The following is a 70,227-nucleotide window of genomic DNA, read 5'->3' as shown; positions in this document are numbered from 1 at the left end:
ACTACCAGAAGGAGTTCGTGGTACAGACGGACGCCTCTGAGTATGGGATCGGGGCCGTCCTCTCCCAAACTGACGAAAAGGGGCTCGACCGACCAGTGGCCTTCATCAGCCGGCGACTACTGCCCCGGGAGCAACGCTGGAGCACTATTGAGCGCGAGGCCTTCGCTGTGGTGTGGGCCCTCAAGAAGCTCCGGCCCTACCTCTTTGGCGCCCACTTCCGGGTCCAGACCGACCACCGGCCCTTGCAATGGTTAATGCGAATGCGGGGCGAGAACCCCAAGCTGCTGCGGTGGTCCATCTCGCTACAAGGGATGGACTTTGACGTCGAACACCGGCCCGGCAATGACCACGCCAACGCCGACGGCCTGTCCCGCTTCTTCCGCCTTGACGAGGAGAATCCCCAAGGAGATGGGTGACTCTCCATGCCTTCGGCTGGGGGGGACGCCTGTTGGACCCGGCCTCGTGGCGTGGTCCTTAACCCCCTGGATTGTGGCCGTTCCCCGCCCCGGCCGTCACGGGCCACCCGTCTGGACTGCACCAAGGCCCTTCACCCGGAGCTGCACGTGGTCGCATACTCCTCGTGGCTCCGCCATCTTGTTGGCATCCACGTCACACCGTGCCCCAGCCGGCGCGACCCCGCTCAACCCGGCCTCGACCCCAGCGAAGCCCCGACATCGAGGCACCACGAACTGGCCAGGGGGTGCCGCAGGAACCATTCATCGCCCCCGGCGGAGGACAGTATCGATGGGACCCCCAACTGTCCTCCCCTCTCGAGGTGTGATCGCCCTGCAACTCCCATGGGCCTGGCGCCTCTCCTGCTGGGCGTCTGGCCACCTCCACCCGGCCACTCCGCCCCCTCGGGCGCATAGGTCCGGACATCAAAGGGCTCCAGACCTATATCTGGGGCGACCCCACCACAGCTCGGCAGTTGTATCCCGGAGTCGAGAGCCCTGCTGATCGAATCGCGGCCGACCCTACGGAGAAGAACTCTTGCCGGAACCATCACGAGCCCTGCTGACTGCGTCGCGGCTCCCTCTTGTGACCCCTTTCTGAACCACCTGGAACATCAGAGCCCTGCAGATGCTGTCGCGGCCCAACCTCGCTGAAACCTTCCTCGGAGCCCTGCTGACGACGTCGCGGCTCGAGCTGAGCAGAAACCATCTTGAGAGCCCTGCTGATTGAATCACGGCTCTCCACGAATTGTACGCCAGAGCCCTGCTGACGCCGTCGCGGCTCGACTCCTCCGAGATCGGAGGTCCTCCAGCTTGAGGATAAGAACTGGGCCCCAGGTACCCTCGTACCACATTCCTGCCAAAGACTGTCCCGCTACCCCTACCCTTCCAAAGAGACATTGAGACTTTTGGTGGATCCCTCGATCCCTTCGTGTAAATATTGAACTCGTAACCTTTTATTGATGATAAAGAATTGCTTGTCTTGAGACAACCTCCGTGAGTCCGGTGTGGTGGTGTTACTGTGCTAGTACGTGATAGGAGAAGGATCTCTCAGGAGACTTCTCGGCAGCGCTCGGCTACTTCGTGCAGTGAGAGGGCCCCCCCCCCTTGGTGGTCTCACCGACTCCTCGGGGTCCGCCTTCCAACAGTGAGTAGTAATGAGTAGTAGAGAGAGAGTAGTAGAGAATGAGTAGTAGAGAGTAGTAGAGAGCAAGTAGTAGAGAGTGAGTAGTAGAGAGTAGTACAGTGAATACTAGAGTAAGTACTAGAGAGTGAGTAGTATAGAGAGTGTAGTAGAGAGTGTAGTAGAGTAGTAGAGAGCGCGTAGTAGAGAGCGAGTTGTATAGAGCGAGTAGTAGAGAGAGAGTAGTAGAGAGTAGTAGAGAGTGAGTAGTAAAGTAGAGAGTAGTAGAGAGCGAGTAGTAGAGAGAGAGTAGTAGAGAGAGTAGTAGAGAGAGTAGTAGAGAGCAAGTAGTATAGAGTAGTAGAGCGTGAGTAGTAGAGAGAGTAGTAGAGTGAATAGTAGAGAGTAGTAGAGAGTGAATGGTACAGAGTGGTAGTGTGTGAGTAGTACTAGAGAGTAGTAGAGAGTAGTAGTAGAGAGAGTAGTAGAGAGTAGTAGAGAGAGAGTAATAGAGTGAGTAGTAGAGAGTAGTAGCGAGTGAGTAGTAGTTAGAGAGTAGTAGAGTAGTAGAGAGTGAATAGCAGAGTGTAGTAGAGAGTAGTAGAGAGTGAGTAGGAGAGAGTGAGCAGTAGAGAGTGAGTAGGAGAGAGTAGTAGAGAGTGAGTAGTAGAGAGTGAGTAGTAGAGAGTAATAGAGTGAGTAGTAGTGAGTAGTAGTAGTGTGAGTAGTAGAGTGAGTAGTAGAGTGAGTAGTAGAGAGTGTGTAGTAGAGAGTGTAGTAGAGTAGTAGAGAGTGAGTAATTGAGAGAGTAGTAGAGTAGTAGAGAGTGAGTAGTAGAGAGTGAGTAGTGGAGAGTGAGTAGTAGGGAGTAGTAGGGAGTGAGTAGTAAGCAGCGAGCAGTAGAGAGTGAGTAGTAGAGACTAATAGAGTGAGTAGTAGAGAAAGAGTAGTAGAGAGAGTAGTAGAGAGAGTACTAGAGTAGTAGAGAGTAGTAGAGAGAGTACTATAGTAGTAGAGAGTAGGAGAGAGCACCATAGTAGTAGAGAGTAGTAGAGAGTAGGAGTGAGTAGTAGCGAGTGAGTAGTAAAGTAGTAGAGAGTTAGTAGAGAGTGAGTAGTAGAGTGAGTAGTAGAGTGAGTAGTAGAGAGCAAGTAGTAGAGAGCAAGTAGTAGAGAGTGAATAGTAGAGTGAGTAGTAGAGAGTAGTAGAGTGCTTAGTAGAGAGTTAGTAGAGAGTGAGTAGTAATGAGTAGTAGAGAGAGAGTAGTAGAGAGTAGTAGAGAGTGAGTAGCAGAGAGTGAGTAGTAGAGAGCGAGTAGTAGAGAGTGAGTAGCAGAGAGTGAGTAGCAGAGAGTGAGTAGTAGAGAGTAATAGAGTGAGTAGTAGAGAGTGAGTAGTAGAGTGAGTAGTAGAGTGAGTAGTAAAGTGTGTGTAGTAGAGAGTGTAGTAGAGTAGTAGAGTGAGTAATTGAGAGAGTAGTAGAGTAGTAGAGAGTGAATAGCAGAGTGTAGTAGAGAGTAGTAGAGAGTGAGTAGGAGAGAGTGAGCAGTAGAGAGTGAGTAGGAGAGAGTAGTAGAGAGTGAGTAGTAGAGAGTGAGTAGTAGAGAGTAATAGAGTGAGTAGTAGTGAGTAGTAGTAGTGTGAGTAGTAGAGTGAGTAGTAGAGTGAGTAGTAGAGAGTGTGTAGTAGAGAGTGTAGTAGAGTAGTAGAGAGTGAGTAATTGAGAGAGTAGTAGAGTAGTAGAGAGTGAGTAGTAGAGAGTGAGTAGTGGAGAGTGAGTAGTAGGGAGTAGTAGGGAGTGAGTAGTAAGCAGCGAGTAGTAGAGAGTGAGTAGTAGAGACTAATAGAGTGAGTAGTAGAGAAAGAGTAGTAGAGAGAGTAGTAGAGAGAGTACTAGAGTAGTAGAGAGTAGTAGAGAGAGTACTATAGTAGTAGAGAGTAGGAGAGAGCACTATAGTAGTAGAGAGTAGTAGAGAGTAGGAGTGAGTAGTAGCGAGTGAGTAGTAAAGTAGTAGAGAGTTAGTAGAGAGTGAGTAGTAGAGTGAGTAGTAGAGTGAGTAGTAGAGAGCAAGTAGTAGAGAGCAAGTAGTAGAGAGTGAGTAGTAGAGTGAGTAGTAGAGAGGAGTAGAGTGCTTAGTAGAGAGTTAGTAGAGAGTGAGTAGTAATGAGTAGTAGAGAGAGAGTAGTAGAGAGTAGTAGAGAGTGAGTAGCAGAGAGTGAGTAGTAGAGAGCGAGTAGTAGAGAGTGAGTAGCAGAGAGTGAGTAGGAGAGAGTAATAGAGTGAGTAGTAGAGAGTGAGTAGTAGAGTGAGTAGTAGAGTGAGTAGTAAAGTGTGTGTAGTAGAGAGTGTAGTAGTGTAGTAGAGTAGTAGAGTGAGTAATTGAGAGAGTAGTAGAGTAGTAGAGAGTGAGTAGTAGAGAGTGAGTAGTGGAGAGTGAGTAGTAGGGAGTAGTAGAGAGCGAGTAGTAGGCAGCAAGTAGTAGAGAGAGAGTAGTAGAGAGCAAGTAGTAGAGAGAGTCGTAGAGAGTGAATGGTAGAGAGTAGTAGAGAGCCAGTAGTAGAGAGCGAGTAGTAGAGAGTGAGTAGTACAGAGTGAGTAGTAGAGAGTGAGTAGTAGAGAGTAGTAGAGAGAGAGTAGTAGAGAGTGAGTAGTAGAGAGTGAGTAGTAGAGTAGTAGAGAGTGAGTAGTTGAGTGAGTATTAGAGTGAGTAGTAGAGGGAGTAGTAGAGAGCAAGTAGTAGAGAGGGAGTAGTAGAGAGTGAGTAGTAGAGAGTGAGTAGTAGAGTGAGTAGTAGAGAGTGTAGTAGAGTAGTAGAGAGCGAGTAGTAGAGAGCGAGTAGTAGAGAGAGTAGTAGAGAGCAAGTAGTAGAGGGCAAGTAGTAGAGAGCAAGTAGTAGAGAGCAAGTAGTAGAGAGAGTAGTAGAGAGTGAATGGTAGAGAGTAGTAGAGAGTGAGTAGTAAAGAGTGAGTAGTAGAGAGTGAGTAGTAGTGAGTGAGTAGTAGAATGAGTAGTAGAGAGCCAGTAGTAGAGAGCGAGTAGTAGAGAGTGAGTTGTAGAGAGTGAGTAGTAGAGAGTAATAGAGTGAGTAGTAGAGAGTGAGTAGTAGAGAGTGAGTGGTAGAGTGAGTGGTAGAGTGAGTACTAGAGAGTGTGTAGTAGAGTAGTAGAGAGTGAGTAATTGAGAGTAATAGAGTGAGTAGTAGAGAGAGAGTAGGAGAGAGAGTACTAGAGTAGTAGAGTAGTAGAGAGTGAGTAGTAGAGAGTGAGTAGTGGAGAGTGAGTAGTAGGGAGTAGTAGGGAGTGAGTAGTAAGCAGCGAGTAGTAGAGAGTGAGTAGTAGAGACTAATAGAGTGAGTAGTAGAGAAAGAGTAGTAGAGAGAGTAGTAGAGAGAGTACTAGAGTAGTAGAGAGTAGTAGAGAGAGTACTATAGTAGTAGAGAGTAGGAGAGAGCACTATAGTAGTAGAGAGTAGTAGAGAGTAGGAGTGAGTAGTAGCGAGTGAGTAGTAAAGTAGTAGAGAGTTAGTAGAGAGTGAGAAGTAGAGTGAGTAGTAGAGTGAGTAGTAGAGAGCAAGTAGTAGAGAGCAAGTAGTAGAGAGTGAGTAGTAGAGTGAGTAGTAGAGAGGAGTAGAGTGCTTAGTAGAGAGTTAGTAGAGAGTGAGTAGTAATGAGTAGTAGAGAGAGAGTAGTAGAGAGTAGTAGAGAGTGAGTAGCAGAGAGTGAGTAGTAGAGAGCGAGTAGTAGAGAGTGAGTAGCAGAGAGTGAGTAGCAGAGAGTGAGTAGGAGAGAGTAATAGAGTGAGTAGTAGAGAGTGAGTAGTAGAGTGAGTAGTAGAGTGAGTAGTAAAGTGTGTGTAGTAGAGAGTGTAGTAGTGTAGTAGAGTAGTAGAGTGAGTAATTGAGAGAGTAGTAGAGTAGTATAGAGTGAGTAGTAGAGAGTGAGTAGTGGAGAGTGAGTAGTAGGGAGTAGTAGAGAGCGAGTAGTAGGCAGCAAGTAGTAGAGAGAGAGTAGTAGAGAGCAAGTAGTAGAGAGAGTCGTAGAGAGTGAATGGTAGAGAGTAGTAGAGAGCCAGTAGTAGAGAGCGAGTAGTAGAGAGTGAGTAGTACAGAGTGAGTAGTAGAGAGTGAGTAGTAGAGAGTAGTAGAGAGAGAGTAGTAGAGAGTGAGTAGTAGAGAGTGAGTAGTAGAGTAGTAGAGAGTGAGTAGTTGAGTGAGTATTAGAGTGAGTAGTAGAGGGAGTAGTAGAGAGCAAGTAGTAGAGAGGGAGTAGTAGAGAGTGAGTAGTAGAGAGTGAGTAGTAGAGTGAGTAGTAGAGAGTGTAGTAGAGTAGTAGAGAGCGAGTAGTAGAGAGCGAGTAGTAGAGAGAGTAGTAGAGAGCAAGTAGTAGAGGGCAAGTAGTAGAGAGCAAGTAGTAGAGAGCAAGTAGTAGAGAGAGTAGTAGAGAGTGAATGGTAGAGAGTAGTAGAGAGTGAGTAGTAAAGAGTGAGTAGTAGAGAGTGAGTAGTAGTGAGTGAGTAGTAGAATGAGTAGTAGAGAGCCAGTAGTAGAGAGCGAGTAGTAGAGAGTGAGTAGTAGAGAGTGAGTAGTAGAGAGTAATAGAGTGAGTAGTAGAGAGTGAGTAGTAGAGAGTGAGTGGTAGAGTGAGTGGTAGAGTGAGTACTAGAGAGTGTGTAGTAGAGTAGTAGAGAGTGAGTAATTGAGAGTAATAGAGTGAGTAGTAGAGAGAGAGTAGGAGAGAGAGTACTAGAGTAGTAGAGTAGTAGAGAGAGTACTATAGTAGTAGAGTAGTAGAGAGTAGTAGAGAGTGAGTAGTAGGAGTAGTAGAGAGTTAGTAGAGAGTGATTAGTAGAGTTAGTAGAGTGAGTAGTAGAGAGCAAGTAGGAGAGTGAGTAGTAGAGTGAGTAGTAGAGAGTGAGTAGTAGAGAGTAGTAGAGTGAGTAGTGGAGAGTGAGTAGTAGAGAATTAGTAGAGAGTGAGTAGTAATGAGTAGTAGAGAGAGAGTAGTAGAGAATGAGTAGTAGAGAGTAGTAGAGAGCAAGTAGTAGAGAGTGAGTAGTAGAGAGTAGTACAGTGAATACTAGAGTGAGTACTAGAGAGTGAGTAGTATAGAGTTTAGTAGAGAGTGTAGTAGAGTAGTAGAGCGCGTAGTAGAGAGCGAGTTGTATAGAGCGAGTAGTAGAGAGAGAGTAGTAGAAAGTAGTAGAGAGTGAGTAGTAAAGTAGAGAGTAGTAGAGAGCGAGTAGTAGAGAGAGAGTAGTAGAGAGAGTAGTAGAGAGAGTAGTAGAGAGCAAGTAGTATAGAGTAGTAGAGAGTGAGTAGTAGAGAGAGTAGTAGAGTGAATAGTAGAGAGTAGTAGAGAGTGAATGGTACAGAGTGGTAGAGTGTGAGTAGTACTAGAGAGTAGTAGAGAGTAGTAGTAGAGAGAGTAGTAGAGAGTAGTAGAGAGAGAGTAGTAGAGTGAGTAGTAGAGAGTAGTAGCGAGTGAGTAGTAGTTAGAGAGTAGTAGAGTAGTAGAGAGTGAATAGCAGAGTGTAGTAGAGAGTAGTAGAGAGTGAGTAGGAGAGAGTAGTAGAGAGTAGTAAAGAGTGAGTAGTAGAGAGTGAGCAGTAGAGAGTGAGTAGGAGAGAGTAGTAGAGAGTGAGTAGTAGAGAGTGAGTAGTAGAGAGTAATAGAGTGAGTTGTAGTGAGTAGTAGTAGAGTGAGTAGTAGAGTGAGTAGTAGAGTGAGTAGTAGAGAGTGTGTAGTAGAGAGTGTAGTAGAGTAGTAGAGAGTGAGTAATTGAGAGAGTAGTAGAGTAGTAGAGAGTGAGTAGTAGAGAGTGAGTAGTGGAGAGTGAGTAGTAGGGAGTAGTAGAGAGTGAGTAGTACGCAGCGAGTAGTAGAGACTAATAGAGTGAGTAGTAGAGAAAGAGTAGTAGAGAGAGTAGTAGAGAGAGTACTAGAGTAGTAGAGAGTAGTAGAGAGAGTACTTTAGTAGTAGAGAGTAGGAGAGAGCACTATAGTAGTAGAGAGTAGTAGAGAGTAGGAGTGAGTAGTAGAGAGTGAGTAGTAAAGTAGTAGAGAGTTAGTAGAGAGTGAGTAGTAGAGTGAGTAGTAGAGTGAGTAGTAGAGAGCAAGTAGTAGAGAGCAAGTAGTAGAGAGTGAGTAGTAGAGTGAGTAGTAGAGAGTAGTAGAGTGCTTAGTAGAGAGTTAGTAGAGAGTGAGTAGTAATGAGCAGTAGAGAGAGAGTAGTAGAGAGAGAGTAGGAGAGAGTGAGTAGCAGAGAGTGAGTAGTAGAGAGCAAGTAGTAGAGAGTGAGTAGCAGAGAGTGAGTAGCAGAGAGTGAGTAGTAGAGAGTAATAGAGTGAGTAGTAGAGAGTGAGTAGTAGAGTGAGTAGTAGAGTGAGTAGTAAAGAGTGTGTAGTAGAGAGTGTAGTAGAGTAGTAGAGTGAGTAATTGAGAGAGTAGTAGAGTAGTAGAGAGTGAATAGCAGAGTGTAGTAGAGAGTAGTAGAGAGTGAGTAGGAGAGAGTGAGCAGTAGAGAGTGAGTAGGAGAGAGTAGTAGAGAGTGAGTAGTAGAGAGTGAGTAGTAGAGAGTAATAGAGTGAGTAGTAGTGAGTAGTAGTAGTGTGAGTAGTAGAGTGAGTAGTAGAGTGAGTAGTAGAGAGTGTGTAGTAGAGAGTGTAGTAGAGTAGTAGAGAGTGAGTAATTGAGAGAGTAGTAGAGTAGTAGAGAGTGAGTAGTAGAGAGTGAGTAGTGGAGAGTGAGTAGTAGGGAGTAGTAGGGAGTGAGTAGTAAGCAGCGAGTAGTAGAGAGTGAGTAGTAATGAGTAGTAGAGAGAGAGTAGTAGAGAGTAGTAGAGAGTGAGTAGCAGAGAGTGAGTAGTAGAGAGCGAGTAGTAGAGAGTGAGTAGCAGAGAGTGAGTAGCAGAGAGTGAGTAGTAGAGAGTAATAGAGTGAGTAGTAGAGAGTGAGTAGTAGAGTGAGTAGTAGAGTGAGTAGTAAAGTGTGTGTAGTAGAGAGTGTAGTAGAGTAGTAGAGTGAGTAATTGAGAGAGTAATAGAGTAGTAGAGAGTGAATAGCAGAGTGTAGTAGAGAGTAGTAGAGAGTGAGTAGGAGAGAGTGAGCAGTAGAGAGTGAGTAGGAGAGAGTAGTAGAGAGTGAGTAGTAGAGAGTGAGTAGTAGAGAGTAATAGAGTGAGTAGTAGTGAGTAGTAGTAGTGTGAGTAGTAGAGTGAGTAGTAGAGTGAGTAGTAGAGAGTGTGTAGTAGAGAGTGTAGTAGAGTAGTAGAGAGTGAGTAATTGAGAGAGTAGTAGAGTAGTAGAGAGTGAGTAGTAGAGAGTGAGTAGTGGAGAGTGAGTAGTAGGGAGTAGTAGGGAGTGAGTAGTAAGCAGTGAGTAGTAGAGAGTGAGTAGTAGAGACTAATAGAGTGAGTAGTAGAGAAAGAGTAGTAGAGAGAGTAGTAGAGAGAGTACTAGAGTAGTAGAGAGTAGTAGAGAGAGTACTATAGTAGTAGAGAGTAGGAGAGAGCACTATAGTAGTAGAGAGTAGTAGAGAGTAGGAGTGAGTAGTAGCGAGTGAGTAGTAAAGTAGTAGAGAGTTAGTAGAGAGTGAGTAGTAGAGTGAGTAGTAGAGTGAGTAGTAGAGAGCAAGTAGTAGAGAGCAAGTAGTAGAGAGTGAGTAGTAGAGTGAGTAGTAGAGAGGAGTAGAGTGCTTAGTAGAGAGTTAGTAGAGAGTGAGTAGTAATGAGTAGTAGAGAGAGAGTAGTAGAGAGTAGTAGAGAGTGAGTAGCAGAGAGTGAGTAGTAGAGAGCGAGTAGTAGAGAGTGAGTAGCAGAGAGTGAGTAGCAGAGAGTGAGTAGGAGAGAGTAATAGAGTGAGTAGTAGAGAGTGAGTAGTAGAGTGAGTAGTAGAGTGAGTAGTAAAGTGTGTGTAGTAGAGAGTGTAGTAGTGTAGTAGAGTAGTAGAGTGAGTAATTGAGAGAGTAGTAGAGTAGTAGAGAGTGAGTAGTAGAGAGTGAGTAGTGGAGAGTGAGTAGTAGGGAGTAGTAGAGAGCGAGTAGTAGGCAGCAAGTAGTAGAGAGAGAGTAGTAGAGAGCAAGTAGTAGAGAGAGTCGTAGAGAGTGAATGGTAGAGAGTAGTAGAGAGCCAGTAGTAGAGAGCGAGTAGTAGAGAGTGAGTAGTACAGAGTGAGTAGTAGAGAGTGAGTAGTAGAGAGTAGTAGAGAGAGAGTAGTAGAGAGTGAGTAGTAGAGAGTGAGTAGTAGAGTAGTAGAGAGTGAGTAGTTGAGTGAGTATTAGAGTGAGTAGTAGAGGGAGTAGTAGAGAGCAAGTAGTAGAGAGGGAGTAGTAGAGAGTGAGTAGTAGAGAGTGAGTAGTAGAGTGAGTAGTAGAGAGTGTAGTAGAGTAGTAGAGAGCTAGTAGTAGAGAGCGAGTAGTAGAGAGAGTAGTAGAGAGCAAGTAGTAGAGGGCAAGTAGTAGAGAGCAAGTAGTAGAGAGCAAGTAGTAGAGAGAGTAGTAGAGAGTGAATGGTAGAGAGTAGTAGAGAGTGAGTAGTAAAGAGTGAGTAGTAGAGAGTGAGTAGTAGTGAGTGAGTAGTAGAATGAGTAGTAGAGAGCCAGTAGTAGAGAGCGAGTAGTAGAGAGTGAGTTGTAGAGAGTGAGTAGTAGAGAGTAATAGAGTGAGTAGTAGAGAGTGAGTAGTAGAGAGTGAGTGGTAGAGTGAGTGGTAGAGTGAGTACTAGAGAGTGTGTAGTAGAGTAGTAGAGAGTGAGTAATTGAGAGTAATAGAGTGAGTAGTAGAGAGAGAGTAGGAGAGAGAGTACTAGAGTAGTAGAGTAGTAGAGAGTGAGTAGTAGAGAGTGAGTAGTGGAGAGTGAGTAGTAGGGAGTAGTAGGGAGTGAGTAGTAAGCAGCGAGTAGTAGAGAGTGAGTAGTAGAGACTAATAGAGTGAGTAGTAGAGAAAGAGTAGTAGAGAGAGTAGTAGAGAGAGTACTAGAGTAGTAGAGAGTAGTAGAGAGAGTACTATAGTAGTAGAGAGTAGGAGAGAGCACTATAGTAGTAGAGAGTAGTAGAGAGTAGGAGTGAGTAGTAGAGAGTGAGTAGTAAAGTAGTAGAGAGTTAGTAGAGAGTGAGTAGTAGAGTGAGTAGTAGAGTGAGTAGTAGAGAGCAAGTAGTAGAGAGCAAGTAGTAGAGAGTGAGTAGTAGAGTGAGTAGTAGAGAGGAGTAGAGTGCTTAGTAGAGAGTTAGTAGAGAGTGAGTAGTAATGAGTAGTAGAGAGAGAGTAGTAGAGAGTAGTAGAGAGTGAGTAGCAGAGAGTGAGTAGTAGAGAGCGAGTAGTAGAGAGTGAGTAGCAGAGAGTGAGTAGCAGAGAGTGAGTAGGAGAGAGTAATAGAGTGAGTAGTAGAGAGTGAGTAGTAGAGTGAGTAGTAGAGTGAGTAGTAAAGTGTGTGTAGTAGAGAGTGTAGTAGTGTAGTAGAGTAGTAGAGTGAGTAATTGAGAGAGTAGTAGAGTAGTATAGAGTGAGTAGTAGAGAGTGAGTAGTGGAGAGTGAGTAGTAGGGAGTAGTAGAGAGCGAGTAGTAGGCAGCAAGTAGTAGAGAGAGAGTAGTAGAGAGCAAGAAGTAGAGAGAGTCGTAGAGAGTGAATGGTAGAGAGTAGTAGAGAGCCAGTAGTAGAGAGCGAGTAGTAGAGAGTGAGTAGTACAGAGTGAGTAGTAGAGAGTGAGTAGTAGAGAGTAGTAGAGAGAGAGTAGTAGAGAGTGAGTAGTAGAGAGTGAGTAGTAGAGTAGTAGAGAGTGAGTAGTTGAGTGAGTATTAGAGTGAGTAGTAGAGGGAGTAGTAGAGAGCAAGTAGTAGAGAGGGAGTAGTAGAGAGTGAGTAGTAGAGAGTGAGTAGTAGAGTGAGTAGTAGAGAGTGTAGTAGAGTAGTAGAGAGCGAGTAGTAGAGAGCGAGTAGTAGAGAGAGTAGTAGGGAGCAAGTAGTAGAGGGCAAGTAGTAGAGAGCAAGTAGTAGAGAGCAAGTAGTAGAGAGAGTAGTAGAGAGTGAATGGTAGAGAGTAGTAGAGAGTGAGTAGTAAAGAGTGAGTAGTAGAGAGTGAGTAGTAGTGAGTGAGTAGTAGAATGAGTAGTAGAGAGCCAGTAGTAGAGAGTGAGTAGTAGAGAGTGAGTAGTAGAGAGTGAGTAGTAGAGAGTAATAGAGTGAGTAGTAGAGAGTGAGTAGTAGAGAGTGAGTGGTAGAGTGAGTGGTAGAGTGAGTACTAGAGAGTGTGTAGTAGAGTAGTAGAGAGTGAGTAATTGAGAGTAATAGAGTGAGTAGTAGAGAGAGAGTAGGAGAGAGAGTACTAGAGTAGTAGAGTAGTAGAGAGAGTACTATGGTAGTAGAGTAGTAGAGAGTAGTAGAGAGTGAGTAGTAGGAGTAGTAGAGAGTTAGTAGAGAGTGATTAGTAGAGTTAGTAGAGTGAGTAGTAGAGAGCAAGTAGGAGAGTGAGTAGTAGAGTGAGTAGTAGAGAGTGAGTAGTAGAGAGTAGTAGAGTGAGTAGTGGAGAGTGAGTAGTAGAGAATTAGTAGAGAGTGAGTAGTAATGAGTAGTAGAGAGAGAGTAGTAGAGAATGAGTAGTAGAGAGTAGTAGAGAGCAAGTAGTAGAGAGTGAGTAGTAGAGAGTAGTACAGTGAATACTAGAGTGAGTACTAGAGAGTGAGTAGTATAGAGTTTAGTAGAGAGTGTAGTAGAGTAGTAGAGCGCGTAGTAGAGAGCGAGTTGTATAGAGCGAGTAGTAGAGAGAGAGTAGTAGAAAGTAGTAGAGAGTGAGTAGTAAAGTAGAGAGTAGTAGAGAGCGAGTAGTAGAGAGAGAGTAGTAGAGAGAGTAGTAGAGAGAGTAGTAGAGAGCAAGTAGTATAGAGTAGTAGAGAGTGAGTAGTAGAGAGAGTAGTAGAGTGAATAGTAGAGAGTAGTAGAGAGTGAATGGTACAGAGTGGTAGAGTGTGAGTAGTACTAGAGAGTAGTAGAGAGTAGTAGTAGAGAGAGTAGTAGAGAGTAGTAGAGAGAGAGTAGTAGAGTGAGTAGTAGAGAGTAGTAGCGAGTGAGTAGTAGTTAGAGAGTAGTAGAGTAGTAGAGAGTGAATAGCAGAGTGTAGTAGAGAGTAGTAGAGAGTGAGTAGGAGAGAGTAGTAGAGAGTAGTAAAGAGTGAGTAGTAGAGAGTGAGCAGTAGAGAGTGAGTAGGAGAGAGTAGTAGAGAGTGAGTAGTAGAGAGTGAGTAGTAGAGAGTAATAGAGTGAGTTGTAGTGAGTAGTAGTAGAGTGAGTAGTAGAGTGAGTAGTAGAGTGAGTAGTAGAGAGTGTGTAGTAGAGAGTGTAGTAGAGTAGTAGAGAGTGAGTAATTGAGAGAGTAGTAGAGTAGTAGAGAGTGAGTAGTAGAGAGTGAGTAGTGGAGAGTGAGTAGTAGGGAGTAGTAGAGAGTGAGTAGTACGCAGCGAGTAGTAGAGACTAATAGAGTGAGTAGTAGAGAAAGAGTAGTAGAGAGAGTAGTAGAGAGAGTACTAGAGTAGTAGAGAGTAGTAGAGAGAGTACTTTAGTAGTAGAGAGTAGGAGAGAGCACTATAGTAGTAGAGAGTAGTAGAGAGTAGGAGTGAGTAGTAGAGAGTGAGTAGTAAAGTAGTAGAGAGTTAGTAGAGAGTGAGTAGTAGAGTGAGTAGTAGAGTGAGTAGTAGAGAGCAAGTAGTAGAGAGCAAGTAGTAGAGAGTGAGTAGTAGAGTGAGTAGTAGAGAGTAGTAGAGTGCTTAGTAGAGAGTTAGTAGAGAGTGAGTAGTAATGAGTAGTAGAGAGAGAGTAGTAGAGAGAGAGTAGGAGAGAGTGAGTAGCAGAGAGTGAGTAGTAGAGAGCAAGTAGTAGAGAGTGAGTAGCAGAGAGTGAGTAGCAGAGAGTGAGTAGTAGAGAGTAATAGAGTGAGTAGTAGAGAGTGAGTAGTAGAGTGAGTAGTAGAGTGAGTAGTAAAGAGTGTGTAGTAGAGAGTGTAGTAGAGTAGTAGAGTGAGTAATTGAGAGAGTAGTAGAGTAGTAGAGAGTGAGTAGTAGAGAGTGAGTAGTGGAGAGTGAGTAGTAGGGAGTAGTAGAGAGCGAGTAGTAGGCAGCAAGTAGTAGAGCGCGAGTAGTAGAGAGCAAGTAGTAGAGAGAGTAGTAGAGAGTGAATGGTAGAGAGTAGTAGAGAGCCAGTAGTAGAGAGCGAGTAGTAGAGAGTGAGTAGTACAGAGTGAGTAGTAGAGAGTGAGTAGTAGAGAGTAGTAGAGAGAGAGTAGTAGAGAGTGAGTAGTAGAGAGTGAGTAGTAGAGTAGTAGAGAGTGAGTAGTAGAGTGAGTATTAGAGTGAGTAGTAGAGGGAGTAGTAGAGAGCAAGTAGTAGAGAGGGAGTAGTAGAGAGTGAGTAGTAGAGAGAGTAGTAGAGAGAGTAGTAGAGAGCAAGTAGTATAGAGTAGTAGAGAGTGAGTAGTAGAGAGAGTAGTAGAGTGAATAGTAGAGAGTAGTAGAGAGTGAATGGTACAGAGTGGTAGAGTGTGAGTAGTACTAGAGAGTAGTAGAGAGTAGTAGTAGAGAGAGTAGTAGAGAGTAGTAGAGAGAGAGTAGTAGAGTGAGTAGTAGAGAGTAGTAGCGAGTGAGTAGTAGTTAGAGAGTAGTAGAGTAGTAGAGAGTGAATAGCAGAGTGTAGTAGAGAGTAGTAGAGAGTGAGTAGGAGAGAGTAGTAGAGAGTAGTAAAGAGTGAGTAGTAGAGAGTGAGCAGTAGAGAGTGAGTAGGATAGAGTAGTATAGAGTGAGTAGTAGAGAGTGAGTAGTAGAGAGTAATAGAGTGAGTTGTAGTGAGTAGTAGTAGAGTGAGTAGTAGAGTGAGTAGTAGAGTGAGTAGTAGAGAGTGTGTAGTAGAGAGTGTAGTAGAGTAGTAGAGAGTGAGTAATTGAGAGAGTAGTAGAGTAGTAGAGAGTGAGTAGTAGAGAGTGAGTAGTGGAGAGTGAGTAGTAGGGAGTAGTAGAGAGTGAGTAGTACGCAGCGAGTAGTAGAGACTAATAGAGTGAGTAGTAGAGAAAGAGTAGTAGAGAGAGTAGTAGAGAGAGTACTAGAGTAGTAGAGAGTAGTAGAGAGAGTACTTTAGTAGTAGAGAGTAGGAGAGAGCACTATAGTAGTAGAGAGTAGTAGAGAGTAGGAGTGAGTAGTAGAGAGTGAGTAGTAAAGTAGTAGAGAGTTAGTAGAGAGTGAGTAGTAGAGTGAGTAGTAGAGTGAGTAGTAGAGAGCAAGTAGTAGAGAGCAAGTAGTAGAGAGTGAGTAGTAGAGTGAGTAGTAGAGAGTAGTAGAGTGCTTAGTAGAGAGTTAGTAGAGAGTGAGTAGTAATGAGTAGTAGAGAGAGTAGTAGAGAGAGAGTAGTAGAGAGTGAGTAGCAGAGAGTGAGTAGTAGAGAGCGAGTAGTAGAGAGTGAGTAGCAGAGAGTGAGTAGCAGAGAGTGAGTAGTAGAGAGTAATAGAGTGAGTAGTAGAGAGTGAGTAGTAGAGTGAGTAGTAGAGTGAGTAGTAAAGAGTGTGTAGTAGAGAGTGTAGTAGAGTAGTAGAGTGAGTAATTGAGAGAGTAGTAGAGTAGTAGAGAGTGAGTAGTAGAGAGTGAGTAGTGGAGAGTGAGTAGTAGGGAGTAGTAGAGAGCGAGTAGTAGGCAGCAAGTAGTAGAGAGCGAGTAGTGGAGAGCAAGTAGTAGAGAGAGTAGTAGAGAGTGAATGGTAGAGAGTAGTAGAGAGCCAGTAGTAGAGAGTGAGTAGTAGAGAGTGAGTAGTACAGAGTGAGTAGTAGAGAGTGAGTAGTAGAGAGTAGTAGAGAGAGAGTAGTAGAGAGTGAGTAGTAGAGAGTGAGTAGTAGAGTAGTAGAGAGTGAGTAGTAGAGTGAGTATTAGAGTGAGTAGTAGAGGGAGTAGTAGAGAGCAAGTAGTAGAGAGGGAGTAGTAGAGAGTGAGTAGTAGAGAGTGAGTAGTAGAGTGAGTAGTAGAGATTGTAGTAGAGTAGTAGAGAGCGAGTAGTAGAGAGCGAGTAGTAGAGAGAGTAGTAGAGAGCAAGTAGTAGAGGGCAAGTAGTAGAGAGCAAGTAGTAGAGAGCAAGTAGTAGAGAGCAAGTAGTAGAGAGAGTAGTAGAGAGTGAATGGTAGAGAGTAGTAGAGAGTGAGTAGTAAAGAGTGAGTAGTAGAGAGTGAGTAGTAGTGAGTGAGTAGTAGAGTGAGTAGTAGAGAGCCAGTAGTAGAGAGCGAGTAGTAGAGAGTGAGTAGTAGAGAGTGAGTAGTAGAGAGTAATAGAGTGAGTAGTAGAGAGTGAGTAGTAGAGAGTGAGTGGTAGAGTGAGTGGTAGAGTGAGTACTAGAGAGTGTGTAGTAGAGTAGTAGAGAGTGAGTAATTGAGAGTAATAGAGTGAGTAGTAGAGAGAGAGTAGGAGAGAGAGTACTAGAGTAGTAGAGAGAGTACTATAGTAGTAGAGTAGTAGAGAGTAGTAGAGAGTGAGTAGTAGGAGTAGTAGAGAGTTAGTAGAGAGTGATTAGTAGAGTTAGTAGAGTGAGTAGTAGAGAGCAAGTAGGAGAGTGAGTAGTAGAGTGAGTAGTAGAGAGTGAGTAGTAGAGAGTAGTAGAGTGAGTAGTGGAGAGTGAGTAGTAGAGAGTTAGTAGAGAGTGAGTAGTAATGAGTAGTAGAGAGAGAGTAGTAGAGAATGAGTAGTAGAGAGTAGTAGAGAGCAAGTAGTAGAGAGTGAGTAGTAGAGAGTAGTACAGTGAATACTAGAGTGAGTACTAGAGAGTGAGTAGTATAGAGAGTGTAGTAGAGAGTGTAGTAGAGTAGTAGAGAGCGCGTAGTAGAGAGCAAGTTGTATAGAGCGAGTAGTAGAGAGAGAGTAGTAGAGAGTAGTAGAGAGTGAGTAGTAAAGTAGAGAGTAGTAGAGAGCGAGTAGTAGAAAGAGAGTAGTAGAGAGAGTAGTAGAGAGAGTAGTAGAGAGCAAGTAGTATAGTTTGAGTTTGAGTTTGAGTTTAAGGGATTTGTAGAGCGCTCATACACCAAGCGGTTTCTTGGCGCTAGATGACTACTACTGCTCAGGGGGCAGGAAAGTATGGGAAGGTGATCGTTCAAGAGGAAAAGGCTTGGGTGAAGAGAAAGGTCTTGAGGCCCCTACGGAACAGAGGGTACTGGGAGCAGGTTCTCAAGTAGATAGGAAGGGAGTTCCAAAAAGCTGGAGCCGCGGTCGAAAATTTGGAGCCCCCCCACTTCTTACGCTTGAAACGAGGGACCACAAGGAGGTGATGAGAGGAAGAACGAAGTTCTCTCGAGGGAATATAGTCTTGAATGGCTGTGTTAATAAAAGCAGGGGCAGAGCCTGTCCGGGCTTTGAAGATGGTACATGCAAGCTTAAATAAGGTGCGATGCCGGACAGGGAGCCAGTGCAGGGAGACCAGGAGGGGAGTGACGTGGTGTGATTTTGGTAAATTGAAGACCAGTCGAGCGGCTTGGTTTTGGACCAATTGAAGACGTCTCATGAGATATGCAGGCATGCCGTGAAAAAGGGCATTGCCGTAATCTAGGCGAGATATTACCATGGCCAGAAGTATTAGCTTAAGCGCGTCAGGGGAAAAGAAACGTGAGACTTTACGAATTGTCCTGAGGGAGAGGAAGGCTGAGGATACAACGGCAGAAACTTGAGAGTGTAGAGAGAGTTGATTGTTAATTTTGAACCCAAGAGTTTTGACAGAAGGGACCGGAATAGGTGGGGAACCTAAGGAGGAGGGCCAAAAGGAAGAGGACCAGGGACTGGCGCAACCACCTGTCAACACCAATTCCGTTTTATCGGGATTGAGTTTCAGGTGGTTGAAGTTCATCCAGTCCTAGATAAAGGTCATGATGAACTGGAAATTGGATATTGACTCGGGAGAGGAAGAGAGAGGAAAGATGAGCTGGAGATCGTCTGCGTAATTATACACAGAGACCTCCAGCTGCTGTAGGGCAAAAATGAGGGGGGCAATGTAAAGATTAAATAAAATGGGAGACAAAGAGGATCCTTGGGGGACCCCGCACTGGACAGGCCGAAAATCAGCTGAGTAATCACCCAGACGAACCGCCTGAGTCCGACCATTCATGAAGGAGGATAGCCATAACAAGGCCGTCCCTCCGATTCCTGCCGCCTCGACACGTGAGAGTAAGATGGTATGGTCCACCGTGTCGAAAGCGGCGGAAAGATCCAAAAGGACCAAGGCCTGTGGTTGATTAGAATCCATTCCCTGACGTAGGTCATCCAGGACAGATATAATTACAGACTCAGTTGAGTGAGCTGGACGGAAACCGGCCTGTCTCGGAGCCAGGACACTATTTCTTTCCACAAACTCACTTAGGGTTTTGACTACATGACGTTCCAATACCTTAGCCAGGAAAGGTAAAAGAGAGATGGGGCGGTAGTTGGCTGGATCCGAAGGGTCCGCCCCGGGTTTTTTTAAGATCGGAACGATCACTGCCGATTTGAGTACAGGAGTAACAAAGCCCTGAGATAGCGAGCTGTTAAGAAAGGTAAGGGGCGGTGAGGGGCAGTGAGAGTAGATCCGCTTCAGAATATGAGCAGGGCAGGGGTCCAACGGGGAGCCAGATTTAACTAACGGAAGAATTGAGGAAAGTGAATCATTCGTGAGGGGGGGAATTGTGTCAAGGCGTGTTGTAGTTGGAGGACAGCAAGGATCAGAAAAGGCCGGGGAAGGGAGGGGGATCTTAGCTTTAATTTTACTAATTTTATCGAGAAAGAAGGAGTTGAGGGAATCGCATAGTGGTTGTGATGGGGAAGGTTTGAGTGAGGCTCTATCGGAGTAAGCGAGATCTTGAACGATGGAGAATATTTCTCTTGGCCGATTCTCCGCAAGCTGGATTTTAGATGAAAAGTAATTTTTTTTGGTTTCCAGTATGGATTTCTTGTATTGTACTAGAAGGGCAGTGTAGCGGGTTTTAGCCGCAGGACAGTAGTTCCGCCTCCATTGGCGTTCCGCTTGACGGAGCTGAAGTTTTTGGATCTTCAGATCGTCAGAAAACCATCGGTTAGCATCTTTAAGGCGTTTAGATGAGATGCGCTTTAGAGGAGCGATGGTATCGCAGCCAGCCCGCAGCCAGCTGTTGATGGCTTCTGCTTGTCCAGAAGAGGGCAGCCCGGTAAGGTCGGGGCTTGAAGAAAGAAGGATGGTAGATAAAGCCTCGGCATCGACGCGGTTCCATGATCGCGCCCAGATGTTTCTTGCGGGAGTGAGCTTAGGTAAAGAGGGAAGGGATAGAGAAAAAGTGATCAGAGAGTGGTCTGACCAAAGACACGGGGAGATATAAAGTGAGGTGACCGGGCACTCACGATGCCAGATTTGGTCAAGGATGTGTCCCCGCCTATGCGTGGGGGCATTGACAACTGAAGTGAAGTTGAGCGACTGAAGGGAGTCTGTGAACTCTTTGGAAGTTACGCATTCCGCAGGGTCAGAGGGCCAGAAGTTAAAGTCTCCCAAGACTATAATGGAAGAGTGGTTGACAACCAGAGTCGCCATTAGGTCTTGGAAGTTGGGGAGAAACGTTTGAGAGGGGGACGGAGGTCGGTAGATAAGGACGCACGTGAGTGGGGGAGTAAGAGAAAGTGAGCGGGCAACTAGACAGTCAGATGTTCCCAGAGAAGGGGAGACTAGGGTTTGAAACGGGAATTCTTTGCGGGCGATCAGGGCAACCCCTCCACCAGGCCTACCGGAAGAGCGGTCGGCTCGGATAGCATAGTAAGATGGGGGGAGTATTGCCAGCAGGGAAGGAAGAGAGCTGTCCGAAAACCAGGTTTCAGTGAGGAATAGTAGGTCAGGTTTGTGTGATTCGAGTAGGGTGAAGAGATCGAGCTGATGTTTAACTGCCGATCTAGTGTTGAGATACATTGCAGTTACCACTGTGGGGAGGGGGCCAATAGGAGGCATGGTTGAAGGGTGGTTAGGCGAAGACAAGGACTCAGTGTTGGTGTGACCTAGGTCATGAGAAGTCACTAGTCCCAGACTGGTGATTCGGGCTATGGTGACATCAGCCAGTAGTGGCCACTTACCCTGCAGATCGATCAGTTGCAGGCGGGAGTATTGAATAGGGGAGGCAGCGTGACTGGCCTCTGGCCTCGGTCGGTCGCGGACGGGCGCAGACGGGCTTTCCTTTGGCGCGCCTTTGGCGCGCAAACGGCGTGCCCGCTGCGCTCGTCCGCTGCGCTTCCGGGGAAGCACATTTGTAATGGGGGATGGGGCGGTGGGCGTGGCCTCTAAAGGGGGCGTGGCCTGAAGCTCGAGCGAGGCGCTGAAACAGCGTCCCACGCCTGCAAGTGGCGAGAAATCGTCCCGTAGATAGAGCCCAGTGACTGGGGGTAAGTGAAGTTTAGAATACACAAACAATTTATCACTTCTTTTAAAAACGAAGCAGTCTCCCGGCTTTCCGCCTCAGGAGCAGCGTGTGGTCAAGTGAAGGCGCTCGCAATCAGCGTCACACTTATACTGGAGGGCGGTGGGCGTGGCCTCTAAAGGGGGCATGGCCTGAAGCTCGAGCGAGGCAATGAAACAGCGTCCCACGCCTGCAAGTGGCGAGAAATCGTCCCGTAGATAGAGACCAGTGACTGGGGGTAAGTGAAGTTTAAAATACACAAACAATTTATCACTTTTTTTAAAAACGAAGCAGTCTCCCGGCTTTCCGCCTCAGGAGCAGCGTGTGGTCAAGTGAAGGCGCTCGCAATCAGCGTCACACTTATACTGGAGGGCGGTGGGCGTGGCCTCTAAAGGGGGCGTGGCCTGAAGCTCGAGCGAGGCGCTGAAACAGCGTCCCATGCCTGCAAGTGGCGAGAAATCGTCCCGTAGATAGAGCCCAGTATAGAGTAGTAGAGAGTGAGTAGTAGAGAGAGTAGTAGAGTGAATAGTAGAGAGTAGTAGAGAGTGAATGGTACAGAGTGGTAGAGTGTGAGTAGTACTAGAGAGTAGTTGAGAGTAGTAGTAGAGAGAGTAGTAGAGAGTAGTAGAGAGAGAGTAGTAGAGTGAGTAGTAGAGAGTAGTAGCGAGTGAGTAGTAGTTAGAGAGTAGTAGATAGTGAATAGCAGAGTGTAGTAGAGAGTAGTAGAGAGTGAGTAGGAGAGAGTAGTAGAGAGTAGTAAAGAGTGAGTAGTAGAGAGTGAGCAGTAGAGAGTGAGTAGGAGAGAGTAGTAGAGAGTGAGTAGTAGAGAGTGAGTAGTAGAGAGTAATAGAGTGAGTAGTAGTGAGTAGTAGTAGAGTGAGTAGTAGAGTGAGTAGTAGAGTGAGTAGTAGAGAGTGTGTAGTAGAGAGTGTAGTAGAGTAGCACAGAGTGAGTAATTGAGAGAGTAGTAGAGTAGTAGAGAGTGAGTAGTAGAGAGTGAGTAGTGGAGAGTGAGTAGTAGGGAGTAGTAGAGAGCGAGTAGTACGCAGCGAGTAGTAGAGAGTGAGTAGTAGAGACTAATAGAGTGAGTAGTAGAGAAAGAGTAGTAGAGAGAGTAGTAGAGAGAGTACTAGAGTAGTAGAGAGTAGTAGAGAGAGTACTTGTTGGACCCGGCCTCGTGGCGTTGTGGAAATGTGGATTTTCCTGATCAGTTATGTCCCCTATCTTGGACCCCAACGGTTCTATATACATGTTACAAGTACATGTATGTTCCCTCCAGTTCCAGTTTCTAAGACGCAAACATATGTGTGTCTACCGTCAACATGTTCTCTGTCAGATCCGCCATCAATGGGCTGGATATTCGATTCCTAGGTATGACAGGCCACCGACTTTATATGGCTAAGTTACTCCATTTTTACAGTTCAGGCGAGTAGGCCCGATTCTGTCCTCAAAGCCTTTCCCTGCTCTCTGTCTCTGACAGCTTCAGCTTGAGCTCGCATCTGTATCCATGAACTTTGTCCTACTCCCTGTGCAGCTAACGGTGCCTGCCTCGGCCAGTTTTCGCCTGTCTGCCAAGAAGCTGTATTTCACCTTCGAATTATCTATTTTGCTCTTCAGCCGATGCATTCCTGTCTAGTGATTTAAGTAAACATTTCCTTTAGCTCACAAGCAAGGGACTCAGCCTTTCCGTCCTCCTGCAAGTGATTCATAGCCCTGCTGCCATGGAAAGTTTTCTGCCCCTCGCATCTCATATAGACACTTAGACGCTTGTACACGCACACACAGTTAGTATAGAATAGATTCTGTCCGAGAGTCCTTCCTTATGGATAACATAGTTCTCTAAACATAGGATGTTAGATATGATTTGGGATTAGGTTGACTTGACCCCTCAGACTTTTCGTCTCCATATGTAGAGTTAATGTCAAGTCCCCTTCACCCCCTAGTTGCACGTCAATTACACGTCATACTGCTGCGCGCGCATCTATGCCAAGTATTATCTTATAGATCCACCTATGTCTGATAATGCAAACCAATCATGTTTCTTTTATTCCTTATTACGCCTAGTTTCGATTACGTACCTGTTTTGTCACTTTTCTTATCAAATGTTACGCCTTCTACATTCGTTTCATTGTAATGTACTTATTATAAAAATACATGTCTATCAATAAATTATTGTACTTCACTTCCTGAACCCTCGTGGTGACGGAACCTGAAGGCCGCGACTCGAGTCGGCCATTTTGAATGGAATAAAGCCCATTTAGAAAACCTCTTATACCACGGATTCTGCCTCTTGTTATTTTGAGCTATTTACTTTATTTTAAGATTCCGTATGAAATTCAGTCCGGTATTTTATTTACCACATAATGGCGCCCGAACAGGGACACTTTCTCATCTCACGCGCCGGCGGTGCGTTGCAGGCCCGGTCTCCTGCCACAGCTGGACGGACCATAAACGCGTACCAGCAGGATTTCCTGTAAGCTCCCTCCGGTCAAGCGGGGGCGACTGAGGCTGCGATCAACCCAGACGAGGCGGTGAGAAGTGCGAAGTATCCCGACCAGAGCCTAGCTGAGAGAGCAAGATCCGAGGTATACAGAGGCCCACCAGGTTTTCCGAAATCCCGATGTCCAGAGGGTCCGCTGTCCGCAGTTATCGAGTCCTGTCCATTCTCTGAGGCCTTCCGTTTCAAGAAGCTACTCGGTGAGTACCATCGCCGGGGAGGCGTGTTGACGCGCACATAGGTTGTGCCGGTCAAGACGGATTTGGGTACACAAATCCGGTCTGCACTGTTTAGCAGTGTATATGTACTGTTTAGCAGTATATCAAGTATTCCGAAGTATTCAGTTATTGTCAAGAATTCAGCGTGGTGATTAGTTAGGCAGACTGTCATCATTGTCGACCATTATTAAATGTTTAATGTTTAATGTTTAAAGTATTCAGAAAATGTCTTGCATATTGTGGTATGAATGACTGTTCATTGTTCACTGTTCATTATTGTGTTTCTCGTATTAAGCAAGTTCAAGAGTAAGTATCAGATCAGTTGTCAATATGCCGTTCTTCTCGAAGTTAAGACAGATTACTACCAGAAAAGGGGTGCTTGAAGAAGCAGTTCCTATTCCTCCTAGAGACACTCCAGGACATTTCATGTACCATAAGCATGGCTTAGATGCCATATTGTTTCTTGATCTATGGGTAGATTATACCAAGGGGTTACCGGAAAGTCAAAGGTGGCCCGCAGCGGGAACCTGGGATGCAGAGTGCATCATGAAAGTGGAGGAAGAGTTATGGAAAAGAAGGGTCAGACAGTCACAGAAAGACGCTGTTGAGTTATGGCGTAAAGAATCTCATAGACGAACAGAAAAAGCACGTAGACAAGAAGAGAGGAGTAAAGAAAGTTCAAATAAAGTTCAAGAAAATCTATTAATTGAGGAAGGTATCCGAGTGAGATCAGAACAAGTAAATAGACAAAGAAATGCTCTTATGAATGGTATGTATCCCCTACTAGCCGAAGGATTACCTAAGGCTGCTCCAGAGATACCAAAAGACTTGCCACCCCCGTTATTTCCAATTAAGGTACATCCAAAGGGGCTTCCCAGAACCGCAGAAGATGTTTTTCTTTCCTCATATCTAGATGACGCAGCTCCCGAGTATGCTAACGCCGCACCACATAGACCATCTGGCAGAGGGGTTCAACGTCAGGATCAGGTATCTGTCCCCGTGCAACAGCAAGTTCCGACACAAGCGTCGGCAAGCACATCTGTTTCCGCATCTGTCTCCGCAGTCGACTCTACAGAGGTATCAACACCCATAGTTGCTGTGTCACGTTCGACGAACCCTTTCACACCCGACGCCCCAGATGGGGCCACGGGAGGTGCTAGCAGTACTTTTACACCACCTAGAATAAATAAACTTGTCTTTCAAGAGTCAACACATTCACGTACACCAAAATTCGTAAATGAACGTACGCTTAAGGAACTCCTTGTAAATTGTAGATATGACCCCGTGGTCGGTAAAGAGGACGAAATGGTCCTGGCATCATTACGTATCAGACGAGCCGCAGAGTATTTAGCAAGGTTACCAGGAATGACTACGCATCTGGATAACATATATCATTTTGTTCAAACAGGACGAGATCCAGGATGTATTAACAGAGCTATGGAATTCCAGAAAGTAGAAATACAGGGGGAACTGTTACGTTTCCTCATAAACTGTGTGATCAGAAATCAAGATCGTCCGGGGGTAGACCCGAATGCAATGCTTATTCTTACAAAATGGAGTCAGAATATATCGGAAGGGAGACACGATAAGCAAAATTGTATAATAGCCATGTGCCGAAAAATCCGTAAAGAAATAGAGCGTATTCATGAAGAAAGATTGGGAACAGACGAGTTTGAGCAAGATGAAGTGTCCGAATCAGGGAACTCTGCAAGACAGTCAGAGACCATAGCCTATGTAGGCAGAGGAAGATCTTGTGAAAATACTAGATGTTTTTCTGATCCAATACACTCTGTATGTCCAAATAATAGCAGAACGTATCCGACGCCTGTAATGAATCTGAAGTCTCCTGAACATTTGTTTCAAGCCGCAGATAAAATACTACGAGAACGAAGGGGTTATCACCTCCTCGATTCCATAGATGAGCAAGAATTAGCCAGATCAGCCGTTCACTGGATTGTTAGTCCTGAAAAATACGGTGATGAGACCGTAGCACACACGTTTCTCAACCTCAGTACAGATGAACAACGTTTAGCTGGAATCTATATGATTCAGCAACTCCTCATATTATATAAGAGCCAACATACTGACCCTGGTCCTTTACCTGATATATTAACGGAACTACTTACGTACAGATGGAGAGGTTCTAGTAACAAGCTAATTAAAGAGATATTAGTGTCACGTAAGCAGTACGTCCTTTTTGTAAATCCAGATTCTCTCTCCTTGCCCCCCAGAGAAAGAGCACCGTACTACATGGATAGACAAAATCCTTTACGGGAAGTGCACCCAATAAAAGGCGAAGACAATGAGTTTCACCGTGTATTTGTTTACACACCCATATCAAAAATGGAATTATTAGAAATGAAGAAAGTAGTACCTAGTCATGACAAAGACCCAGCGGGTTTCCACCGAGAAATTAAAGACATGTTACTGATGGGAGAGTACACCTTTCCTGATATTATGACGATATTAAAGGTGCTTTTGCCTGCTGGCATTTATGAAAAACTGAAAGAAAAAGAGTGGGAAGTGGGAGACCAAAAGATAGACTGGACAGCATTAGCAGAGGAAGAAAGGAGCCGAACTGCAGGTTCGGGGCTCGGGGATAAAGTTAAACTATTACCAGGTTTACTAGTACAGGTACTGCCACGTTTATTAACTACAAAAAAGGAAGATTGGGGTGCAATCACAGCCTGTAAACAAAAGCAAGATGAAGACACAAGCGATTATTATGCTCGATTTGAAAAATGTTTTGGTATAAATAGTGGTATAAAAGCAAGTAGTGACTCATATCCACATCTATTTGTGACAAAATTAGTGGAAAATGCATTGCCCCCAGTGAAGAATAGAATATTGAAATTCGAGAGTACCTGGCAAAGTAACACTCCGTCGCAAATGCTACAAATGTTACAGTATCATCACAATAGAATTAGGGATGAACAAGAACACGAGCATAGACGCATGAAGGATACAAAAATGAAAATGCTAGTTTCTCAGACAGTACCAGCAGATGGTCACAAAAAGGGTGTGACACATTCTGGTGATTCTGCAGTTCCTGTAAAAGGAACCTGCAATTACTGTAAACAACTAGGCCATTATGTACATGATTGTCAAGTCCTGAAACGTAATATAGCTACAGGTATTGCAAAAGAGAGACCACGATTAGTTAGACAAGATCAGAATGAACAAGGAGCTATGCAGCATGGACAGTCCATGCCAGTTCAGCAACAGTCTATGCCAGCCTCACAGCAACCCATACAGTTTGTGCCAGCTGCACCACCGTTGCCTGCTACTGCCACACAAACCACAACACGACAAATGTATCAGACTGCACAGTATGAATACCCTGAGTATCAGCGTTACGCATGAACCAGCCTAGAGAGGGAAGTTGACTTACCGCTTATCGAGATTCCGGTAGATCAAGAAGGACCTTATGTACATAGTGAATTATTAGGTCAAGATAGAAAATTCTTACTCGATACAGGGGCAAGTCGAACAACCATAAAACGTAGTGAAGTTCCAGGGGCACCCCTCTCAGGCTCTCAAAATGTTTCCCTTGGTTTTTCAGGAAAACCTATTGTTAATGAAGTATCACAGCCTCTACCACTTACGATAGGACCTTTGACACGAACTACAGATTTATTGCTTACTAAATCATGCCCAGAAAATCTGTTAGGAATTAAAACTCTGAAAGCACTAGGAGCCATAATATGTTGTTCTCCGGAAGGAGTAAGGTTGTTTTTGCGTGATTTTAAAGGTCACTATGTGTCTAGAGACATGGATCCCCGACTACAGACTTTACCAGTACATCTATGGGCACAAGGCCCTACGGATGTTGGCTGCATGAACATTACACCCTATCGAGTTACATTGAAAGCAGGAGTGGTACTACCACGAATGCGACAATACAAGTTACCGCATGATGCTGTAGTGGCTTTGCTGAAAATCATTGATGAGCTAATTGCCCAGGGAGTAGTTGTAGAAACAGACTCCAATGTATGTAATTCACCGATAATTCCGATTCTTAAACGAACTGATCCTACTGCCCCACCAGTGTACCGATTGGTTATTGATTTGCGTGAACTAAACAAGTGTATTGTACCACAATTCCCTGTGGTCCCTGATATATCATCATTGTTGACAGCAATTGATTCCGAAGCAACATTTTTTACTGTAATTGATCTCAAGAATGCCTTTTTCAGCGTCCCAATAGATCCGGAAAGCCAATACTTGTTCGGATTCAGTTTAAATGGGCGCAGCTTTAAATTCTCACGCGCTCCTCAAGGATTTACAGAAAGCCCCAGCATCTACAGCCAAGCACTGAAACGAGAACTTGACAGTATCCACATGCCAGTCAATACTGCACTGCTTCAATATGTCGATGATCTGCTGATCACCGCGAGAAGCGAGCCAGAATGTGAAAAAGCTTCTCTGACAGTTTTACATTTCCTAGCCGACAAGGGGCACAAGGTGTCCCCTTCTAAGCTGCAATTCTGTGTTCAGCGAGTTATTTATCTTGGTCACTCGCTGTCCAAGGAGGGAAGGCAGCTTACACCAGATCGCATCCAGTTAATTGCTAACATGTCAATACCCCAGACACAAAAGGAGGTGCGGGCTTTCATAGGCCTCACTTCATATTGTAGGCAGTGGATCCCTCAGTACGCATTTCTAGCAAAACCACTCATTCAGTTAACCACACAGGAGGCAGCCACATCGACTGTTCTCCCTTGGACTCAGGAACATACACAAGCTTTTGAAAGCCTAAAGAAAGCTTTATGTCAAGCACCTGTTTTAGCAACACCATGTTATAACAAACATTTTACACTCTTTGTTACAGAACGCGAAGGTACTGCCTTGTCAGTACTCACTCAGGATCAAGCAGGATCACGCAAGCCATGTGCTTATTTTTCCAGTACATTAGATCCCGTAGCTCAGGCTTTGCCTGCATGCCTGAAATCAGTGGCAGCGACAGCTTTAGCAATCAGACAAAGCGATGCCATAGTATTAGGACACCCATTGACAGTACAAGTACCACATGCAGTAGAGGTTCTTGTGAACCGAACACAAACACAACACTTGACCATAGCAAGACTTACCGGTTATGAACTGACATTGTTTCAACCACACATAGAGATCCGACGGTGTAATACATTGAATCCTGCTACACTATTACCTGTAATTGGAACAGACCCACTAGCTCATGATTGTGTTGAAATCATTGAAATAAAGACGAAACCTAGACATGACTTGACAGACGTTCCAATGTTAGATCCAGACCTGACGTTGTATGTAGACGGATCATGCATGAGAACAAGTACAGGAGATTTAGTGGCCGCGTATGCAGTCACAACAGACACTGAAATTATTGAGACACATTGTATAGATATTCTGTCAGCCCAAGCAGCAGAACTTATTGCTCTAACGCAAGCCTGTATTCAAGCCACAAATAAGAAAGTTAATGTATACACTGACTCACGTTATGCATTCGGAGTTGTACACGACTTCGGCGTGCTATGGCGAGAGAGAGGTTATTTAACGTCCCATGGTGCCCACATTCAGCACGGACCCCTCATTCATGCCTTGTTAGACGCAATACATCTACCCACTGCTATATCGATTATGAAATGTAAAGCACACACGAAGGTTACTGATACCATTTCTCAAGGAAATGATTTAGCTGACCGAACAGCTAAACAGACTGCTCAGAATCGCACATTAGACATGACAAAGCCAATAGTTCAGACCCCAACACAGTGTATGACAATTAAGGATCCCGCACTTGACGTAATTGACATACAGACACATGCCACAGCAGAAGAAATAAAGAAGTGGACGGAACTAGGAGGGATCCAGACAGATCAAGGATGGATGACGAAGGAGAAATCTGTATGGTTTCTCCCTGATTCCATGGTTCAAGCCATTATAGCTACAGTTCACAGTCCAGCACATTTGGGAGAGAAGGCTATGCTAGACAGCATTCAGCACATTTGGTTCAACAAACATTTACGAGCAGCAGCTAAACAAAAAGTTCGTACCTGTATGATATGTTGTCAGTTTAATCCAGGAAAGAGTGTTCCCGTAGAGCAGGGTGGATTTCAGCCTCCTGACCATCCTTTTGAAGTCCTCCAGATGGATTATATTCAGATGGAACGTTGTCGAGGATTCAAATATGTTCTCGTAGTTGTCTGCGCTCTCTCCCGTTGGACAGAGGCGTATCCCGTATCAGATTACACTGCCCCGACTACTGCCAAACAGTTAGTTCGAGAATTCTTCCCACGGTACGGTTTACCACGTGTTGTATATTCAGATAACGGCCAGCCTTTCTCATCCGAATTAATGAAACATGTCTCACTCTTGTTGGGATATCAGTGGAAATTCCACTGTGTCCGACACCCCGAGGCAGCAGGTCTCGTGGAACGACATAATCAACTTTTAAAAATCAGACTGTCTAAAATATGTCAGGAAAAGGGTGTGGACTGGATAGTAGCCTTACCAGTTGCGCTATTTTACATGAGGATGGTAGCACACTCTCGAACAGGGCTATCCCCGTATGAGGTGATCTTTGGTAGACCACCGAATATGTGGGGGACGCCTATACCCCGTAAAATAACTGATGTTGACTGTAATATGCTGACAGATTACCTGGCTTCCTTGATGTCTGCACTACAATCTTGTCGTTCACAGGTAATCGCAGCTTTTCCCGACAACACCGAGGTGAAACCTCATGATGTAATTCCTGGCGATTATGTCCTCGTCAGGAATTTTGATCGGAAAACCCAACTGGAGCCAAGGTGGAGACTTCCTAAGTTGGTCCTGCTGACGACCAGAACAGCTGTGAAGATCGAAGGAAGGAAAGGCTGGGTGCATACCAGCCATATCAAAAAATTTCATGGACTTCCTCCTGACACAGACAGTACTTCCCGTGTGTCTTCCCCCATTGACTCAAAGCTACCTTTGGCTGAGGCCAGTAGCACCGAACTCTATAAACAGAAACTCAGGTCCAGATCCAAGCTGTCGGACGATTTGATTGTTTAAGTCCTCTCCAAGGTGAAGCGGTTGAATCTGTCCCGACATGTATCCCTTAGGTCTGAATCATGTAGAGTCCAGAATCATAATGAAACGACATGCTTATTGTAAATTACTGCGTAACCACTGTATTGTGACTTTATTAATTTTGTCTTCCTTGAGTTTTTTAATAGTTACTGCAAGTATATTGTTGCATATGTATTATCCTGTTTCTAAACGTGTTTTCAATATAACTGATGAACATTCTTTTAGTGACCTACCCCCACATGAGTTGTCCTATAGACTTGCGCTGCGCAATAACACATTCATTAGTATGTTACATCATTCCCATCAGACTAGTAATGCCACCAATTGTTGGGTGTGTGGCCGACTTCCTCCCTATCAGAATAACAAAGGAGTTCTGCCTTTCTTTCCACATCCGTTCACACACAATGGCTCCTGTGGAGCATGGTTTAGTTTATTAAATTCCATAGACCCAGACACAGCAGTTTATCAACAACATTGGATATGGGGAAATCTGAATCTAGTTTTATTCAAAGTCTGTCACCCTAATAAGGAGGGTCACCCCAGTAGAACAGGAACTGATTTAGAAAATGAAGTGTATAAATTAGGTAATTTTACGCCTAATCTTATGATTTTGAATGTCAAATCCGAAGTTGAACTAATTCTGCCCACTATGTCAGTATTCCCAGTAAAGGGTGAATTATGTGTAAGAAAAGTTGGTTCCATACACATGGGCCATAGCCAATGCGTTACTACAGTAGAATATAGTGATCAAGGTAAATCTTCATTTAGAGCTTCTCGCCATTCTTACTTTATATGTGGTCAGACGGCATATATGCGTCTGCCTCTAGATTGGGATGGTACCTGTTACATCGCATTCCTTTTGCCACCTGTTTTCCTAGCTCCTCCTGATTATTATCGACATGTTCATTTAGTACACAAAAGAGAGCGGAGAGATCTCCCAGTTGTCGATTATACTGAGACGGCATGGGACAAGTATGTAGATTTCAATAAAGGTATCTTTCCCTATATAGGTACTATATCAAATAGTAAGCTGATACGTAGACTAACCAAGACTCTTGAAGCTGTAGTAAACGAGACTATAGCCGCCCTAGGCAATCTGACAGAGGAACAATCAGTGATGAGAATTGTTGTTCTCCAGAATCGTCTTGTCCTTGACGTCATCCTGGCCGATAGGGGCGGAGCTTGCAGGGTCATCGGATCCAGCTGCTGCATATTCATACCAGAAAATTCGCCATCTGTATATAAAGCTATAACACGCCTTCATAAGATTGTAAGCCAGATACACGAGAATCCAGGCACTTGGACGTGGTCCGGGTGGTTTTGGAGTGTGATATCAGCCTGGGGATGGAGAGTTCTATCCTTCCTAGGTATTGGCCTTCTTATGCTCTTCAGTTGTTGTTTATGCCTACAATGTGGACCAGCGATTTGTGGTCTGTGTGCCACATCATGCATTCCATATCACAGTTCTCGTTCAAAATACCGGAAGAAGAAGGAAGAAGAAATGATGCTCCATGAGCAAATCGATGGAATGATGAAGATTGATATCTCTTGAAGGGCAAGTAGGGGACAAGGAGGGAATGTGGAAATGTGGATTTTCCTGATCAGTTATGTCCCCTATCTTGGACCCCAACGGTTCTATATACATGTTACAAGTACATGTATGTTCCCTCCAGTTCCAGTTTCTAAGACGCAAACATATGTGTGTCTACCGTCAACATGTTCTCTGTCAGATCCGCCATCAATGGGCTGGATATTCGATTCCTAGGTATGACAGGCCACCGACTTTATATGGCTAAGTTACTCCATTTTTACAGTTCAGGCGAGTAGGCCCGATTCTGTCCTCAAAGCCTTTCCCTGCTCTCTGTCTCTGACAGCTTCAGCTTGAGCTCGCATCTGTATCCATGAACTTTGTCCTACTCCCTGTGCAGCTAACGGTGCCTGCCTCGGCCAGTTTTCGCCTGTCTGCCAAGAAGCTGTATTTCACCTTCGAATTATCTATTTTGCTCTTCAGCCGATGCATTCCTGTCTAGTGATTTAAGTAAACATTTCCTTTAGCTCACAAGCAAGGGACTCAGCCTTTCCGTCCTCCTGCAAGTGATTCATAGCCCTGCTGCCATGGAAAGTTTTCTGCCCCTCGCATCTCATATAGACACTTAGACGCTTGTACACGCACACACAGTTAGTATAGAATAGATTCTGTCCGAGAGTCCTTCCTTATGGATAACATAGTTCTCTAAACATAGGATGTTAGATATGATTTGGGATTAGGTTGACTTGACCCCTCAGACTTTTCGTCTCCATATGTAGAGTTAATGTCAAGTCCCCTTCACCCCCTAGTTGCACGTCAATTACACGTCATACTGCTGCGCGCGCATCTATGCCAAGTATTATCTTATAGATCCACCTATGTCTGATAATGCAAACCAATCATGTTTCTTTTATTCCTTATTACGCCTAGTTTCGATTACGTACCTGTTTTGTCACTTTTCTTATCAAATGTTACGCCTTCTACATTCGTTTCATTGTAATGTACTTATTATAAAAATACATATCTATCAATAAATTATTGTACTTCACTTCCTGAACCCTCGTGGTGACGGAACCTGAAGGCCGCGACTCGAGTCGGCCATTTTGAATGGAATAAAGCCCATTTAGAAAACCTCTTATACCACGGATTCTGCCTCTTGTTATTTTGAGCTATTTACTTTATTTTAAGATTCCGTATGAAATTCAGTCCGGTATTTTATTTACCACAGCGTGGTCCTTAACCCCCTGGATTGTGCCCGTTCCCCGCCCCGGCCGTCACGGGCCACCCGTCTGAACTGCACCAAGGCCCTTCACCCGGAGCTGCACGTGGACGCATACTCCTCGTGGCTCCGCCATCTTGTTGGCATCCACGTCACACCGTGCACCAGCCGGCGCGACCCCGCTCAACCCGGCCTCGACCCCAGCGAAGCCCCGACATCGAGGCACCACGAACTAGCCAGGGGGTGCCGCAGGAACCATTCATCGCCCCCGGCGGAGGACAGTATCGATGGGACCCCCAACTGTCCTCCCCTCTCGAGGTGTGATCGCCCTGCAACTCCCATGGGCCTGGCGCCTCTCCTGCTGGGCGTCTGGCCACCTCCACCCGGCCACTCCGCCCCCTCGGGCGCATAGGTCCGGACATCAAAGGGCTCCAGACCTATATCTGGGGCGACCCCACCACAGCTCGGCAGTTGTATCCCGGAGTCGAGAGCCCTGCTGATTGAATCGCGGCCGACCCTACGGAGAAGAACTCTTGTCGGAACCATCACGAGCCCTGCTGACTGCGTCGCGGCTCCTTCCTGTGAACCCTTTCTGAACCACCTGGAACATCGGAGCCCTGCTGACGCCGTCGCGGCCCAACCTCGCTGAAACCTCCCTCGGAGCCCTGCTGACGACGTCGCGGCTCGGGCTGAGCAGAAACCATCTTGAGAGCCCTGCTGATTGGATCGCGGCTCTCCACGAACTGTACGCCAGAGCCCTGCTGACGCCGTCGCGGCTCAACCCCTCCGAGATCCGGAGGTCCTCCAGCTTGAGGATAAGAACTGGGCCCCAGGTACCCTCGTACCGCATTCCTGCCAAAGACTGTCCCGCTACCCCGACCCTTCCAAAGAGACACTGAGACTTTTGGTGGATCCCTCGATCCCTTCGTGTAAATATTGACCTCGTAACCTTTTTATTGCTGATAAAGAATTGCTTGTCACAAGACAACCTCCTTGAGTCCTGTGTGGTGGTGTTACTGTGCTAGGACGTGATAGGAGAAGGATCTCTCAGGAGACTTCTCGGCAGCGCTCGGCTACTTCGTGCAGTGTGAGGGCCCCCCCTTGGTGGTCGCACCGACTCCTCGGGGTCCGCCTTCCAACATTTGGTGGCCAGCGACGGGATCCGAGCCGAACGCAGTACGTACCAGCCAGTACCCACTAGCTACCCATCCAAACGAACAGCATCATGAGCAGCCAGGAAAACAACGCGACAATGGAGTTCCAGCCCGAACGGCTGGATGAATATACGCACAAAGAATTGAAACAGTTCTGCAAAGACAAAGGCATTGCAACCACCAGCCTAGGTACCAAAGAGGAGATGCAGAAAGCTCTGAGGGCATGGTTGGAGGCCGGGGCAGGCCCCTCCCAGGAAGAAGGGCCCTTGCCCCTGACTGAGACCGCAGCAACCGCACGGACTCCGGCAACCGGAGGAAGAAAGAGCCTAGAAACCGGCCTCTCCGAAGAAGAAATACGAGAGCGGGAAAAGGTCCGGAGCCACGAGCTAGAGCTCGCCCGACTGCGGCTGGACGGTGAACTCCAGCTGGCAGAAAAGAAACTGGCCCTAGAGCATCTGCGCCTTCAAGAAGAGATAGAGGAGAAGAGACGACACCGGGAGTTGGAGGAAAAGAAACTAACTCTTGAGCACGAGCGCAGTCTCAAGGAGCTCGAGATCAAGGCCAAGAACGGAGGGACTGACACCCCCAGTACTAGAGACACTCTACCGCCTTCCGAGGCCAAGGTACATATCCCGAAAGAAGTCGTCAAGGAGTATTACAAGAATGACGACATCCAACAATGGTTCAAGGCCTACGAGGTGGCCATGACCTCTCATCGGGTGCCCCGAAAGGACTGGGGCGCGGGCCTGTGGGGGCGGTTCCTGAGTGAGGGGCGGGACACGCTGCTCCAGCTACCGGAGGAGGTGATGACCTCCTACGATCACATGAAGGAGGCCCTGCTCACCCGCTACGGGCTAACAGCGGAAATGTACCGCCAGCGGTTCAGAGACTGCAAGAAAATCCCGGGTACCACATGGGTGGAATATGTGGACTTTTTCAGTCGGGCCCTAGAAGGGTGGATCAAAGGGAGCAAAGTAACCACCTATGGGCAGCTGGTCGACCTCATCGTGTGGGAACACCTTTCCAACAATTGCTTCGTGGAACTGAGACAGCACCTCCTCGACAGCAAAATGACCGACCCGCGAAAACTTGCCGTCGAGGCCGATCGATGGGTCAACTCCCGGGTCCCCCGGAACTCAATGGGGGAGTACCAGAGGAACCCCAACGGACCCCCCCGCCAGCGCGGTGGAGGGGGAGGGCCAAACAGGAACCGAGACCCTCCCGCCGGGGCCCCCAGGAGCCCCCCTCGAGGGCCACCGCAGCCACATCTCTCCCCGAGCCTAGCCCGAAAGGTGGGCCCGGCCCGACCCGGACCACGGCCGCCAGTGACCTGCTACGGCTGCCAACAAACAGGACACTTTGCCAGCGATCCGGCCTGCCCTCTGAACCGAAGAAACGGGGCCGGCGGGCACCCGCCCCGGCAGCTGACAGCCGCCGCCTTGGGGGGAGGAGAAGAGGAAGAGGAGGCCCTCGACCGAGAGAACACTGAGTGGGAGCCGGCAGCCATGTCCCTGGTCTGCCTGGGTAGCCGAGAGATGGTACCCTGCACCCCCATCCCAACCAACACCCAGAAGTACCGGCAGCAGGTCACGGTCAATGGACAACGGGCCGAAGCCCTTCGTGACACAGGCGCCAGTATCACCGCTGTCCGCTGCCACCTGGTGACCCCTGGGCAGATTCTACCGAATGTGCTGTGCCCCGTACGGACGGCCGACAACAGTGAAAGCCTATGCCAGATGGCCCTGGTCCCCTTCGAGTGGGGAGGGGTGACGGGCCTGCTGAAGGTGACAGTGCGCGACGACGCCCCGGTCGACTGCCTCCTGGGGAACGACTTGGAAAGTTCCCCCTGGGCTCAAGTAGAGCGACGAGAGCACCTCCGAATGTTGGGACTGGCTGATTGGGCCTGCGCCATCACCCGGTCCATGACCGCCCAGGCCCCCCGCTCATCCTCGACCTCCGGGACCGCCCAGCCCGAGGGGCTCACACCCCCTCCCACCAGCAGCGAGGAGGAGGCGGACACCGACCCTGGACCCAGCGAATCCTCCCCCGAAGAGATGGCTTCTCCGAGCGCCCTCCCAGAGCTGACACAATGGCGACACGAAGGGGGCCCCACCCGAGAGCAGTTCCAGCAAGAACAACAGTCCTGTCCCTCTCTCGAAGGGGTCCGACAACAGGCGACCGCGCAAGCCAACGGTGACCAGACCGGCACCCACTGGATCTACTGGACCGAGGGCCTGTTGTACAGTGAACAGAAAGTAGCAGAACTCGGGGCCAGCCGCGTGTTGGTGGTCCCCCTCCGCTTCCGGGAGTTCCTTCTCCACCTGGCCCATGATGTGCCCCTCGCCGGACACTTGGGGCAAGACAAAACGTACAGTCGTCTGGTGACCCACTTCTACTGGCCCCGGATGCGGAGAGATGTGGACAACCACTGCCGGTCCTGCCAGACCTGCCAAGCCAGCGGAAAGACGGGGGGTCGGGTCAAGGCCCCCCTCCAGCCCTTTCCAGCCGTCAGCACCCCGTTCGAACGGGTCGGGATCGATATTGTGGGACCCCTGGACCCCCAAACCGCCCTGGGCCACCGCTTCATCCTGGTCCTCGTGGACCACGCCACCAGGTACCCGGAGGCGGTCCCGCTAAGAACTATAACGGCCCCTGTGGTAGGCCGGGCCTTGATGGGGATCTTCTCCCGAGTGGGATTCCCCAGCGAAGTGGTGAGCGACCGCGGCACGAACTTTATCTCCAGGTACATGCGGTCTCTGTGGCAACAGTGCGGGGTCACATACAAGTTCACGACCCCCTATCACCCTCAGGGGAACGGACTGGTTGAGCGGTTCAACCGAACATTAAAAGGGATGATCCAGGGCCTGGAAGAACCCCTCAGGCGGAAATGGGATGTCCTGCTGCCCTGCCTCCTGTTTGCCTATCGGGAGGTCCCGCAGAAGTCCCTGGGGTTCAGCCCGTTTGAACTATTGTATGGACACCCGGTCCGCGGACCGCTCAGCCTGGTCAAGGAGGGCTGGGAGATGAAGCCCCGAGGAGCCCCTCCTGACGTCTACCGATACCTCCTGACCCTCCGAAACCAGACCCGCAGGTTCCGAGCCATGGCCGAAGCCAACCTCGAGGCCAGCCAGGGGGACATGAAGCGGTGGTACGATCGCAACACCTCTACTATAGAATTCGAGCCGGGACAGAAAGTATGGGTCATGGCCCCGGTCGAACCCCGCGCCCTCCAGGACAAGTGGACCGGGCCCTTCAAGGTGGTGGAGAAGAAAAGTCCCGTCACCTACCTGGTCGATCTGGAGTCCCCCCGGAACCCCCTCCGGGTCCTACATGCTAACAGGCTAAAACCCCACTTCGCCCGGACCGAACTGAGCCTGCTGCTGGCGACTGACGAAGGGGGCGAGGACGACTCTGAGCCCTTGCCCGACCTCTTGCAATCCGACATTCACGATGGATCGATCGAAGGGGTCCAACTCGCCTCGTCCCTGACCCCGGAACAGCGCAACGACTGCCAGCAATTACTGCGGGACTACGCAGCCCTCTTCTCTCTCACCCCGGGGGTGACCCACTGGTGCATCCACGATGTCGACACCGGGGAGAGCCCCCCCATACGACACAGAGCCTACCGGGTGCCTGACCGAGTGCGGGCCTGCATCCAGGCCGAAGTAGCGAAGATGCTGGCCCTGGGGGTCATCGAGCCTTCCGACAGCCCGTGGGCCAGCCCTGTCGTCCTGGTGCCCAAGGCCGCAGCTCCCGGTCACCCCCCCGGAGTTGCAATTCTGCGTGGACTACCGAGCCCTGAATGCAGTAACCAAGACAGACGCACACCCGATACCCCGGGCCGACGAACTCATCGACCGCCTAGGGGCCGCTCGCTACTTGAGCACGCTGGACCTCACCGCCGGGTACTGGCAAATCCAGCTCACCCCCGGCGCCCAAGAAAGATCCGCCTTTTCGACTCCGGATTGGCATTACCACTTTCGGGTGATGCCCTTTGGAATGAAGAACGCCCCGGCCACCTTCCAAAGACTGGTGAACAAGGTTTTGGCCGGGCTTGAGGCCTTCAGCGCGGCCTACTTAGATGACATTGCCGTGTACAGCAACCACTGGGCCGAGCACCTTCTCCACCTGAAGGCCGTCCTGGCCGCCCTTCAGCGGGCCGGGCTCACAATCAAGGCCAGCAAATGCCAAATCGGCCACGGATCCGTGACCTACCTGGGCCATCAAGTGGGGAGCGGGCAGGTGGCCCCCCTCCAAGCAAAGATAGATGCCATCCAGACCTGGGAACCCCCCACTACCCAGACCGCTGTCCGGGCCTTCCTGGGCCTCACCGGATACTACCGGCGGTTTATCCGGGACTATGGGAGCATTGTTGGCCCCCTCACAGAGTTAACGTCCAAAAAGCAGCCCAAGAAGGTACACTGGACACCCCGCTGCCAAACAGCCTTCGACACCCTAAAGACAGCCATGTGTACTGCTCCGGTGCTGCAGGCCCCGGACTACCAGAAGGAGTTCGTGGTACAGACGGACGCCTCCGAGTATGGGATCGGGGCCGTCCTATCCCAAGCCGACGAAAAGGGGCTCGACCGACCAGTGGCCTTCATCAGCCGACGACTACTGCCCCGAGAGCAACGCTGGAGCACTATTGAGCGTGAGGCCTTCGCTGTGGTGTGGGCCCTCAAGAAGCTCCGGCCCTACCTCTTTGGCACCCACTTCCGGGTCCAGACCGACCACCGGCCCTTGCAATGGCTAATGCAAATGCGGGGCGAGAAACCCAAGCTGCTGCGGTGGTCCATCTCGCTACAAGGGATGGACTTTGACGTCGAACACCGGCCCGGCAATGACCACGCCAACGCCGACGGCCTGTCCCGCTTCTTCCGCCTTGACGAGGAGAATCCCCAAGGAGATGGGTGACTCTCCATGCCTTCGGCTGGGGGGGACGCCTGTTGGACCCGGCCTCGTGGCGTGGTCCTTAACCCCCTGGATTGTGCCCGTTCCCCGCCCCGGCCGTCACGGGCCACCCGTCTGAACTGCACCAAGGCCCTTCACCCGGAGCTGCACGTGGACGCATACTCCTCGTGGCTCCGCCATCTTGTTGGCATCCACGTCACACCGTGCACCAGCCGGCGCGACCCCGCTCTACCTGGGCTCGACCCCAGCGAAGCCCCGACATCGAGGCACCACGAACTAGCCAGGGGGTGCCGCAGGAACCATTCATCGCCCCCGGCGGAGGACAGTATCGATGGGACCCCCAACTGTCCTCCCCTCTCGAGGTGTGATCGCCCTGCAACTCCCATGGGCCTGGCGCCTCTCCTGCTGGGCGTCTGGCCACCTCCACCCGGCCAATCCGCCCCCTCGGGCGCATAGGTCCGGACATCAAAGGGCTCCAGACCTATATCTGGGGCGACCCCACCACAGCTCGGCAGTTGTATCCCGGAGTCGAGAGCCCTGCTGATTGAATCGCGGCTGACCCTACGGAGAAGAACTCTTGTCGGAACCATCACGAGCCCTGCTGACTGCGTCGCGGCTCCTTCCTGTGAACCCTTTCTGAACCACCTGGAACATCGGAGCCCTGCTGACGCCGTCGCGGCCCAACCTCGCTGAAACCTCCCTCGGAGCCCTGCTGACGACGTCGCGGCTCGGGCTGAGCAGAAACCATCTTGAGAGCCCTGCTGATTGGATCGCGGCTCTCCACGAACTGTACGCCAGAGCCCTGCTGACGCGGTCGCGGCTCAACCCCTCCGAGATCCGGAGGTCCTCCAGCTTGAGGATAAGAACTGGGCCCCAGGTACCCTCGTACCGCATTCCTGCCAAAGACTGTCCCGCTACCCCGACCCTTCCAAAGAGACACTGAGACTTTTGGTGGATCCCTCGATCCCTTCGTGTAAATATTGACCTCGTAACCTTTTTATTGCTGATAAAGAATTGCTTGTCACAAGACAACCTCCTTGAGTCCTGTGTGGTGGTGTTACTGTGCTAGGACGTGATAGGAGAAGGATCTCTCAGGAGACTTCTCGGCAGCGCTCGGCTACTTCGTGCAGTGTGAGGGCCCCCCCTTGGTGGTCGCACCGACTCCTCGGGGTCCGCCTTCCAACAGTACTATAGTAGTAGAGAGTAGGAGAGAGCACTATAGTAGTAGAGAGTAGTAGAGAGTAGGAGTGAGTAGTAGAGAGTGAGTAGTAAAGTAGTAGAGAGTTAGTAGAGAGTGAGTAGTAGAGTGAGTAGTAGAGTGAGTAGTAGAGAGCAAGTAGTAGAGAGCAAGTAGTAGAGAGTGAGTAGTAGAGTGAGTAGTAGAGAGTAGTAGAGTGCTTAGTAGAGAGTTAGTAGAGAGTGAGTAGTAATGAGTAGTAGAGAGAGAGTAGTAGAGAGAGAGTAGTAGAGAGTGAGTAGCAGAGAGTGAGTAGTAGAGAGCGAGTAGTAGAGAGTGAGTAGCAGAGAGTGAGTAGCAGAGAGTGAGTAGTAGAGAGTAATAGAGTGAGTAGTAGAGAGTGAGTAGTAGAGTGAGTAGTAGAGTGAGTAGTAAAGAGTGTGTAGTAGAGAGTGTAGTAGAGTAGTAGAGTGAGTAATTGAGAGAGTAGTAGCGTAGTAGAGAGTGAGTAGTAGAGAGTGAGTAGTGGAGAGTGAGTAGTAGGGAGTAGTAGAGAGCGAGTACTATGCAGCGAGTAGTAGAGAGTGAGTAGTGGAGAGTAATAGAGTGAGTAGTAGAGAGAGAGTAGTAGAGAGTAGTAGAGAGAGTACTAGAGTAGTAGAGAGTAGTAGAGAAAGTACTATAGTAGTATAGAGTAGTAGAGAGTAGGAGTTAGTAGTAGTAGAGTAGTAGTAGAGAGTAGTAGAGAGCGAGCAGTAGAGAGCGAGTAGTAGAGAGCTGTTGGAGCCGGCCTCGTGGCGTGGTCCTGTTCCCCCTCACTAAGCCGCACGAGGTCCCATGCACCTCGGGGCTCCTCCATTTTGGATTGTACGTGACTCTACGCACCCGCCTACGTGACCCCGCTCCACCCGGCCTCGGTCCCAGCGAGGCCCGACATCGAGGCGCCAACCCCTGGCCCGGGGGATACCACGTCGACACTTCCCCACTCCCGGCGGAGGGCAGTATCGATGGGACCCCCAACCGTCCTTCCACACCTAGGTGCGATCGCCCCACAGCTCTCTGGGGCCTGGCGCCTCTCCTGCTGGGCGTCTGGCCGCTCCCAACCCGTTCTCTCCGCCCCCCCCGGGCGCAAGGGTCCGGACATCAAAGGGCTCCAGACCTATATCTGGGGCGACCCGGCAACGAGAGAGCAGTTGTATCCCGGAGTCAAGAGCCCTGCTGATCGGATTGCGGATGACCCTATGGAGAAAGACTCATCCTGAAGCCACACTCTGAGCCCTGCTGACGACGTCGCGGCTCCACCGTGCTTAAAGACCTTCACGAACCTTGGGGCCCTGCTGACGCTGTCGCGGCCCGACCTTGTTGAACTTACCATCAGAGCCCAGCTGACCTCGTCACGGCTCGACCAAAGCGGACCTACCACCGGAGCCCTGCTGACTGTGTCGCGGCTCGACCCAAGCGGAACTACCACCCGAGCCCTGCAGACACCGTCGCGGCTCTCCACGTCCGAGCTGCTTGAGACCAGCACGCAAGGTCTGGCCCAGAGCCTCCCCGTACCAGGCTGGTACTAAGACTGTCCCGCTACCCTACCCCCACAAAGACATTGAGACTCTTTCTGGATCACTCGATCCCCCTGTAAATATATTGACTGTGCTACCATTGATAAAGTACCAAGATAAGCAACTGATACGGAGTCCTGTGTGGTGGTGTTACTGGGCCTAGTACGATCACAGGAGAAGGACCTCTCCTAGGAGGCTTCTCAGCGGCGCTCGGCTATAACTTTGCGGTAGGAAGGTGCCCCGGAGTAGTTCCCCCGACTCCCCGGTGGTCCTCCCTCCAACATTTGGTGGCAGCGGTGGGATCCGAGCCAGACGCAATCGTACAGGCAAGTAACGCACCCACTACCTAACCAGACGGAAAAAGAAAGGGAACCATGGACGGCCAAGAGGCAACCGTGGCCGCAACCTTCCAGCTGGAAAGGCTGGAAGAATACACCCACAAAGAACTGAAACAATTCTGCAAGGACAAAGGGATCCCAACCACAGGATTGGGCACCAAGGAAGAAATGCAGAAAGCCCTGAAAGCCTGGGCAGAATCCGAGGCCACTCCACCCCGAGCCAAGGGACCTCGGCCCGGGACGGAAACCTGCCACCGACCATAACCCCGACAGATGGGGGGCGAAGCATCCCGGAAGCCGGCCTATCCCACGAAGAAATGCGAGAACGGGAGAGGGTCCGGACACACGAAATGGACCTCGCACGACTCCGGCTGGACGGTGAACTCCTGCTGACGGAGAAGAAACTAGCCTTGGAGCAACTACGGCTGCAGGAGGAAATCGAAGAAAAGAAACGGCATCGGGAACTAGAAGAGAAACGGCTAACACTCGAGCACTAGAGGAGCCTCAAGGAACTCGAACTGAAATCCAAAACAGGGGAGACCAGCACCCCCGGGGCCCGGGACGCTCTGCCACTGACCGAGCCAAAGGTTCATATCCCCAAGGATGTCGTCAAGGAATACTACAAAAACGACGACATCCAGCAGTGGTTCCGAGCCTACGAGGTAGCCATGACCTCCCATCGGGTACCCCGGAAGGATTGGGGTGCCGGCCTATGGGGGAGGTTCCTCAGCGAGGGCCGGGATACCCTGCTGCAACTCCCCGATGCGGTGATGACATCATACGACCACATGAAAGAAGCCCTACTCACCCGCTACAGACTATCAGCCGAGATGTACCGGCAGCGCTTCCGGGACTGCAAGAAGCTCCCCGGTACCACATGGGTCGAATACGTGGACTTCTTCAGCCGGGCCTTTGAAGGGTGGATAAAAGGGAGCAAGGTCACCTCGTACAATGAACTGTTCGACCTCATTGTCTGGGAGCACCTCGCCAACAACTGCTTTGTTGAACTAAGGCAACACCTCCTGGACAGTAAGCTGACCGAGCCCCGGAAGCTCGCCGCCGCAGCCGACCGATGGGTCAACACCCGGGTCCCCCGGAACCCCGTGGGGGACTACCAACGGAGTACCACGGGACCTCCTCGCCAGCGGGGCGGAGGAGGGGGGTCCCACCGCAGTCGAGAACTCCCGGCCGGGCCGCCCAGAAGTCCGCCACGAGGCCAAGCCGCCAACCACACGTCCCCGACCCTGGGCCGAAGGGGGACCCCCATCGCCAGGCCTGGACCCCGACCAACAGTGACCTGCTTCGGCTGCCAACAGACAGGCCACTATGCGAACGACCCGGCCTGCCCCGTGAACCGACGGAACGGGACCGCTGGGCCCCCTCCCCGACAAATAGCCGCCGCAGCCCTGGGGGAAGGAGAGGACGAGGAGGAAAACCGCGACGACGGGTCCCCCGAGTGGGAACCAGCTGCCATGTCACTCGTATGCCTGGGCTCCTAGAGAAATGGTGCCCCGAGCTGCCATCCCAAGCAACACCTAGAAGTACCCGCAGTGGGTCACCATCAATGGACGACGGGCCGAAGCCCTCCGAGACACTGGGGCCAGTGTGACCGCTGTCCGCTGCCACCTGGTGACCCCCAAACAAATCCTGCCGCATGTCCTATTCCCTGTCCGGACCGCGGACAACACCGAAAGCATGTGCCGGATGGCCAGGATCCCCTTCGAGTGGGGAGGAGTTTCAGGCACCCTAAAAGTAACTGTCCGCGACGACGCCCCAGTGGACTGCCTTCTGGGGAACGACCTAGAGAGCTCCCCCTGGGCCCAGGTGGAGCACCAAGAGCATCTGGGGATGCTAGGGCTGCCCGAGTGGGCCTGCGCCACCACCTGGTCCATGACCGCCCAACCAGCCGCTGCAGCGGCCCCGACGAGGCTACGGGGCAAGAACTGCCACCCTCCTCCGGCACGGAGGAGCCTGACGATGAGGCCGGGCCATCCGAACTTTCCCCCGACGAGGCCGCCTCCCTCAGCGAGATCCCCGAGCTGGCCCAGTGGCGCCAAGACGGGGGCCCCACCCGCGAACAATTCCAGCAAGAGCAGAAGGCCTGCCCGTCCCTCGAGGGGGCCCGACAGCAAGCGGCCGCCCAGGCCTCGGGGGACCCCACGGGAACCCACTGGATCTATTGGGAGAATGACTTGTTGTATAGCGAGCAGAAAGTCGCCGAACTGGGAGCCGGCCGGGTGTTGGTGGTTCCCCTCCGATTCCTAGAGTTCCTCCTGAACCTGGCGCATGACGTGCCTCTCGCCGGACACCTCGGGCGAGACAAAACTTACAGCCGCCTAGTGACCCATTTCTATTGGCCCCGAATGTGGAGAGACGTGGACCACCACTGCCTGTCCTGCCAGACCTGCCAGGCTAGCGGAAAGACTGGGTGTCGAGTCAAGGCCCCCCTCCAACCGTTTCCAGCCGTCCACACCCCGTTCGAACGAGTAGGGATCGAGATCGTGGGGCCCCTAGACCCCCGAACCGCCCTGGGACACCGCTTCATCCTGGTACTGGTCGACCACGCCACCCGATACCCCGAGGCCATCCCACTCCGCACTGTGACAGCTCCAGTGGTGGGCCGGGCCCTGATGGGCATCTTCTCCAGGGTGGGGTTCCCCCGAGAAGTGGTGAGCGACAGGGGTACGAACTTTATTTCGAAGTACATGAGATCCCTCTGGCAACAATGTGGGGTCACCTACAAATTCACCACCCCTTACCACCCCCAGGGGAACGGACTGGTCGAGCGGTAACAGATCCTTGAAGGGGATGATCAAAGGTCTGGAAGAGCCCCTGAGGAGGAGATGGGACGTCCTGCTGCCCTGCCTCCTGTTCGCATATCGAGAGGTACCACAGAAATCCCTGGGCTTAAGCCCCTTCGAACTGTTGTATGGGCACCCCGTCCGAGGGCCCCTCAGCCTGGTCAAGGAGGGCTGGGAGGCAAACGTCCAAGATGCCCCCCCGACGTCTACCGGTACCTCCTGGCCCTGCGGAACCAAACTCGGAAGTTCCGGGCCCTGGCAGAAGCCAACCTCGAAGCCAGCCAAGAAGACATGAAATGCTGGTATGACGAAAATGCCTCGACCATCGAGTTCGAGCCGGGCCAGCAAGTCTGGGTCATGTCGCCCATGGACTCCTGCGCCCTGCAGGACAAGTGGACCGGGCCCTTCAAGGTGGTTGAGAGGAAGAGCCCCGTCACCTACCTGGTCGACATGGAGTCCCCAAGGAACCCCCTCCGGGTCCTACACGCCAACCGGCTCAAGCCCCACTTTGCCCGAACCCAACTAAGCCTGCTGCTGGCTACCGACGATGGGGGCGAAAGCGACTCCGAGCCCCTACCCGACCTCCTGGGGTCCTCGGGCCAAGACGGCTCCTTGGAGGGCGTCCACCTCTCCGCCACCCTGACCCCAGAACAGCGCCATGACTGCCGGAAGCTGCTGCAACCCTTCGCTGCCCTCTTCTCTCTCACGCCCGGTGTGACCCCCTGGTGCGTCCACGACGTGGATACCGGGGACAGCCCCCCTGTGCGACACCGCGCCTACAGAGTGCCCAACCAAGTCCGAGCCTGCATACAGACCGAGGTCTCCAAGATGCTCGCCCTCGGAGTCACCGAGCCATCCGACAGCCCATGGGCCAGCCCTGTGGTCTTGGTGCCGAAGGCCGCCGCCCCCGGCACCCCCCCGGAACTCAGATTTTGTGTAGACTACCGGGGCCTGAACGCAGTCACCAAGACTGATGCCCACCCCCTGCCACGGGCAGACGAGCTGATCGATCGCTTAGGGGCCGCCCGCTACCTAAGCACCTTTGATCTTACCGCTGGGTACTGGCAGATCCAGCTCACCCCCGGCGCCCAGGAACGATCCGCTTTTTCCACCCCCGATGGGCACTACCACTTTCGGGTGATGCCCTTCGGTATGAAGAACGCCCCAGCGACCTTCCAGAGGCCGGGCTAGAAGCTTTCAGCGCGGCCTACCTCGACGACATTGCAGTCTTCAGCAACCACTGGGCCGCGCACCTAGGACACCTCGGAGAAGTCCTGGCCGCTCTCCAAAGGGCCGGGCTCACGATTAAGGCCAGCAAGTGCCAGATCGGTCAAGGATCTGTGACCTATCTGGGCCATCAGGTGGGGAGTGGCCAGGTGGCGCCCCTCCAGTTGAAGGTCGATGCCATTCAGGTGTGGGAGCCCCCCGCAACCCAAACCGCTGTCCGGGCCTTCTTAGGCCTCACAGGCTACTACTGGCGATTTATTAAGGATTATGGCAGTATTGTGGGGCCCCTCACGGAGCTCACTTCCAAGAAACAGCCCAAGGCGGTGCACTGGACGCCCCGCTGTCAGACCGCTTTTGAAGCCCTCAAGGCGGCCATGTGCGCTGCCCCTGTGCTACAGGCCCCTGACTACAGCAAGGAATTTGTGGTTCAGACCGATGCCTCGGAGTACGGGGTTGGGGCGGTCCTCTCCCAGATGGACACCGAGGGCCTCGACCGACCTGTGGCCTTCATCAGCCGCCGACTGCTGCCACGAGAACAGAGGTGGAGCACCATCGAGCGGGAGGCCTTCGCTGTGGTATGGGCTCTCAAGAGGCTCCGGCCCTACCTTTTCGGCACCCACTTCAGAGTCCAAACTGACCACCGGCCCTTGCGGTGGCTAATGCAAATGCGGGGCGAGAACCCCAAGTTGTTGCGATGGTCCATCTCGCTGCAAGGGATGGACTTCACCGTGGAGCACCGGCCCGGCAACGACCACACCAATGCCGATGGCCTGTCCAGATTCTTCCGCCTCGGCGAGGAGAACCCCCAAGGAGATGGGTGACTCTCCCTGCCTTCAGCTGGGGGGGACGCGTGTTGGAGCCGGCCTCGTGGCGTGGTCCTGTTCCCCTCGCTAAGCCGCACGAGGTCCCATGCACCACGGGGCTCCTCCATTTTGGATTGTACGTGACTCTACGCACCCGCCTACGTGACCCCGCTCCACCCGGCCTCGGTCCCAGCGAGGCCCGACATCGAGGCGCCAACCCCTGGCCCGGGGGATACCACGTGGACACTTCCCCACTCCCGGCGGAGGGCAGTATCGATGGGACCCCCAACCGTCCTTCCACACCTAGGTGCGATCGCCCCACAGCTCTCTGGGGCCTGGCGCCTCTCCTGCTGGGCGTCTGGCCGCTCCCAACCCGGCCTCTCCGTCCCCCCCGGGCGCAAGGGTCCGGACATCAAAGGGCTCCAGACCAATATCTGGGGCGACCCGGCAACGAGAGAGCAGTTGTATCCCGGAGTCAAGAGCCCTGCTGATCGGATCGCGGCTGACCCTACGGAGAAAGACTCATCCTGAAGCCACACTCTGAGCCCTGCTGACGACGTCGCGGCTCCACCGTGCTTAAAGACCTTCACGAACCTTGGGGCCCTGCTGACGCTGTCGCGGCCCGACCTTGTTGAACTTACCATCAGAGCCCAGCTGACCTCGTCACGGCTCGACCAAAGCGGACCTACCACCGGAGCTCTGCTGACTGTGTCGTGGCTCGACCCAAGCGGAACTACCACCCGAGCCCTGCAGACACCGTCGCGGCTCTCCACGTCCGAGCTGCTTGAGACCAGCACGCAAGGTCTGGCGCAGAGCCTCCCCGTACCAGGCTGGTACTAAGACTGTCCCGCTACCCTACCCCCACAAAGACATTGAGACTCTTTCTGGATCACTCGATCCCCCTGTAAATATATTGACTGTGCTACCATTGATAAAGTACCAAGATAAGCAACTGATACGGAGTCCTGTGTGGTGGTGTTACTGGGCCTAGTACGATCACAGGAGAAGGACCTCTCCTAGGAGGCTTCTCAGCGGCGCTCGGCTATAACTTTGCGGTAGGAAGGTGCCCCGGAGTAGTTCCCCCGACTCCCCGGTGGTACTCCCTCCAACAAGAGCGAGTAGTAGAGAGCGAGTAGTAGAGTGAGACGTAGAATGAGTAGTAGAGTGAGTAGTAGAGTGAGTAGTAGAGAGTGAGTAGTAGAGAGTAGTAAGCTCCAGTGGTGGGCCGGGCCCTGATGGGCATCTTCTCCAGGGTGGGGTTCCCCCGAGAAGTGGTGAGCGACAGGGGTACGAACTTTATTTCGAAGCACATGAGATCCCTCTGGCAACAATGTGGGGTCACCTACAAATTCACCACCCCTTACCACCCCCAGGGGAACGGACTGGTCGAGCGGTTCAACAGAACCTTGAAGGGGATGATCAAGGGTCTGGAAGAGCCCCTGAGGAGGAGATGGGACGTCCTGCTGCCCTGCCTCCTGTTCGCCTATCGAGAGGTACCACAGAAATCCCTGGGCTTCAGCCCCTTCGAACTGTTGTATGGGCACCCCGTCCGAGGGCCCCTCAGCCTGGTCAAGGAGGGCTGGGAGGCAAACGTCCAAGATGCCCCCCCCCGACGTCTACCGGTACCTCCTGGCCCTGCGGAACCAAACTCGGAAGTTCCGGGCCCTGGCAGAAGCCAACCTCGAAGCCAGCCAAGAAGACATGAAACGCTGGTATGACGAAAATGCCTCGACCATCGCGTTCGAGCCGGGCCAGCAAGTCTGGGTCATGTCGCCCATGGACTCCTGCGCCCTGCAGGACAAGTGGACCGGGCCCTTCAAGGTGGTTGAGAGGAAGAGCCCCGTCACCTACCTGGTCGACATGGAGTCCCCAAGGAACCCCCTCCGGGTCCTACACGCCAACCGACTCAAGCCCCACTTTGCCCGAACCGAACTAAGCCTGCTGCTGGCTACCGACGATGGGGGCGAAAGCGACTCCGAGCCCCTACCCGACCTCCTAGGGTCCTCGGGCCAAGACGGCTCCTTGGAGGGCGTCCACCTCTCCGCCACCCTGACCCCAGAACAGCGCCATGACTGCCGGAAGCTGCTGCAACCCTTCGCTGCCCTCTTCTCTCTCACGGCCGGGATGACCCCCTGGTGCGTCCACGACGTGGACACCGGGGACAGCCCCCCTGTGCGACACCGCGCCTACAGAGTGCCCGACCGAGTCCGAGCCTGCATACAGACCGAGGTCTCCAAGATGCTCGCCCTCGGAGTCATCGAGCCATCCGACAGCCCGTGGGCCAGCCCTGTGGTCTTGGTGCCGAAGGCCGCCGCCCCCGGCACCCCCCCGGAACTCAGATTGTGTGTAGACTACCGGGGCCTGAACGCAGTCACCAAGACCGATGCCCACCCCCTGCCACGGGCAGACGAGCTGATCGATCGCTTAGGGGCCGCCCGCTACCTAAGCACCTTTGATCTTACCGCTGGGTACTGGCAGATCCAGCTCACCCCCGGCGCCCAGGAACGATCCGCTTTTTCCACCCCCGATGGGCACTACCACTTTCGGGTGATGCCCTTCGGTATGAAGAACGCCCCAGCGACCTTCCAGAGGCTGGTGAACAAGGTCCTGGCCGGGCTAGAAGCTTTCAGCGCGGCCTACCTCGACGACATTGCAGTCTTCAGCAACCACTGGGCCGCGCACCTAGGACACCTCGGAGAAGTCCTGGCCGCTCTCCAAAGGGCCAGGCTCACGATTAAGGCCAGCAAGTGCCAGATCGGTCAAGGATCTGTGACCTATCTGGGCCATCAGGTGGGGAGTGGCCAGGTGGCGCCCCTCCAGTTGAAGGTCGATGCCATTCAGGTGTGGGAGCCCCCCGCAACCCAAACCGCTGTCCGGGCCTTCTTAGGCCTCACAGGCTACTACTGGCGATTTATTAAGGATTATGGCAGTATTGTGGGGCCCCTCACGGAGCTCACTTCCAAGAAACAGCCCAAGGCGGTGCACTGGACGCCCCGCTGTCAGACCGCTTTTGAAGCCCTCAAGGCGGCCATGTGCGCTGCCCCTGTGCTACAGGCCCCTGACTACAGCAAGGAATTTGTGGTTCAGACCGATGCCTCGGAGTACGGGGTTGGGGCGGTCCTCTCCCAGATGGACACCGAGGGCCTCGACCGACCTGTGGCCTTCATCAGCCGCCGACTGCTGCCACGAGAACAGAGGTGGAGCACCATCGAGCGGGAGGCCTTCGCTGTGGTATGGGCTCTCAAGAAGCTCCGGCCCTACCTTTTCGGCACCCACTTCAGAGTCCAAACTGACCACCGGCCCTTGCGGTGGCTAATGCAAATGCGGGGCGAGAACCCCAAGTTGTTGCGATGGTCCAACTCGCTGCAAGGGATGGACTTCACCGTGGAGCACCGGCCCGGCAACGACCACACCAATGCCGACGGCCTGTCCAGATTCTTCCGCCTCGGCGAGGAGAACCCACAAGGAGATGGTTGACTCTCCCTGCCTTCAGCTGGGGGGGACGCGTGTTGGAGCCGGCCTCGTGGCGTGGTCCTGTTCCCCCTCGCTAAGCCGCACGAGGTCCCATGCACCTCGGGGCTCCTCCATTTTGGATTGTACGTGACTCTACGCACCCGCCTACGTGACCCCGCTCCACCCGGCCTCGGTCCCAGCGAGGCCCGTCATCGAGGCGCCAACCCCTGGCCCGGGGGATACCACGTGGACACTTCCCCACTCCCGGTGGAGGGCAGTATCGATGGGACCCCCAACCGTCCTTCCACACCTAGGTGCGATCGCCCCACAGCTCTCTGGGGCCTGGCGCCTCTCCTGCTGGGCGTCTGGCCGCTCCCAACCCGGCCTCTCCGTCCCCCCCGGGCGCAAGGGTCCGGACATCAAAGGGCTCCAGACCAATATCTGGGGCGACCCGGCAACGAGAGAGCAGTTGTATCCCGGAGTCAAGAGCCCTGCTGATCGGATCGCGGCTGACCCTACGGAGAAAGACTCATCCTGAAGCCACACTCTGAGCCCTGCTGACGACGTCGCGGCTCCACCGTGCTTAAAGACCTTCACGAACCTTGGGGCCCTGCTGACGCTGTCGCGGCCCGACCTTGTTGAAATTACCATCAGAGCCCAGCTGACCTCGTCACGGCTCGACCAAAGCGGACCTACCACCGGAGCCCTGCTGACTGTGTCTTGGCTCGACCCAAGCGGAACTACCACCCGAGCCCTGCAGACTCCGTCGCGGCTCTCCACGTCCGAGCTGCTTGAGACCAGCACGCAAGGTCTGGCGCAGAGCCTCCCCGTACCAGGCTGGTACTAAGACTGTCCCGCTACCCTACCCCCACAAAGATATTGAGACTCTTTCTGGATCACTCGATCCCCCTGTAAATATATTGACTGTGCTACCATTGATAAAGTACCAAGATAAGCAACTGATACGGAGTCCTGTGTGGTGGTGTTACTGGGCCTAGTACGATCACAGGAGAAGGACCTCTCCTAGGAGGCTTCTCAGCGGCGCTCAGCTATAACTTTGCGGTAGGAAGGTGCCCCGGAGTAGTCCCCCCGACTCCCCGGTGGTCCTCCCTCCAACAAGAGCGAGTAGTAGAGAGCGAGTAGTAGAGTGAGTAGTAGAATGAGTAGTAGAGTGAGTAGTAGAGTGAGTAGTAGAGAGTGAGTAGTAGAGAGTAGTAAGCTCCAGTGGTGGGCCGGGCCCTGATGGGCATCTTCTCCAGGGTGGGGTTCCCCCGAGAAGTGGTGAGCGACAGGGGTACGAACTTTATTTCGAAGTACATGAGATCCCTCTGGCAACAATGTGGGGTCACCTACAAATTCACCACCCCCAGGGGAACGGACTGGTCGAGCGGTTCAACAGAACCTTGAAGGGGATGATCAAGGGTCTGGAAGAGCCCCTGAGGAGGAGATGGGATGTCCTGCTGCCCTGCCTCCTGTTCGCCTATCGAGAGGTACCACAGAAATCCCTGGGCTTCAGCCCCTTCGAACTGTTGTATGGGCACCCCGTCCGAGGGCCCCTCAGCCTGGTCAAGGAGGGCTGGGAGGCAAACGTCCAAGATGCCCCCCCCGACGTCTACCGGTACCTCCTGGCCCTGCGGAACCAAACTCGGAAGTTCCGGGCCCTGGCAGAAGCCAACCTCGAAGCCAGCCAAGAAGACATGAAACGCTGGTATGACGAAAATGCCTCGACCATCGAGTTCGAGCCGGGCCAGCAAGTCTGGGTCATGTCGCCCATGGACTCCTGCGCCCTGCAGGACAAGTGGACCGGGCCCTTCAAGGTGGTTGAGAGGAAGAGCCCCGTCACCTACCTGGTCGACATGGAGTCCCCAAGGAACCCCCTCCGGGTCCTACACGCCAACCGTCTCAAGCCCCACCTTGCCCGAACCGAACTAAGCCTGCTGCTGGCTACCGACGATGGGGGCGAAAGCGACTCTGAGCCCCTACCCGACCTCCTGGGGTCCTCGGGCCAAGACGGCTCCTTGGAGGGCGTCCACCTCTCCGCCATCCTGACCCCAGAACAGCGCCATGACTGCCGGAAGCTGCTACAACCCTTCGCTGCCCTCTTCTCTCTCACGCCCGGGGTGACCCCCTGGTGCGTTCACGACGTGGACACCGGGGACAGCCCCCCTGTGCGACACCGCGCCTACAGAGTGCCCGACCGAGTCCGAGCCTGCATACATACCGAGGTCTCCAAGATGCTCGCCCTCGGAGTCATCGAGCCATCCGACAGCCCGTGGGCCAGCCCTGTGGTCTTGGTGCCGAAGGCCGCCGCCCCCGGCACCCCCCCGAACTCAGATTTTGTGTAGACTACCGGGGCCTGAACGCAGTCACCAAGACCGATGCCCACCCCCTGCCACGGGCAGACGAGCTGATCGATCGCTTAGGGGCCACCCGCTACCTAAGCACCTTTGATCTTACCGCTGGGTACTGGCAGATCCAGCTCACCCCCGGCGCCCAGGAACGATCCGCTTTTTCCACCCCCGATGGGCACTACCACTTTCGGGTGATGCCCTTCGGTATGAAGAACGCCCCAGCGACTTTCCAGAGGCTGGTGAACAAGGTCCTGGCCGGGCTAGAAGCTCTCAGCGCGGCCTACCTCGACGACATTGCAGTCTTCAGCAACCACTGGGCCGCGCACCTAGGACACCTCGGAGAAGTCCTGGCCGCTCTCCAAAGGGCCGGGCTCACGATTAAGGCCAGCAAGTGCCAGATCGGTCAAGGATCTGTGAACTATCTGGGCCATCAGGTGGGGAGTGGCCAGGTGGCGCCCCTCCAGTTGAAGGTCGATGTCATTCAGGTGTGGGAGCCCCCCGCAACCCAAACCGCTGTCCGGGCCTTCTTAGGCCTCACAGGCTACTACCGGCGATTTATTAAGGATTATGGCAGTATTGTGGGGCCCCTCACGGAGCTCACTTCCAAGAAACAGCCCAAGGCGGTGCACTGGACGCCCCGCTGTCAGACCGCTTTTGAAGCCCTCAAGGCGGCCATGTGCGCTGCCCCTGTGCTACAGGCCCCTGACTACAGCAAGGAATTTGTGGTTCAGACCGATGCCTCGGAGTACGGGGTTGGGGCGGTCCTCTCCCAGATGGACACCGAGGGCCTCGACCGACCTGTGGCCTTCATCAGCCGCCGACTGCTGCCACGAGAACAGAGGTGGAGCACCATCGAGCGGGAGGCCTTCGCTGTGGTATGGGCTCTCAAGAAGCTCCGGCCCTACCTTTTCGGCACCCACTTCAGAGTCCAAACTGACCACCGACCCTTGCGGTGGCTAATGCAAATGCGGGGCGAGAACCCCAAGTTGTTGCGATGGTCCATCTCGCTGCAAGGGATGGACTTCACCGTGGAGCACCGGCCCGGCAACGACCACGCCAATGCCGACGGCCTGTCCAGATTCTTCCGCCTCGGCGAGGAGAACCCCCAAGGAGATGGGTGACTCTCCCTGCCTTCAGCTGGGGGGGACGCGTGTTGGAGCCGGCCTCATGGCGTGGTCATGTTCCCCCTCGCTAAGCCGCACGAGGTCCCATGCACCTCGGGGCTCCTCCATTTTGGATTATACGTCACTCCACGTAACCACCTACGTGACCCTGCTCTACCCGGCCTCGGTCCCAGCGAGGCCCGACATTGAGGCGCCAACCCCTGGCCCGGGGGATACCACGTGAGCCCTTCCCACTCCCGGCAAAGGACAGTATCGATGGGACCCCCAACCGTCCTTCCACACCTAGGTGCGATCGCCCCACAGCTCTCTGGGGCCTGGCGCCTCTCCTGCTGGGCGCCTGGCCGCGCCCTACCCGGCCTCTCCGCCCTCCTGGGCGCAAGGGTCCGGACATCAAAGGGCTCCAGACCTATATCTGGGGCGACCCGGCAACAAGACGACAGTTGTATCCCGGAGTCAAGAGCCCTGCTGATCGGATCGCGGATGACCCTACGGAGAAAGACTCTTCCTGAAACCACACTCTGAGCCCTGCTGACGACGACGCGGCTCCATCGTGCTTATAAGACCTTCACGAACCTTTGGGGCCCTGCTGACGCTGTCGCGGCCCGACCTTGCTGAAACGTACCATCAGAGCCCAGCTGACCTCGTCGCAGCTCGACCGAAGCGGACCTACCACCGGAGCCCTGCTGACTGTGTCGCGGCTCGAACCTAGCGGAACTACCACCCGAGCCCTGCTGACGCCGTCGCGGCTCTCCACGTCCGAGCCGCTCTGAGACCAGCACCCAAGGTCTGGCGCAGAGCCTTCCCGTACCTTGCTGGTACTAAGACTGTCCCGCTACCCTATCCCTCCAAGGACATTGAGACTCTTATTGGATCACTCGATCCCACTGTAAATATTGAACGTGCTCCTTTTTATATAAAGAACCAAGATAAGCAACTGATACAGAGTCCTGTGTGGTGGTTTTACTGGGCCTAGTACGATCATAGGAGAAGGACCTCTCCTAGGAGGCTTCTTAGCGGCGCTCGGCTATAACTTTGCGGTAGGAAGGTGCCCCGGAGTAGTCCCCCCGACTCCCCGGTGGTCCTCCCTCCAACAGAGTAGTAGAGAGTGAGAAGTAGAGTGGGTATTAGAGTGAGTAGTAGAGGGAGTAGTAGAGAGCGAGTAGTAGAGAGGGAGTAGTAGAAAGGGAGTAGTAGAAAGTGAGTAGTAGAGAGTGAGTAGTAGAGAGTGTAGTAGAGTAGTAGAGAGCGAGTAGTAGAGAGCGAGTAGTAGAGAGCGAGTAGTAGAGAGAGAGTACTAGAGAGAGTAGTAGTGAGTGAGTAGTAAAGTAGAGAGTGAGTAGTAGAGAGTGAGTAGTAGAGAGCGAGTAGTAGAGAGAGTAGTAGAGAGCAAGTAGTAGAGGGCAAGTAGTAGAGAGCAAGTAGTAGAGAGCAAGTAGTAGAGAGAGTAGTAGAGAGTGAATGGTAGGGAGTAGTAGAGAGTGAGTAGTATAGAGTGAGTAGTAGAGAGTGAGTAGTAGTGAGTGAGTAGTAGAGTGAGTAGTAGAGAGCCAGTAGTAGTGAGAGTAGTAGAGATTAGTAGTGAGAGTAGTAGAGTGAGTAGCAGAGTGAGTAGTAGAGTGAGTAGTAGAGAGTGTAGTAGAGAGTGTAGTAGAGTGAGTAGTAGAGAGAGTAGAAAGTAGTAGAGAGCGAGTAGTAGAGAGAGTAGTAGAGCGAGTAGTAGAGCGAGTAGAAGCGAGCAAGTAGTAGAGAGTGAGTAGTAGAGAGCAAGTAGTAGAGAGTGAGTAGTAGAGAGTGAGTAGTAGAGAGTAAGTAGTAGAGAGTAAGTAGTAGAGCGAGTATTAGAGAGTGAGTAGTGGAGAGAGTAGTAGAGAGTGAGTAGCAGAGAGAGTAGTAGAGTGAATAATAGAGAGTAGTAGTGTAGTAGTGTGAGTAGTAGAGAGTGAGTAGTAGAGTAGTACTAGAGAGTAGTAGAGAGTAGTACTAGAGAGTAGTACTAGAGAGTAGTATAGAGTAGTAGAGAGTCAGTAGTAAAGAGTAGTAGTGAGTGAGTAGTAAAGAGTGAGTAGTGGAGAGTGAGTAGTAGAGAGTAATAGAGAGTGAGTAGTAGAGAGAGTAGTAGAGAGCGAGTAATAGAGCGAGTAGAGAGCGAGTAGTAGAGAGTAGTCGAGAGGAGTAGTAGTGAGTGAGTAGTAGAGAGTGAGTAGTAGAGAGTGAGTAGTAGAGAGCGAGTAGTAGATTGAGTAGTAGAGAGAGTAGTATAGAGAGTAGTATAGAGAGTAGTAGAGAGAGTAGTAGTAGAGAGTATTAGAGAGAGAGTAGTAGAGAGTGAGTAGTAGAGAGTGAATAGTAGTGAGTGAGTAGTAGAGTGAGTAGTAGAGTGAGTAGTAGAGTGAGTAGTAGAGAGAGTAGAAAGTAGTAGAGAGCGAGTAGTAGAGAGTAGTAGTGAGAGTAGTAGAGAGTAGTAGTGAGAGTAGTAGAGTGAGTAGTAGAGAGTGTAGTACAGTGAGTAGTAGAGAGAGTAAAAAGTAGTAGAGAGCGAGTAGTAGAGAGTGAGTAGTAGAGAGAGTAGTAGAGCGAGTAGTAGAGCGAGTAGTAGAGAGAGTAGTAGAGCGAGTAGATGAGAGCAAGTAGATGAGAGTGAGTAGAAGAGAGCGAGTAGTAGAGAGTGAGTAGTAGAGAGTAGTAGAGAGCAAGTAGTAGAGAGTAGTAGAGAGCAAGTAGTAGAGCGAGTAGTAGAGAGTGAGTAGTAGAGAGAGTAGTAGAGAGTGAACAGTAGAGAGAGTAGTAGATAGTGAATAGTAGAGAGTAGTAGAGAGTGAGTAGCAGTGGCGGCTGGTGACATTTGAAAGTGGTGGGCGTAAAAGTATTGGCATACTGCACCGCAGCGAGCGAGCGGAGCGAGCGAGCCCGAACAACCTAAGGGGGGTTCGGGGGGATTACCCCCCCCGAGAAAATTTTGAAAAACGAGTGGACAAATGGTGCATTTTCAAGCAAATTTGAGAAAGCAGGAAGGTTAATAAAGCAATTGTGAAAGTGCAGTTATTACATTAATAAAGAGATGTCAAATAACATAGGTAGCTGCTTATTCAAGCTTTCTTTCACCCCATAGTCCAGCAGGGTCTTGATACAAGACAGATAAGAGAAAAAGCAGTGTGGTCCTCGACCAGGAAGACACTCATATTTCGGTGGTAAGAAGTAAAAAGATTTGTCAAATTGAAAACCTGAACTGCAATACGCAATCCAACAATTATTTTCAAGTACATCTCATCTATGTTCAACAAGCCATGTTTTACCCATGATTGGAATTGTGAATCACCAAATAAACTGAGCCACTGCAATCAAAATCAACCAAAACTGTGGCTCAATATGTAGGCAGAAACAGTATAAAACAGAAACACAGTGTAAATAACTATGAAAGTGACACACAAATATTGACCATGCAACTCAAACTCAGAAATTCACTGCCAAAGCAGGCCTCCCATGTGTCATTTCATGTGTGTTAAGTGCAGTCTACAATGCATGACTTGCCAAAGCAAATTAACATTCTCTCATATTTAAAAATTCCTGTAGCAGACAAAATTTTAAGTTACCCCAAAGCGGGACAAGATTTTACATTCCAACATTCAATGGTCTGTTTCAGTGTCTGATTATAGTAGAGATAACTGTGTACGTATGCTCATACCTATATCTGTCTTACTTCCTATGTCCCTCTTTTTCTCTCTCTAGCTCAACATACCCGTTATGCCCCTCTCTCTTTCTGCCACACTCTCTCATTCTGGCTCTGCTTAGCTCCATCTCTCTCTGTTCCTCTCTTTGTAAAAAGTGCAAAATAAAGTGACAAAGGTAAAGCAAAGCCATTGTGATCAGGAAGTCAAGCTTTGGCCCTAATAGAAATAGAAAGTAGAGTAGCCAGCAACTCACTCCCCCTTGCACAACCGCCATATTAACAAATAAAGCGCGTGTGACACTAGAACTAAAGTAAAACATCGCGCACAGGACATTTTCCATATCTAGTGCCCACAAAACAAGAATGAGCGTTAAACATCAAGCGTTGCGAAAGGTGCGGCCACCATAATTACAGTTAAAAAGCCACATGGCGCACAGGACATTTTTCATATCCAGTGCAGATAAAAGGAACACTAACTTGGTGAAACCCCCACGATTATAAACTATGCCAAGCAGAAATGTATGCTTTGAACGCAGCCTCTTTCCCCATCTCCCTGGTTTCATTAAAGCATCTATTTGAATGCAGCAATGTTAAGAGTGACAGTGCTGTTTATTTGCCTTCTGCTATTTGTTATGCTAACTTTTTAGGCTGTATAAAGTGGGCTCCATACCTCTATATGTTTGTTGTATAACTGGTAGCGAGGCTACAAAGAATATCACTTAACTCGGCTTTAAGAGCCCTGGCGATCCCTGCATTAAGTACGTAAATAAACAAATATTCGAGGTGCTGGCTGTCTGGAGGAGCTTCTCTGGGACTCATGCGATGACTTCAGCGGGAAGATGCAGCAAAGTCTTTCCCACAATGAACACTACAGTAACTGTCTACAATATGACGTCACCTCATTCACCACGATGCGCTGTTAATAATACCTATTAAATGCAATGCAATGCAGACGGTGATCTCGGTTGAGTCGACCCCAGGACGCCTGTATTCCCTGGCAGTGCATGGCTCGGAGAACGCAACGCTGCGCCTTTCAATCTGTATTAATCTTGACGAGATTACGCGCAGTAAATGTTCCCTGTTTCCTGACATTGGGACGCGCCATCTGAAAGGCTGCCTGCTTTGACAGCAGCACCTCCGCACATATTAATTCTCCTTATTTATTGGACGTGTGCAGAGCTGCAGCCGGGCTTGTGCGCCCATGGGTGGTGTGGCCAGACGGTGTACTCTTCAGGGTTCAATGGGGACGGGGTTCAATGTCGTCCTATGCCGCTCGTTGCAGAGAGGCCTTCCTGGGAGAGCCAGGCCCAGGGTGCGACAGCCCAGCTTCAGGCACACACACACAAGCACAGCACTGCGCGCTCACGCACAGCACATTGCACCAAGGGCACTTAAAAGCGACGGAAGAGTCCAGCACAATCACACATGACACTGTGACTGCACCAAGGACAAATAAGCACTTGCAGGGGGAGTGGCACGTTGGCATACACTCATATATCATACTGCACAAACAGGTACGCATAGGTATAGTGACACAATCGCAGACAGAGGTTATGTTCTGGATAATGCCGCTGCAGCAGTTTCTCACCAAGATTGTGTTTGCCCTTCTTCCTGTACATAAACAAGCATGGCGCGTGCTGTACTTTGACAGAGGAATAGGTAATGAAATGTGCCATAATGAAGCCTGCAACATGAGCACTATTGAATTATACAGTCAAACTGAGCTGCAAACAGTGCCCACTCACTTGCCAAATGCTACTGCATGCTGAGCTGAGGCAGACAACCAAAGCGACACGTCAGGGGGATGGCCGAAAAGCAGAGGAAAGAGCTGGAGATAATGGCTTTTCAAAGCTAATATTTGCTTCATAGCTAAGAAATGTCAAAACGAATAAAGCACGGAATTAACTACTGTAGAAAACAAATTGATTTTGACCTCTTCCCTTTTCCCATCTTTGATGATGCATTGTTTCCCAAACTGAAAGAGATCTGTAAACTTAAATGCAACTTACTGGGAAATGGAAACACACATTACGTCTGTGTTTGACATGAACAGTGTGTTTTCATGAACTACATGCTTCCTTTGGTGTGTCAAGTGGAACGTCCAATCACAAACTTAACAAAACTAGAATGTATCTTCATGATGCTCTAGTTTCAGGACTCGCAAACTCTCTCCAGTTTTTTTTTCGTGCTCTCGTCATCGCTTTTATTATCTCCTTCCCTCCTCTTTCCTTCCTACTCCCCAACACCTTCTGCACTTTCTTCTGGAATGATCCACAACACACAAACGGCTCGAACTGGCCAGCCTCTGAACAGCGCCTAGAAGCCCAGTCACTTGTCAAGACTGCGCCATGCAAAAAAAAATGTCAAATATAAACTTTCACTATGATGACAAGACCAAGCGTGATTCTAATAGTGAACTGTAGTAGAGAGTGTGTGTATTTTCGATTGTTTTTATTTCTAATCTCCGTCGATAAATAAATGATCGTGGTTTTAGAAATGAATTTAACTTACATTTTCTATGTGCCCCGCGCATCTGTACAACCTCCAGACTCCAGATAGCTGAAAGTGTTCAGGTGAGGGCAGCGAGCGGTGGGCCTTGCTGTTCAGAGAGGCCTCTTTGAGCCTCGAGCCGTTTACTCTGTATTTCAATTATTCTGAGATGAAAGGAGGTCGGCCTCTTTCATCAGATGCTGGCCGCTTCCTATTTTCTTGGGGTGACTTCTGCTGCCCTGGTCAGCGCGTGCCAGCTTTGTGAAGGTGTGCTCTGTGCCAATCAACCCCTCTCACACGCCCTTTCCACAGATCCTCAACCAGGAATTTCACCCAGAACAGCACCTTTACCACACATTACATTGTATGTCACACAGTGGAGTACTTAGCGATTAGGAAATGTGGAAAATAATTAGTTTAATCAGAGACAAAGGAAGTCGTGACTTCTTCCCTCCCCTGTCGAATGTCTCCTATCCTGGGCGCAATTACCCCAAACACAATATTATTCAGACTGTCTGAGGTAGATCTTGAAGGAGGACGGATCCCTCCGTGTCTCAGAGCCAGAAGCAATTAAAAAGTGTCATTTTTAAACCGGGTATTTATGTCCGTAATTTTACTGGCAGAAACACTGACCGATGTCCGAAAAGTCGCCGTAAAAAAATTCATGGCAGCAATTTAGTACCTGCTTATATTTCACATATTTTACTTAATCTTACATTCCCAATAGTATAGCTATTTCCAAGATGACAGTTTCTGTATTTTTGTGTGTGGCATATGTGGACGTTCTGTTAAAGGAAACCTCCGTATATAGAACGGGAACAGCACATTCATTACAACAGGGCGCACTGCCCGAACAGGGATACACTGGGCACAAACCAGGGAAGTTTGCCCGACCATGAACAGGCAGCCTAAGGTGCTCTGGAAATGTTTTTTTTCAAAGTGGTATAATATAAAGCAAACATTATGGGAGTCAAAGTTGAGGATTTGTTAATATCAGCGGCACACACACTATGGTACTTGTAATAGGACAGGCGGGATTTCCTTCATGGTTGTGATGGAGAATCCTACCCACCGAACTCTAAACTAGGCCCCCCTACCTGTTCTGAAAGCGGTGTGCTCCATCTTTTCTTCAAGGCTGGGCTCGCTTGGTTGGTTTCACAGCTGTCCCCGCGCTATTTAAATATTGTTGGCAGCAGGGAAGGCCTTCACTGCTGCCAAGCCCTTGGGTAGGCATATCTCGGGGTCCACTAAGTGGCGTGCCAAGTGAACCTGGGCATCTGTGGGCTGTACCACCCTGAAGGATAGAGGTAAACACAATAGAAAACATCGAAGCCAATTCTGGCAGCAGCGGGCCGCCAGGGTGGCTTCTACTACCTTGTGGTTTTTCTCTTTTTGCAGAGTTTTATATAGTGAGAACTTGACCCGAATCCAATCACGTATCAGAGGCGTTACATGAGGACACACATTCATTTTATTTTTTTTTGTTAGGCACGGGGAGATTAAGTGATTTGCCCAGAATCACAGGATGTTCGGCGTCATTACCGAGACTCGAACCCTGTTCCCCCAGGTCCAAGGTCCAGCGCCCTAACCCTTAGGCCAATGGTTAAATGACCATTCAACTCCATGTTACATGCGATGCCAGTCTGGCCACGTGACCTGGAGTCTGTGGAGTCATCCACTTAACTGTTGGGTGCGGCTATACAACGAGAACTACGCGGGCATCACTGGGCAGCCACAATGGCGCTTGTAGATGTCTTCGACTTCCCTGGCAAGGCGGTTCATCTGGGCACATATGTGCTCGGCTAGTTCACGTGAATTCGCACATAAAGCTAGAGATCAAACTAAAAGCCCATGCATTTTAAATATCTAAATGTACCTTCATATTGCTTGCAAGGTTCTTTTTTGATGATTTTAAGGGGACAAGTGCCGCGCGTGTACACAGATATGTTCTTTAATGTAAGCCTTTCTTTAGTACTGCCTGTGCAAGTTTCTGTTTTCCTCTGGACTTAGCACTGTGGTCATTTGAAAGTGTCAGTTCCAAATCCCGTTTAGATGTTACTTGAAGTGTTGCCTGATGCTGTTACTTTTTGCGAGGACGAGAATAAGCTGTATTTCTGTTGGTTTTTGTAGTGTGTGTGGCTCGTCCCAGGAAGGCATGAGATGAAAGGACCTCTGAGTCTGTGGCTGCCGGCAGAGTGGAATGTCGTCGGTCCGCTGCAGGGAAGTTTAACCTGAGCTTAACTTTGCTTTATTCAATAAAGTTTATTGTTGTGTGCAATATTGGGTAAAACACAAGTAATTTCCCTTAATCTCCTCTGAAGCAGTCGCGGCTCGTGAGGGGAGAAGAGGGGGTGTCGCGCGGGGGAGGGGGCCGGGAGTTTTAAAATAAAATCAATCCGATTCCTACCTTACCAGGTCCGCGCCGCCGGCCTCGGGTCCGCTCCGTTCTGGCGCCAACAGTCGAACAGCCGCATCACTGCTGGGAAGTACAAGCAAACCCCGCTCAGCCAATCCTAGCGCTGTAGAGCAGGCCAGGGCAGTGTTACGCTTTGCCCGCCTGCCCATTAGGAGACCGAGGTTCGCTCTCCTAATGGGCATGCGCCAGCCTGAGCAGGCACCAGTGCGCATGACTGGGCACGGTGCAAAAATTGCCTACCATCCCCACTCATGTGCACTTGTGCTTGTGCTGCTGCCTGCCCCGACAATCATGACTGTCATTCAACATGACGCCAGACCGCCCACCCCCTTCAGACTCTGAAGGGGGTGGGCGGTCCGACGTCATGCTGACTGACAGTCATGATTGTCAGTCCTCCCTCGGAGCCGCTGCGGCTGAACTCAACTTAAATAAACCAAGAGTTTACGGTGCGGGTGCGGGTGCGGGCGCGGGCGGGGGTGGGGGGGCAACGCCCCAACGCCCCCAGTGGATGCACCGCCACTGGTGAGTAGTAGAGAGTTGTTGGAGGGAGGACCACCGGGGAGTCGGGGGGACTACTCCGGGGCACCTTCCTACCGCAAAGTTATAGCCGAGCGCCGCTGAGAAGCCTCCTAGGAGAGGTCCTTCTCCTATGATCGTACTAGGCCCAGTAACACCACCACACAGGACTCCCTATCGGTTGCTTATCTTGGTTCTTTATCAATGGTAGCACATTCAATATATTTACAGGGGGATCGAGTGATCCAGAAAGAGTCTCAATGTCTTTGTAGGGACAGGGTAGCGGGACAGTCTTAGTACCAGCCTGGTACGGGGAGGCTCTGCGCCAGACCTTGCGTGCTGGTTTCAAAGCAGCTCGGACGTGGAGAGCCGTGACGGTGTCTGCAGGGCTCGGGTGGTAGTTCCGCTTGGGTCGAGCCGCGACACAGTCAGCAGGGCTCCGGTGGTAGGTCCGCTTCGGTCGAGCCGCGATGAGGTCAGCTGGGCTCTGATGGTAGATTCAACAAGGTCGGGCCGCGACAGCGTCAGCAGGGCCCCAAAGGTTCGTGAAGGTCTTTAAGCACGGTGGAGCCGCGACGTCTCCAGCAGGGCTCAGAGTGTGGTTTCAGGATGAGTCTTTCTCCGTAGGGTCAGCCGCGATCCGATCAGCAGGGCTCTTGACTCCGGGATACAACTGCTGTCTTGTTGCCGGGTCGCCCCAGATATAGGTCTGGAGCCCTTTGATGTCCGGACCCTTGCGCCCGGGGGGGGCGGAGAGGCCGGGTAGGGAGCGGCCAGATGCCCAGCAGGAGAGGCGCCAGACCCCAGAGAGCTGTGGGGCGATCGCACCTAGGTGTGGAAGGACGGTTGGGGGTCCCATCGATACTGCCCTCCGCCGGGAGTGGGGAAGCATTCACGTGGTATCCCCCTGGCCAGGGGTTGGCACCTCGATGTCGGGCCTTGCTGGGACCGAGGCCGGGTGGAGCGGGGTCACGCAGGTGGTCACGTGGAGTGACGTATAATCCAAAATGGAGGAGCCCCGAGGTGCATGGGACCTCGTGCGGCTTAGCGCGGGGAAACAGGACCACGCCACGAGGCCGGCTCCCACATGCGTCCCCCCCAGCTGAAGGCAGGGAGAGTCACCCATCTCCTTGGGCGTTCTCCTCGCCGAGGCGGAAGAATCGGGACAGGCCGTCAGCATTGGCGTGGTCGTTGCCGGGCCGGTGTTCCACAGTGAAGTCCATCCCTTGCAGCGAGATGGACCAGCGCAACAGCTTGGTGTTCTCGCCCTGCATTTGCATGAGCCACCGCAAGGGCCGGTGGTCAGTCTGGACCCTGAAGTGGGTGCCGAAAAGGTAGGGCCGGAGCTTCTTGAGAGCCCATACCACAGCGAAGGCCTCCCGCTCGATGGTGCTCCACCTCTGTTCTCGCGGCAGCAGTCGGCGGCTGATAAAGGCCACCGGTCGGTCGAGGCCCCTGGCGTCCAGCTGGGAGAGGACCGCCCCGACCCCATACTCCGAGGCATCGGTCTGGACTACAAATTCCTTGCTGTAGTCGGGGGCCTGTAGCACAGGGGCAGCGCACATGGCCGCCTTGAGAGCATCAAACGCGGTCTGACAGCGGGGCGTCCAGTGCACCGCCTTGGGCTGTTTCTTTGAAGTGAGTTCCGTAAGGGGGCCCACAATGCTGCCATAATCCTTGATGAATCGTCGGTAGTAGCCTGTGAGGCCTAGGAAGGCCCGGACAGCGGTTTGGGTTGCGGGGGGCTCCCACGCCTGGATGGCGTCGACTTTTAACTGGAGGGGCGCCACCTGGCCACTCCCCACCTGGTGGCCCAGATAGGTCACAGATCCTTGACCGATCTGGCATTTACTGGCCTTAATGGTGAGCCCGGCTCTTTGGAGAGCGGCCAGGACTTCCCCAAGGTGCCCTAGGTGCGCGGCCCAGTGGTTGCTGAAGACAGCAATGTCGTCGAGGTAGGCCGCGCTGAAGGCTTCTAGTCCGGCAAGGACCTTGTTTACTAGCCTCTGAAAGGTCGCTGGGGCGTTCTTCATACCGAAGGGCATTACCCGAAAGTGGTAGTGCCCATCGGGGGTGGAAAAGGCTGATCGTTCTTGGGCGCCGGGAGTGAGCTTGATCTGCCAGTACCCAGCGGTGAGATCAAAGGTGCTTAGGTAGCGGGCGGCCCCTAAGCGATCGATCAGCTCGTCTGCTCGTGGCAAGGGGTGGGCATCGGTCTTGGTGACTGCGTTCAGGCCCCAGTATTCGACACAAAATCTGAGTTCGGGGGCAGTGCCGGGGGCGGCGGCCTTCGGCACCAAGACTACCGGGCTGGCCCACGGGCTGTCGGAAGGCTCGATGACTCCGAGGGCGAGCATCTTGGCGACCTCGGTCTGTATGCAGGCTCGGACTCGGTCAGGCACTCTTCCTCTCAACTACCTTGAAGGGCCCGGTCCACTTGTCCTGCAGGGCGCAGGGGTCCACGGGTGACATGACCCAGACTTGCTGGCCCGGCTTGAACTCGATGGCTGAGGCATTTTCGTCATACCAGCGTTTCATGTCTTCTTGGCTGGCTTCGAGGTTGGCTTCTGCCAGGGCCCGGAACTTCCGAGTCTGGTTCCGCAGGGTCAGGAGGTACCGGTAGACGTCGGGGGGGCATCTTGGGCGTTCGCCTCCCAGCCCTCCTTGACCAGGCTGAGGGGCCCTCGGACGGGGTGCCTATACAACAGTTCGAAGGGGCTGAAGCCCAGGGATTTCTATGGTACCTCCCGATAGGCGAACAGGAGGCAGGGCAGCAGGACATCCCATCTCCTCCTCAGGGGCTCTTCCAGGCCCTTGATCATCCCCTTCAGGGTTCTGTTTAACCGCTCGACCAGTCCGTTCCCCTGGGGGTGGTAAGGGGTGGTGAATTTATAGGTGACCCCACATTGTTGCCAGAGGGATCTCATGTACTTCGAAATAAAGTTCGTACCCCTGTCGCTCACAACTTCTCGGGGGAACCCCACCCTGGAGAAGATGCCCATCAGGGCCCGGCCCACCACTGGAGCTGTCACAGTTCGGAGGGGGACGGCCTCTGAGTACCGGGTGGCGTGGTCGACCAGTACCAGGATGAAGCGGTGCCCCAGGGCGGTTCGGGGGTCGAGGGGCCCCACGATGTCGATTCCCACCCGTTTCAACAGGGCGTGGACGGCTGGAAATGGTTGGAGAGGGCTTTCACTCGTCCCCCAGTCTTCCCGCTAGCTTGGCAGGTCGGGCAGGACCGGCAGTGCTGGTCCACGTCTCTTCTCATTCGGGGCCAATAGGAATGGGTCACCAGGCGGCTGTAAGTCTTGTCCCGCCCGAGGTGTCCGGCGAGGGGCACGTCATGTGCCAGGTTCAGGAGGAACTCTCGAAATCGGAGGGGGACCACCAGCACCCGGCCGGCCCCTAGTTCGGCGACTTTCTGCTCGCTATACAATAAGTCATTGTCCCAATAGACCCAGTGGGTTCCCGTGGGGTCCCCCGCAGCCTGGGCGGCCGCTTGCTGTCGGGCCCCCTCGAGGGACGGGCAGGCCTTCTGCTCTTGCTGGAATTGTTCGTGGGTGGGGCCCCCGTCGTGGCGCCACTGGGCCAGCTCGGGGATCTCGCTGAGGGGGGCGGCCCCGTCGGGAGAAAGTTCGGATGGCCCGGCCTCCTCGTCAGGTTCCTCCGTGCCGGAGGAGGGTGATAGTTCGGGGCCCGTCGGCTGGTCGGGGACCGTGGTAGCGGCTGGTTGGGCGGTCATGGACCGAGTGGTGGCGCAGGCCCACTCGGGTAGTCCTAGCATCCCCAGATGCTCTCGGCGTTCCACCTGTGCCCAGGGTGAGCTCTCTAGGTCGTTCCCCAGGAGGCAGTCCACCGGGGCGTCATCGTGGACAGTTACTTTTAGGGTGCCGGACACTCCTCCCCACTCGAAGGGGATCCTGGCCATCCGGCACATGCTCTCGGTGTTGTCCGCGGTCCGGACAGGGCATAGGACATGCGGCAGGATTTGTTCGGGGGTCACCAGGTGGCAGCGGACAGCGATCACACTGGCCCCAGTGTCCCGGAGGGCCTCGGCCCGTTGCCCATTGATGGTGACCCACTGTTGGTACTTCTGGGTGTTGCTTGGGATGGCGGCTGGGGCACCATTTCTCGGGAGCCCAGGCATACAAGCGACATGGCAGCTGGTTCCCACTCGGGGGACCCGTCGTCGTGGTTTTCCTCCTCGTCTTCTCCCTCCCCCAGGGCTGCGGCGGCTATTTGTCGGGGAGGGGGCCCAGCGGTCCCGTTCCGTCGGTTCACGGGGCAGGCCGGGTCACTCGCATAGTGGCCGGTCTGCTGACAGCCGAAGCAGGTCACTGTCGGCCGTGGCCCAGGCCGTGCGATAGGGGTCCCCCTTCGGCCCTGGGTCGGGGAAGTGTGGTTGGTGGCTTGACCCCGTGGCGGGCTTCTGGGCGGCCCGGCCGGGAATTCCTGACTGTGGTGGGACCCCCCTCCGCCACCTCGCTGGCGGGGAGGTCCCGTGGTACTCCGTGTGTAGTCCCCCACGGGGTTCCGGGGGACCCGGGTGTTGACCCATCGGTCCGCTTCGGCGGCGAGCTTCCGGGGCTCGGTCAGTTTACTGTCCAGGAGGTGTTGCCTTAGTTCAACAAATCAGTTGTTGGCGAGGTGCTCCTAGACAATGAGGTCGAACAGTTCATTATATGAGGTGACCTTGCTTCCTTTTATCCATCCTTCCAACGCTCGGCTGAAGAAGTCCACGTATTCTACCCATGTGGTACCGGGGAGCTTCTTGCAGTCCCGGAAGCGTTGCCGGTACATCTCGGCTGATAGTCCGTAGCGTGTGAGTAGGGCTTCTTTCATGTGGTCGTATGAGGTCATCACCGCGTCGGGGAGTTGCAGCAGGGTATCCCGGCCCTCGCTGAGGAACCTCCCCCATAGGCCGGCACCCCAATCCTTCCGGGGTACCCGATGGGAGGTCATTGCTACTTCGTACGCTCGGAACCATTGCTGGATGTCGTCATTTTTATAGTACTCCTTGACGACATCCTTGGGGATGTGAACCTTTGGCTCGGTCAGGGGCAGAGCGTCCCGGGCTCCGGGGTTGCTGGTCTCCCCTGTTTTAGCTTTTAGTTCAAGTTCCTTAAGGCTCCTCTCGTGCTCGAGGGTTAGCCGTCTCTCCTCTAGTTCCCGATGCCATTTCTTTTCCTCGATTTCCTCTTGCAGCCGTAGTTGCTCCAAGGCTATCTTCTTCTCCGCCAGTAGGAGCTCACCGTCCAGCCGGAGTCGGGCGAGGTCCATTTCGTGTGTCCGGACCCTTTCCCGTTCTCGTATTTCTTCGTGGGAAAGGCTGGTTTCTGGGACGGTTCGCTCCCCATCTGTCGGGGTTGGGGTCGGCAGGTTTCCGTCCCGGGCCGAGGTCCCTTCGGCTCGGGGTGGAGTGGTCTCGGGTTCTGCCCAGGCTTTCAGGGCTTTCTGCATTTCCTCCTTGGTGCCCAATCCTGTGGTTGGGATCCCTTTGTCCTTGCAGAATTGTTTGAGTTCTTTGTGGGTGTATTCTTCCAGTTTTTCCAACTGGAAGGTTGCGGCCACGGTTGCTTCTTGTCCGTCCATGGTTCCCTTTTTCTTTTTCCGTCTGGTCAGGTAGTGGGTGCGTTACTTGCCTGTACGATTGCGTCTGGCTCGGATCCCGTCGCTGGCCACCAAATGTTGGAGGGAGGACCACCGGGGAGTCGGGGGGACTACTCCGGGGCACCTTCCTACCGCAAAGTTATAGCCGAGCGCCGCTGAGAAGCCCCCTTGGGGAGGTCTTTCTCCTAGGATCGTACTAGGCCCAGTAACACCACCACACAGGACTCAATATCAGTTGCGTGACTTGGTTCTTTATCAGCAGTAGTACGTTCAATATTTACAGTGGGATCGAGGGATCCTATAAGAGTCTCAATGTCTGTTAGGGGATAGGGTAGCGGGACAGTCTTAGTACCAACCAGGTATGGGAGGGCACTGCGCCAGACCTTGAGTGCTGGTCTCAGAGCGGCTCGGACGTGGGGAGCCGCGACGGCGTCGGCAGGGCTCGGGTGGCAGTTCCGCTTAGGTTGAGCCGCGACACAGTCAGCAGGGCTCCGGTGGTAGGTCCGCTTCGGTCGAGCCGCGACGAGGTCAGCTGGGCTCTGATGGTAATGTTCAACAAGGTCGGGCCGCGACAGCGTCAGCAGGGCCCCAAAGGTTCGTGAAGGTCTTTAAGCACGGTGGAGCCGCGACGTCGTCAGCAGGGCTCAGAGGGTGGGTTCAAGGTGAGTCTTCTTCCGTAGGGTCAGCCGCGATCCGATCAGCAGGGCTCTTGACTCCAGGATACAACTACTGTCCTGTTGTCGGGTCGCCCCAGATATAGGACTGGAGCCCCTTTGATGTCCGGACCCTTGCGCCCGGAGGGGGCGGAGAGGCCGAGTAGGGAGCGGCCAGACGCCCAGCAGGAGAGGCGCCGGGCCCCAGAGAGCTGTGGGGCGATCGCACCTAGGTGTGGAAGGACGGTTGGGGGTCCCATCGATACTGCCCTCCGCCGGGAGTGGGAAGGGTTCCCGTAGTATCCCCCGGGCCAGGGGTTGGCGCCTTGATGTCGGGCCTCGCTGGGACAGAGGCCGGGTGAAGCGGGGTCACACAGGTGGTCACGTGGAGTGACGTATAATCCAAAATTGAGGAGCCCCGAGGTGCATGGGACCTCGTGCGGCTTAGCGCGGGGAAACAGGACCACGCCACGAGGCCGGCTCCCACAGCGAGTATTAGAGAGTGAGTAGTAGAGAGAGTAGTAGAGAGTGAGTAGCAGAGAGAGTAGTAGAGTGAATAATAGAGAATAGTAGTGTAGTAGTGTGAGTAGTAGAGAGTGAGTAGTAGAGTAGTACTAGAGAGTAGTAGAGAGTAGTACTAGAGAGTAGTACTAGAGAGTAGTATAGAGTAGTAGAGAGTGAGTAGTAAAGAGTAGTAGTGAGTGAGTAGTAAAGAGTGAGTAGTGGAGAGTGAGTAGTAGAGAGTGAGTAGTAGAGAGTAATAGAGAGTGAGTAGTAGATAGAGTAGTAGAGAGCAAGTAATAGAGCGAGTAGAGAGCGAGTAGTAGAGAGTAGTCGAGAGGAGTAGTAGATAGTGAATAGTAGAGAGTAGTAGAGAGTGAGTAGTAGAGAGTGAGTAGTAGAGAGTAGTAGAGAGTGAATAGAAGAGAGTAGTAGAGAGAGAGTAGTAGAGAGACAGTAGTAGAGATAGAGTAGTAGAGAGAGAGTAGTAGAGAGTAATAGAGAGTGAATAGTAGAGAGTAGTAGAGAGAGTAGTAGAGAGAGCAGTAGAGAGTAGTAGAGAGTGAATAGTAGAGAGTAGTAGAGAGAGAGTAGTAGAGAGTGAGTAGTAGAGAGTAGTAGAGAGTGAATAGTAGAGAGTAGTAGAGAGAGTAGTAGAGAGAGAGTAGTAGAGAGTAGTAGAGAGTGAATAGTAGAGAGTAGTAGAGAGAGAGTAGTAGAGAGTGAGTAGTAGAGAGTGAGTAGTAGAGAGTGAGTAGTAGAGAGTGAGTAGTAGAGAGTAATAGAGTGAGTAGTAGAGAGTGAGTAGTAGAGAGTGAGTGGTAGAGTGAGTGGTAGAGTGAGTACTAGAGAGTGTGTAGTAGAGTAGTAGAGAGTGAGTAATTGAGAGTAATAGAGTGAGTAGTAGAGAGAGAGTAGGAGAGAGAGTACTAGAGTAGTAGAGTAGTAGAGAGAGTACTAGAGGAGTAGAGTAGTAGAGAGTAGTAGAGAGTGAGTAGTAGGAGTAGTAGAGAGTTAGTA

This window comes from Triturus cristatus, chromosome 10 (assembly GCF_964204655.1).
Source record: "Triturus cristatus chromosome 10, aTriCri1.1, whole genome shotgun sequence".
NCBI lineage: Eukaryota > Metazoa > Chordata > Amphibia > Caudata > Salamandridae > Triturus > Triturus cristatus.
The sequence above is the reverse complement of the archived record's forward strand: the minus strand, read 5'-3'. Positions refer to the sequence as shown.